The sequence below is a fragment of the Eulemur rufifrons genome, chromosome 8 (assembly GCF_041146395.1).
Source record: "Eulemur rufifrons isolate Redbay chromosome 8, OSU_ERuf_1, whole genome shotgun sequence".
Classification (NCBI taxonomy): domain Eukaryota; kingdom Metazoa; phylum Chordata; class Mammalia; order Primates; family Lemuridae; genus Eulemur; species Eulemur rufifrons.
In genome coordinates this window covers 58,403,789-58,475,877 of record NC_090990.1, presented here as the reverse complement: position 1 = coordinate 58,475,877, position 72,089 = coordinate 58,403,789, and the positions used below count along the sequence as shown (strand labels likewise).

The 72,089-nt window shown below is 38.6% G+C and overlaps 1 pseudogene; it reads right to left on the bottom strand.

Annotated features, from left to right (window-relative positions):
- Positions 1 to 45,389: 45,389 nt before the first annotated feature.
- Positions 45,390 to 45,487, bottom strand: LOC138391087 (U6 spliceosomal RNA; annotated as a pseudogene).
- Positions 45,488 to 72,089: the final 26,602 nt, after the last annotated feature.

The window sequence follows — 72,089 nt, the reverse complement described above, 5'->3', positions numbered from 1 at the left end:
CAAGACACTATTGCCTATTGTGCAATGTTGTGTGGCTCTGATTCTCAAGTCCTTTCTCTTTTCTTGCTTCCACTATAGAGACTGGGAATTTGAATACCCATTTCCTTGCCTCCTCTACACCTAGGGTAGCCATGTGATGCAGTTCTGGCCACTGAGATCTAAGCCAGATTCTACAGGGAGATTTTTGGAAAGCTTTTGCTTTCCTGGTAAAAGGGACATACAGTGGTACCCTTCTTCCCACATCCCCATGTCCCTCATCCCCACACCTCAATCTATCTCATAACCAGTCTGTTTACTATCACCTTGAATCCAGCATCCAATACTCTGCCTTCTAGCCATAGTTACCTGTCGCCAGGAATACTAGAACCCCCACCCCTTTTTAGCTCAGTTAATTCCTAGTTTTTTCTTAGTTTCAACTTAGGTCACACTTCACTAAGTTTTCCTTCATCACTCCCCCATGTCTGAGAAGGTTTTGTCACCTGTGTGCACACATAACACCCTGAATGTCCTCTATTAATGCATTTTTTTCATTGTATTATGATTGTCTATTTAACTATTTTCTTCACCAATACTTTAGGTTCTGTTAGGATAGGGTTTGTGTCTGTTTTATTCATGATTGTGTCATTGCACCTTGCACATAGCCTGGCACTTATAGGTATTCAATAAATATTTGTTTAATGAATTAATATATTTCATAAAATCTTTTCTTTTTTGAAATAGGATCTCACTCTGTTGCCCAGGCTTGAGTACAGGGTGTTACCATAGCTCACTGCAGCCTCAGACTCCTAGGCTCAAGCAATCCTCCTGCCTCAGCCTCTTGAGTAGCTGGGACTACAAGTATGTGCCACCATATCCAGCTAATTTTTCTATTTTTTGTAGAGATGGGATCTCACTCTGGCTCAGGCTGGTCTTGAACTGCTGGCCTCAGGCAATCCTCCCACCTCAACCTCCCAAAAGGGTTAGTATTACAGGCATGAGCCACCCTGCCCAGCCATAAAGTCATTTCTTTTACTTTGCTCTTTTCCTATTTTATTAAATGAAATTTTAGTTCATTTTCACTCTTTAACATGAAAGAATTTTAGATTTTGAGCTTTTTGTATAATGTAAGGTTATGCTTCATCTACTATCAGTTTTTGTTAGGTTTTGTTAATGATGATTATTTTAACGATCTATGTGAAAATGAGAAGGAGAAGAAATAATTTCAGTTTTCCCACAGCCATTTCAGAGGACTTAAACACTAATCAGAATACAGCTTGGTTCCAGAGACTAGCTTTTCCTGTTGTCCTTTCAGCATGAGATGTCTGTTTCTGTGCTTGAGGGCTTTGCCCTTTCTTAGTAATCCTCTGTCTTTGCTTCTATTGCACTCATCACTGCCAATTCTTTTTGTCTTTGTTTTCTCTTCTATTGGTTGATTGATAAAGTGAGTGCACCAGTAATTTATTCAATACATGTATTAAGACAAAGTCAAAACTGATGGAGATATTCAAGTGTGAGCAAGACGAACCCAATCCATTCTCTGAGAACTTACAGTTTTAATGAATTTCTGCCTATTTATTTTATTTATTTATTTATTTATTGTAGAGACAGGATTCTCACTATTTTGCTCAGGCTGGTCTCAAACTCCTGGCCTCAAGTGATTCCCCTGCTTTTGCCTCCCAAAGTGTTGGAATTATAGATGTGAGCCAGCAAGCCTGGCCAAATTCCTGCTTTCATATTGTTCTATTTCTCACAGCATCTATTGCTTTATGAATTCTGCTTTCTGGTTTCTCTCAGTGGGCCTCTCTGCTACTGTAACTCCTACCTGCATTCCTGTATTAGCCATGTTTCTATTTTCTGTATTTTATGATGTTTTTACATCTTGGGGCCTTGCTAATCCTGGAGAGACTGCGCTCCTCCCACAGTTAGCTAATTCCTATAGATAGCAAATGACTCTCCTGTGAGTGATGATTTTTGTATGGAAACCAGCGAATCCAGAGCCGGTACCCACCAACTGCCTCCTTTATGGAACTCCCACAGGTTGAGCCATCATTCCCCTCCCCTACCAGCACCCCAGGGCCAGGTTCCAGGCAACCCCAAGCAGTCCCTACACCCCAGAGCCCACTGGTTAGTTATCCATACTAACCAGTCCTAAGTCTGCCTACCCTGTCTTACCTGTTCATTCCCACAAAAACACAATAAAGGCTTTGGTACATGCTTTCCCATGCCCTATCGTGTCCTAACTGACCCTGGTGCTTCATGTGGTGTGTATGCCTGTGTTTCTAGGGATGTGTGAGTATAAACTTCTCTATGATGATCATTTCTGTGTCTGCATGTCTTTTCATACCCAATTAAAACAAATTCCAGATACACTTTAGCACAATTCTGCACCATATATCTGACATTCAAATATCTAGCAAAACTGTTCCTATAATTGGGATGATCAGGTCATGAATCACAAAGTATAATTATAAAAAACCTCCCTGAAGAGGGCTGTGGTCATGGTTTGTATCCTGCTGCTGATCAGAAAGAGTGTAATTGGCAGATATCTCATCTGAATTGTTCAGTACACCCTTCCTTCTCCCCCACTCTGTATGATTTTCTCCTCTATATAGACGGATTTACCCACCTTTATCTTCTACAGTCATTTAGAAGTTAAGCAATTCTATTTTATTTTTTTAATTTTTAATAGTGGCCATTCTAATTAGAGTAAGATGGTCTCTCATTGTGGTTTTATTATTATTATTAATTATTTCAGGATATTATGAGAGTACAGACATTTTGGTTACATTTTATGTCTTTGCCTCACTCAAGCGAGGATTAGAGGCATGACCTTCCTCTCTACAATGCTCATCATGTCCATTAGTTGTGAGTTTACTCCCCAAGCCCCCCAATCCCTGGAGAATATTACTACCATGTGAGCACCACAGTGTTGATCAGTCAGTGCCAATTTGATGGCAAGTACATGTGGAGCCTATTCTTCTGTTCTTGTGATACCTCACTTCAGATAATGGGCTCAAGCTCTATCCAGGAAAATATAACAGGTGCTAGGTCACTGTCATTTCTTATAATTGAGTAATATTCCATTGTATACATATACTAAATTTTAATAATCCACTCATGAATCAATGGGCACTTGGGTTGTTTCCACATCCTTGCAATAGTGAATTGTGCTGCCAAGCAATTCTATTTTGAATTCTACTTCAACTCAATAAAAATTTCAAAACATTTTATTTATATAATTATGAAATATAAAAACAAAATAACTGTAGATTCTTTTTCTAAAGTTTTTTTTCATAGAGACAGAGTCTGCCTATGTTGCCCAGCCTGGTCTTGAACTCCTGGCCTCAAGCAAGCCTCCCACCTTGACCTCCCAAAGTGCTGGAATTACAAGCATTAGCCACCACACCTGGCCACAGATTCTTTTTTTAATGGAAGATTTAAACCTAGGTTTTATTCTATTTTTTTTTCTAGCTTTTAGAATTGCAAAGGAGAAGACAAATACCCTTTCTTGCTGTTTTATGTAATTTCATTTTTTTAGAGCTTTTTAAGAGTCTTTCTTTTACTTTTGAGTTTTAAAAATCACCATGATATATTTATCAGTTTTTCCTAAAACTGTCAGTTCTGGGATTAAATAATTTTTTAGATTGGGAGACTTTTCCTGTAGGTATCATTGCCTTTGCTTACTTCATTTTCTTTTGTCCTTTAGAATTTTCTCTTATTCACATATTTGAAAGGTTAGAAATATGACTTCCTTCTATATTCGTTATCATATCTTCTATCATTTTAAATACTTTATCTCTTTTCTTTTTTAAAAAATCTTGTATTTTGTATCATTAATTTGGTTTGCTCAACTGTGAGTTCCTTCAGGCTGCGGACTATGTCTAATTCATATTTGTATAGCAAGTGCTCTCCTTCTCTTGTGCTGTACATTTTAAAATAGGTTCCATGTTGGTTTTTCCCCTGATAATCCAAACCTCAACACAGAGATATGTGGCTTTTGTAATTCACTGAGATGCTGGCAGAAACCCTTTTACTCATCTGTGAAGGTAGAGGGTACTATATAGACAGCTTAGTAAAGTTCCTGGTATGTTTGAGATTCTATGTCTGTCCTTGAGGCAGTGAAGAAATTGCCGAAGCATTTTAAGGTTGACTGTCAGGAAAGGGGTTTGTATGTGTCGTGTGTGTGTGTGTGTGTGTATTGGGGGTGGGCGGAATGTAGTAGAGAACTTATAAGTGACATCAGAATTCTGAGAACAAGAATATTAGAGAAATGTTCATTATTAAGATTGACAAGATTTCCCAACTATTATAGACAGATGGATAAAACACATCCATCAACTTATATATTCATATCTCTTTGTACCAAGTATATCACCAATTTTAGTTATATCTTTTAACCAAATCAACTAACTAGTGAATTCTCACAGTCACAGAGGAATTAGGACAAAAGTAAGTGAGAACTGTCTATCATAGACAAGTGTGTTAGCCCTGGCAGAACTCCAGTGAAGGTTGCTTGTGTTCTGTGAACACCTTTATATATCCCTTTTATATTTTGTAAAGTAGCAAAAGTGACCATGTATATTAACATGACCTAAAGGTATTTGCACATCTTTTTCAATGTGTTAACTAATGGCCAATCTAGAATGAAAACAAATAAGATATATACATATATATGTAACACTTTGCTTGCTTTTGTATCCTATATTTTATGAATTTAGATCTACTTAGAAAATGTCTAGATAGCCAAAGGCTATTTTAATTTAATGGAATTGTTTTAACATTACCGTAAGGTCTCAAAGTCAGCAAGGGATTTTGGAAACTGACCTTAAAGAGAAACACAATCCATGTTGATCTTAACAGTTCATCAGAGAAATATAATATTTAAAATTGTATGTGGATAGTGTAAGTAGAGGTACTAGGTCTATATGATTTGTGTTATTGTCTGAAGCTCACAAAAGCAAATTCTTTCAAAGGATGGTTGAGCCATAATTTTATAATTTTAAAGATTTAATGGAAGTGAAATTAGTTTAGAAAATCCAGGAAGTTAGAATTAATTAGATTTTCCATGAGAAGATAATATTATGCTAACATTTTTCACAGTGATAAAATCAGGGGAAAGACATATAGCTATTTTTAAAGCCAAATTACCAACAATCTAATTTGTCCAAGGATTCACCTTGATAGAAATATAACCTAAACTTTTTCTTATATAATTTTTCTGTATTTATATACAAAATATTAAAACTTTATGATTTTTGCTTAAGAGTACTGTTCTCTTAGATTTTCCCCTCCCTCCACTATTTTCCAGCCTGATAACCACTTGTATTTCTCTGCCTCTTGAGACTTTGCATCCAAGGCCATTAATTTAATTTATAGTTAAACTCCTCCTCCTCCTCATACTTCTCATTCTTCTTTCATGGAGTTATGGCTTTAGCAAGGCTCTGAAGGTTTTATAAATGGTCAGCGCACTTAAAACATTGGGATATAAATTTTTCTCTTCTCTTCCTAAAGATTACTGAATTTTTTATTAGTTTCTATAAGTCAATCAGAACAGGAGTTCCTTTAAATTTAAATGACTTTATAATTAAATTTAAAAATTTTCTTCAGAAATAGACAAAATAGAGCCATTTGTTTAGAAAATGTTTCATAGTAGCAGAATCTTATCAAATCTCTGGGGAAGGAAGAGAGCTTTGGCAGAGTTTTAAGTTGTTTTTCTTTGAATTTTATTATGTCTCTTTTTGGGAAAGAATTGTCCAGACATGGTCAAATTATGGATTCTCCTGTAAGACTTGTAATATTTTGTTGTAGTTCACACAAAGCTCTCCCTCACATCTTCACTTGGCTTATTTGTGTATATTTACATGAGACTTTCTTACTTCTTTTCCAAGAAGAAGGAACACAAATTTCATTCACTCTGAATCCTTCAGTTTCTTCAGAAAGCCATGAAGCTCCAGACAGGCCAGAAGCAGTCATTCCCACTCCAGTGACATTTAGGCCTGTCATACAATTGTAATATAAACCAAGAAAAGCTATTTCAGAAACCACAACTATTTTATAATCCATGCACAACTTATTTCAACTTTTGCATACATTTTCTTCCTTTTGAAGGTAGATCTGTTTGAATTGGATATCTCTATAGTGTGCACAAATGATAGATTTCTAGGATCAATTAATCTCGAAAAGTTTCCCAAAAGAGAGAGAGAGATAATGAGAGGGAGAGTCAGTCAAAGGTACAGAAAAAGCTACCATTATAATCAGACTATTATAAAAGACAAATGGCCCCCAAATGAATCACACTTCTCTGTATCTATACCCTTGTGTAATCATCTTCACATCAACTCTGGGCTTGGCCAGTGACATGCTCCAGCCAAAAAAAGATATCAGCAGAGGCTTGATAAGCATTTGTGCACTGGCACTTGCCCTCTTGGAATACTTTTGCCACCATGTGAAGAAGCCAGGATATGAAAGACCTCATGGAGGGAGACACAGCTGGTCTAGCTGATCCAGTCAGACATATGAGAGAAGTTGTCTTATATCATCCAGACCAAACTGAACTCCCAGATGACTGCAATTACATGAATGAGCCTTGGCAAGATCAGTAGAAGAACCTCGATAAAAATTTGGAAGAAATAATAAATTGTGGCTATTTCAAGCTACTAAATGTGGTGTGGTTTCTTACACAATAATAGATAATATATCTTTATTTTCTAAGGAACAGAAAAGATTTTTTCCTCCTTTAAATACAAAGATCTATGAAGAACTGATTAAAGCAAATATTTGTTGAGTGATTACTATGTGCTGGGCCCCATGCCCAGTGCTAGAGATTTAAAGATGAACAGAGCAGAGTGTAGGTTTATCTTTTCTAGAAACTTAGTGTACTAGAATGGACAAGCAAGAAACTTTTCATTGATATGAAAGTAATTAATCACAACTACTGCAACCATCTCCAAACAAGAATAATGATGGATTGCTATTATTATTATTACTATTTCCGTTTTTCAGATCAGGAAACTGGAGGCAGAGATATTAGAATGTTTAGTAACTTGTCCAAGTTATGAGATGGAAGAACTGACTTAAGAACACGAGCAATCTGGCTCCAAACCTAAGTGCTTAAATGAATATTACCCATGGGCAATATAATCTTAGTTTTTCTAGAGTGAACAAGTGGTATTATATATAACACATTTAAAACTGGTTTTAGCCAATTTCAGGAGCTTGGAGGAAACAGGAATGATAATCATCCTGAAATGAGATTTGAAAAGGTGTAGTTACTAGAATGGCCAGCAGAGGGTGAAGGGAGGCAGTATTTGTGATGTGCTGCTACATTACAATGGAGTAAACTGCGTGGAATTGAGAATCTCTAAGGTCCTCTCTTGCTCTAACAGTCTATGATGATCCTTGCTTGAATTTCTTTAGTTCAATTTTATGTAAAACACAAACAAAAAAGAGATAGTCCTTTCTCAAATACATATAGCTGAGATGATTTTTATCTCATTTGACAGGTATTTATTTCAATATTTATTGAATGTTAAGAATATCTCTAAAGAAGTGTTAGGTGATTGATATTCTTAAAGAACTCAGGGTCTCACTGAAAAAGCAAGGTAAATAAAAATTTAAATGATATAAACATCATATGAACAAAGTTTTAGAGGAGTTCAGAGACCAGGAGAAATTAATGGGGCTGACGTGGAAGGGAATTCCTCATGGAAAAGATAGCCTTGTTCCACTAATGAAGGGTGGGCATTATGTGCATAGAAAGGGAAAGATTGGTATCTCTTAAAATTAAATTCAATTTCCCAAGCATTTATGGGGTGTTTTCAATGAGCAAGGTGCCATCCCAGGCATGCAGAGAAAATAAGAATGGGTGATACAGTCTCTAGATACCCACCAGTAATAATATGAGGCAGGATATGGTGGACAAATTACAAGGTGCTCTATCAGAAGCCCCAAAAGTTAACAAAATGACACGTGCTTTTCATTCTAAAGGGAACTACCAGACTGTTCATGTTGAACGTTCAAAGGTCATAGTCCTATAGAACCATAGCTATAGTGGTTCACCCACCTCCAGCCCACATGAAAAGCCGAAGTTGAAGAGGAAGAGATTTCTTTGGTAGGGAATTGACAGAATTCCCGCCTTAACTACCACCCTTGGATGGAGAAGGACAGGATGTATTCCTCGATAGTAGAAATCCCCTAAACAGACACAAATGGAAACTTCTAGCACTTCAGAGCATACCCAGAGAAGAAGAGGTTGCCCCAGTGCTGGTGCGGCAGGAATTTCAGGGCCTGGAGAACATGGCCTTCTGCACAGCAGACTTACTGTCTTCCCTTGGTGTCTAAGTTATTTCTGGGTCTATGTAGCTGGGGGAAGGAAAGACAGTGAGTCCACATCCTTCTCTGACCTGGAAAATTGGCAATTTGCCAATTCCACTGAACTTCAGATGGGCTTTTGTGGGATACTTGTAAAGCATGGGGAGCTGCATCTACTGACCTCTTCTATTTTATTTTTATCAAAAGCAGTTTATTTACTGCTTTGGGAGTAAACAGAAGTAAAAGCAGCCTTGCATAAAGATCAAGTTGTCTTTTCATCTGTCCTCGAACTTGGACCAGACAGCCCGGTAATAACAGTAATGAGAAAAGGCAGAATAGGGTAGACACACACAGCCCGCTCTGTCAAGGAGCAGCTTTTCCAGACGGCCGCTTGGAGAGCTCAATGCATGTCTCCAGGAGCCTGAGTGTCTTAACAGTGAATGTTATGAAGGTGATATGCTGTGGCTGGAGCTGCCCTGTCTGGCGACAGAACTCGTAGGTGCTTGCTTCCCGACTGGGCGGTACTTCCTCCCATGGCAGGTTGAAAGTGCATGTTTTTGAGATTTGACAAGGACGTTGTGGAAATGATTCTAACTAAGTGTACTGCCTGGAGGACATGAACAGAGGGGTGGACCCCAGAAATCCAGTAGCCAGACAGAAAAGAGGTAGGCAAGGCAACGGCATGGGGTTCATGAGAAATCCGCAAAGGTACCTGACTGAGCCAGCGGGTATACTACTGCCACCCAGAGGGCACTGCGAGTGGATTACAACAGTACCTGTCATAAAAGCTGTGCCCAACACCTACCCTCCCATCCCCCACAGAATAGAAATGGTGACTAGCAAATTACAAGAATGGAGCCAGAAAGAGGAAAGAAGCTGATTTAACCTACCCATATAGGCCAGGGGATAGAAGAAATTTAAATCTGAATGGGTTTGGAGTTTGAAATTATATTCAGTAGATCTATGCCTTATGCTTTCTAATTTGTTTTTCCTTCTAAAATGGTGGTGTATGGTTCTTGGTTTGTTTTCTTAGTTTTGCAATCTCCCTTTTCATCTTTGATATTGCTTTATACTTTATTTCTTTAAAAATTGATTTTATGTTCTCATTAATTTATATATCATGAAGCACTGGCAGGGATTGTGTGTGTGTGGATGTGTGTGTGTGGGGGGGGGTGTGAGGGATTTCTGCTTACTTCCAGAATGATTTCTTCATCTGTATTAGTCTTTCTCATATGTATATATTTTTGCTGATAATATATTTGCAAAGTTGTTGTATCCTTTCATTTTATCTTTTTTAATACAGTAGCTTTGTCTATACTTTCTTTTTGTTCTGCTATAGTGTGAGTGAATTCCACTTGATTTATCTATTACCTTTGGTTCAAGGAGAAGAAAACTGGGGCTATGTACAGATGGAAGGGACCAGCACTCTGCTATCTTCTGGGATTTTAGTAAATGTTTTCTGTGCTAAACTCCATCTATTGGGATTTATTTTCATCACACTGAGAAATAGTGTTGGGCTTTGGATTATTTCTTCTGTTCATCACAGAGCCCATGTTCCTTTGTTTCCTTTAGTGAATGTAATCTAGAATTTTGTTTTGTTTTGTTTGTTGGGTTATCCACTTCAATGTCATTAGTTTTTTTTTTTTTTTTGAATGTTTCTCTTTTCACATACACCCCTTCCTCTCCAATAGCAATTTCTCTTTCCTAACCCCCTACTATTCTCCTCTGAGGAAAAGTAAACAATAAATGGAGAGTTTTGTCCCTGTATCAATCATATACGTGTAGATTACTTCCCTTCAGGCATTAAGCATGCTTCTTCTCTACTTTCCTTCCCTCAGAGACTCTTGTCCTAATTATTTTCTCTTTTTTTCCTTTCTGCTAAATTATTATTTATTATTGGAGATAATTAACTGTGGGTGTTTATGATTGTTCTGCTATCCTTTCCCAGCTGTAAGATAACAAAATGGAGAGTCCCAATAACTCCCTTTTCTGATAATACATGAAAGTAGTTGGGATAGGACTTCTCCCTTGGAAAATTTTTTGTCTCCCCTAAGGGCTACCCAATCTTGTCTGAATCTGTCAGTCCCATGTTGCAAGATAGGGGTGGATGGCTAGATTTTTCAGAATTTTGTTTGCTTACCTTCCCTACAGAGTGCTTGTTTGCAGAATGATGTTAAGAGGCTTGCCATACTATTCTGAACTTTGTTCTGCAAATTCTTAGAAACTTCTGTGTCTTTCTTTGATGGCCACCGATTTTTGAAGGTTATGTGTGATATGACCCTTTCCCTTGTTTGAATGCTATTGATATAGTACATACTTTTGCTGCTTTAACTTTTTTCCCATTTGCTATTCATATAACTAAGTTATGTGAGAGTGAGAGTTTTAGATTTGGCTGAACTCCATTGTCTAAACCTTGAACTCTCTTATTCCCATTTGTCAGATGTAGAAATTAAGGGTCATAATTTTTAAGTGATTTGCTTAAAACACAGCTTACTGAAGAAAGTGACAAGGCAGACCTATAATTTGAATCTAGACCTATCTTTTATCCTGTAATCAATATTCTATTCTGTGATCAATGGAAAGTGGGCAGGATTTTTAAATAGGTGACTGATGAAATTAAACATTTATTTTAGGTTTAGGAGCTGACACGTGGTCTCATAGAAATATGTGAAATGAATTTCCTGAGAGGGAACTATGAAAGCAATGAAACAAGTTAGGAAGGTTTTATAAAATCAGATATGAAGCAATGAGGGCCTGAGATAGAGGGGAACTTTTTTCATATCTTAAAGTTTTGAATTTGTTAATCAGGGTCAGGGTCTTTTTTCTCATACGTTTATAGGGTACTATCAATGTGCCCATGGCATACTCAAATTTGTAAGAATTTTATGCTATAGTTGGGAAGCTTTGGGTTAGGAAGCAAGGCAAGGGCTAGCTTGTAGTCATTTCTTTTGCTATGTACTAGCTGTGAGGCTTACCTCAAATCATTTTAACTTTCTGGGCCTCAGTTTTCTTATGTTTAAACTGAGAAAGTTGAATTAGTTGGACTATATGTTTCCTTTCAACTCATAGTAGACACTCAAGAAGAGTTGAATGATGTTCTAAAAGAAGAGTTTCCTTCCTTGTGCCAATGGGAAAACTTGTTAGAATCTGTCAAATGGAGAGGAAGATATTTAGGTGATTAACAACTCTTCAATTAAAAAGTATTTGTTAAATAACTATTATATGTTAATTTCCTTTCTCCTTTATAACTTGACATTCAGGAGCTCCCTAACCTGACCCCAAAGCACCCTATCAGTCCTATCCCCTGCTGCTCTAGTCAAAGAGTTACTTATCACTGAACTAGGAGCTAAGTTCTTATTACAATGACTAAGACAATATATCAACCCAAATGTTTAATGGGGAGCCAGACATCCACACAGATTACCAAGATACAATGTAAATGAAATAAATCATAATGGTAAAGATAAAAACAACACGCTATGGCAATACACAAATGGTGCCATTACTTTTCAGCAGGAGATTAGAATGAGTACCATTTATGATTCAAAGGATGAGTAGGACTTTAAAAAGTGGAGATGGGAAGTGAAAAAACAATGTGAACAAAAGCAAAAACATATGAACATATGTGACATATTTAAGGAATTGTGAAGAGTCCAGTGTGGCTAGAACATAAAAATATTGAGGGCAGAGAGTAGAAGAGAGGAAGCTGGGAAGGTGAGCTGAGACCAGATAGTGGAGAATTTTGCATGACATAAGGAGCTTTTGCTATGTTATATAAGCTGTTAGAGCAGAAGAATAATATGCTTTGCTCTCTGTAACAGACAGATAACTAAAGCATCAATGTGAAGATGGATTAAAGAGGTGAGAGAATGGAGGCAGGGAGACCAATTAGGTTTCAAGGAGAAGATATGAAAAGAAGAAAAATTAATAGTGGGGGTGCTAGTTAACAGAGAAAAGGGGCCAGGCTGATGAAGAATAAGCTCATGGAAGCAGAAAAGAATTGGCTAAAAAAGCCAGGCTGAGGGGATGCACATGGAAGACAAAGCAAATAGAAGTCATCAAAAACGTTTGGAGTACTTTCTTCCAGTCCCCTCTGTACATGACTTGAGGGTACAAGGGAAGAGTGACACAAGAGGAGGCTGGGAGGCTGGAAATAGTCATGAGTCAGATCACTCCCATGTAGGCCTGTTGGGGATTTGGAACGCTTTGCTACAAGCAATGGAACCCCATTGCAGGAATATTAGCAGGAAGGTGAGAGGGTCAGCCTTTTCCCTACCTCATATCCCTCTGACTTCTGGCTTGATTCCATAATAGACTGCTTCTTCTTGTTTTTTTGTCAATCACTTCAACTTTTGTGCCTTGGGATCCTTCTCTCAAATCCTTCCTGCAAAACACACACCTGGGTCAATCCGAACACCAACCTTCTCTGGTACTATTCATTGACTGAGTAAAATAAAATAATTCCCAGCCTGATTATATGATAAATCACTCCATTGCCTTCAACATCATCTTGATCTTTACAGTGACCAGGATTCTTTCACTGTTCCATTAATTATTCCTTTCTCCTGTTCCCCGCAGTAGGCATATACAATCATTTCTATTCTTCTCAGATGTTCTTGCCCACAATCTACTCCCTCAAACTCAGTGGATAATGTCATATCCTACTTCAAAGAGAAAGCAGAAGCCATTAGACGGAAATTATCTCAACTTCTTGCCACCATATCTACAAGGTTACCTGCACCTGTACCCATCTGTATCAGTTAGCAAAGTGACTGCAAATGTCACAAAGTACAACAGCAGTTTAAACTATAGAAGTTTAAGTTTTCTCATAGAAGAAGTTTGGGGTCAGAGACTAGGGGAAATCGTAAAGATTTGGGATAGTTATTGGGGGACTAGAGTACCAGAAATAGACAAGAGTACCAGAAAATAAATAACTACGAGGCCCAGCATTACTGACAGATAGCCCAGCTATCACTGGCCCATAATAGGAGCTCAATAATTAATTGTTGCTGCTATTATTTTTTAATATAGGAGTTATTCAGAGTCACAAAGTATATCATCAGACAAGTTGCGACCAGAACTCAGATTCCCTGATTCAGTGTGCTTTGGTAACCCTAATGAAGGTAGTATTTTTGGCCTGAAACACCAATGAATATTTAATTCCTCATAAACTCTTTGCCCTGTGACTCCTTATACATTTAATTAGTGGCATTCATTACTTCTGGGAAGGCATAATCCACCTAGAGAAAAGGGACATTTCTTCAGTTTTGAATCTCAAAGCCAATTTTCTTGAGCCCATTGTGAGATAATTGTCTTGAAATCCAGGATTTTTGAAGGGGACAAGAGGTTTCCGGCTTCTAAATTCCAAAAGTGTCCGTTTACAAATCAAAAGGAAAGTTTAGTTCTTTGGAAACAGAGCTTTACAATGCGCCATAAGGAAGAAAGCATGGAGGATGTGATCCAAGAGAAGTCCCATCATATGAAAAGTAGACAGTTCTGGAGGAGGAATTAAGGTGTGTGTGTGAGAGACAAGCAAGCAAGAGATGATACAGTATTCTTTACTCACAGTGCAACTCAGTGGGTTCATAGTTTTGGGGGGAATTTGGAAACATCAGTAGCTGAGAGGTTGGAAGCCTCCGAGAGAAGCCCTGTGCCAATGTGAGGTGGCCACAGTAGCATAAAAATAGTGGCATGCCATGTTAGGCAGAACAGTAGCTAGTGCCCTTGGTTGGTGCATGTTGTGGAAGAGATCTCGGGCTCCTGAGTGAGGATGAGGAGATCTAAAGGATAATTAAGAAATAAGCATTGATATACTTGCCAGAAGTCACAGAAGAGGAGGTCTCAGTAGAGGTCTCTGCTCAAGGGAACATCATAGTGGTGGCTGTGAGTGGGCAACTCAAAGCTGAGGTCCAGATAGAAGATATTATAAGTCTCAGGAGCAGCAGCACCAGTGAGGATCAGCGTAGGCAGCCTGGTCAGCAAGAGAAGATGTCTGAGCTTCCTGGGAGCAATCACTTTGCATGAGAGGGAAGAAACCTTGGGAGACTGAACATTAATCTCCTAAGAAACTTGAGTTTAGCCTAAATAAACTGTTTGAAATTTAATTGAAAGAGTCTGAGTTTTTCACCTTTTTCCACCAATTTCTTCAACTTGTATTCTGAGAATTTTTAAACCAGCAAAATAAATTGAAATATTTTCACATAAACATCCCCGTGCCGTTTATCATTCATCCATTTTTAACATTTTGCCTTATTTGATCTACCTACCTACCTACCTATTTATCTGTCATCTATTAATTTTTTTGCCTAACAATTTGAAAGCAAGTTTCAGACATCATGGCATTCAGGTCTAAATATAGATTGAATCATGTAAAAGTTCTGATATTTAGCATTTTTGTATGTTCAACCTAATACCTTAGTAAACTTCTCCTAAGAATGAGGACATTCACCTAAACAACCCAAATAGTACCAACTCACCAAGGACAATTCATATTATTATAATTCAATAATATCCAATATACAGTCCATATTTGACTTTTTAAAGTTGCCCAAGATGTCTTTTATAGGTAGTTCACCTTCTCCACTTTAATCTAGGATCCAATGGAGGTTCACGCATTGATTGTATATGGTATTTATACCTCTTTAGTCTCTTGAATAGTCCTCTTGTCTGTTTTCATGACATTGACTTTTTTTTTTCCATTAGAAAAGTCCAGATCAGTTGTCTTATAAAATTTTGCATTTTGTTGTTCTTTTTTTTTTGTGTGTGTGTGTGTGGACATAATTTTTTTTTTTTTTTTATGAATTACATTAGGTTGTTTTTTTTTTTTCATCTTATTGTTATGGGGGATACAGAATTGCAGGTTACATACGTTGCCCATGTACCGCCTTTCTCCCCAAGTCAGAGCTCCAGGCGTGTCTGTTCCGCAGATAGTGCGCGTTGCACCCATCATGTAGGTATATATCCCTCCCTTCCCCACCCCCCCTTCCCGAGTCAGCACCTTTAAGCATTACCATTCCCCAAAGGGTGCGCAATGCACTCATTGGTAGGCATACACCCATCCCCTCCCCCACCCCCCACCTCAGTCTGATATCCGATTGGTGTCGTTCCTAGATGTGTATTTAGGTGATGTTCAGGGAAACCAATTTTCTGGTGAGTACATGTGATGCTTGTTTTTCCATTCTTGGGATACTTCACTTAATATAATGGGTTCCAACTCTCTCCAGGAGAACCATAGAGATGTCGTATCTTCATCATTCCTTATAGCTGAGTAATATTCCATGGTATACATATACCACAGCTTACTAATCCAATCATGTATTGATGGGCATTTGGGTTGTTTCCACATCTTTGCTATTGTGAATTGTGCTGCTATAAACATTCGGGTACATGTGTCTTTGTTACAGAATGACCTTTTTTCCTTTGGGTATATGCCCAATAATGGGATTGCTGGATCGAATGGCAGGTCTACTTGAATCTGTTTAAGATACCTCCATAATGCTTTCCACAGGGGTTGCACTAGTTTGCAGTCCCACCAGCAGTGTATTAGTGTTCCTGTCTGTCCACACCCACGCCAACATGTGTTGTTTTGTGTTTTCTTGATAAAGGCCATTCTCACTGGGGTTAAGTGATATCTCATTGTGGTTTTGATTTGCATTTCTCTGATGATTAGGGATGTTGAGCATTTTTTCATATGTTTGTTAGCCATTCTTATATCTTCTTTCGAGAAGTTTCTATTCATGTCATTTGCCCACTTTCTGATAGGATTGTTTGATTTTTTCTTGCTGATTTTCCTGAGTTCTAAATAGATTCTTGTTATCAGTCCTTTATCTGATGTGTAGTATGCAAATATTTTTTCCCATTCTGTAGGTGGTCTGTTTATTCTCGTGACTGTTTCTTTGGCTGTGCAGAAGCTTTTTAATTTAATCATGTCCCATTCATTAATTTTTGTTGCTGCTGTGATTGCCTTGGGGGTCTTCTTCATAAAATCTTTACCTAGGCCAATGTCTGTAAGAGTCTTTCCTACATTTTCTTCTAGAATTCTGATTGTATCACGCCTAAGGTTTAAGTCTGTTATCCACTGTGATTTGATTTTTGTGAGAGGTGAAAGCTGTGGGTCCTGTTTCAGTCCTCTACAAGTGGCTAACCAATTCTCCCAGCACCATTTATTGAATAGGGATTCTTGTCCCCAGAGTATATTCTTTCCTGCTTTGTCAAAAATTAGGTGACTATATGAGGATGGTTCTATATTTGGATTTTCTGTTGTGTTCCACTGGTCTGTGTCCCTGCACTTGTGCCAATACCAGGCAGTTTTAAGAACCACAGCCTTGTAGTATGGTTTGAAGTCTGGCAAATTAATACCTCCCATTTTGTTTTTGTTGCTTAAAATTGCTTTTGCTATACGGGGTCTTCTCTGGTTCCATACAAAGTGTATAATTATTTTCTCTACATCTGTGAAGAATGATGTTGGTAATTTAATAGGGATTGCATTGAATCTGTAGATCACTTTGGGCAGTATAGACATTTTAACAATGTTGATTCTTCCGATCCACGAGCATGGTATATTTTTCCATCTATTTGCAAGATCTGATATTTCTTTTCTCAGTGTTTCATAGTTTTCTTTATAGAGGTCCTTTACCTCTTTAGTTAGGTATATACCTAGATATTTTATTTTCTTTGTTGCTATTTTGAAGGGTATTGAGTCTTTAATTTGGTTTTCTGATTGACTGTTATTGGCATATATAAATGCCTCTAATTTGTGTATATTAATTTTGTAGCCAGAGACTTTGCTATATTTGTTGATCAATTCCAGGAGTCTCAGGGTTGAATCCTGGGGTTTTTCCAGATATAGCATCATATCCTCAGCAAAAAGTGAGAGTTTGATCTCTTCCTTCTCTATTTGGACTCCCTTGATTTTGCTCTCTTGCCTGATAGCTCTCGCAAGGACTTCCAATACTATGTTGAAAAGTAATGGGGACAGTAGGCAGCCCTGTCTGGTTCCAGTTCTAAGTGGGAGTGCTTTCAATTTTTCCCCATTCAGAATGATGTTGGCTGTGGGTTTGCCGTATATGGCTCGTATCATTTTTAGGTAGGTTCCATCTATGCCTATTTTGTTAAGCGTTTTTATCATAAAAGAGTGTTGAATTTTGTCAAATGCTTTTTCTGCATCTAATGAGAGTATCATATGGTTTTTGGTTTTGCTTCTATTTATGTGGTGAATTACATTTATAGATTTACGTATGTTGCACCACCCCTGCATCTCTGGGATGAAGCCCACTTGGTCATGGTGGATTATTTTTTTGATAAGTACTTGGATTCGATTTGCTAGTATTTTATTGAAAATTTTTGCATCTATATTCATGAGAGAAATTGGTCTGTAGTTCTCTATTTTTGTTGCGTCCTTTCCTGGTTTTGGTATCAATGTTATATTGGCTTGGTAGAACGTGTTGGGGAGAATTCCATCCTTCTCAATATTGGAGAATAGTTTATGTAGGATGGGCACCAGTTCTTCTTTGTAGGTGTGGTAAAATTCAGGTGTGAACCCATCTGGACCAGGGCTTTTCTTTTTGGGAAGGTTTTTTATTGCTGTTTCGATTTCGGTTCTTGATATTGGTCTGTTGAGGTACTCTATTTCTTCCTGGTTGAGCCTGGGAAGACTATGTGTTTCTAAAAATTTGTCCATTTCCTCCGCATTCTCCAGTTTGTGTGCATAAAGATTTTTGTAGAATTCATAGATGATATCTTGTATCTCTGTAGCATCGGTTGTGATTTCTCCTTTCATGTTCCTAATGGAGGTTATTAGAGATTTTAGTTTTGTGCTCTTGGTTAGTCTAGCCAGGGGTGTGTCTATTTTGTTTATCTTTTCAAAGAACCAACTTTTTGTTTTATTAATTTCCCTTATAGTTTCTTTGTTGTCCTTTTCATTTAATTCTGATTTGATCTTAGTAATTTCTCGCCTTCTGCTGGGTTTGGGATCGTTCTGTTCTTCTTTCTCCAGCTTTTTGAGTCTATTCGTTAGGTTGTCTATTTGCAGGTTTTCTGTCTTTTGGATATAGGCATTTATGGATATGAATTTCCCTCTCAGGACTGCTTTAGCTGCATCCCATAGATTTTGATAAGTTGTATCTCCATTGTCATTTAATTCAAAGAAACTTTTGATTTCCATCTTGATTTCTTCCTTTATAGAATAATTATTCAGGAGAAAGTTATTTAGCTTCCATGACTTTGAGTAAGAGTGAGGGTTTCTGTTTGTGATCATTGTTACTTTTATTCCGCTGTGATCTGAGAAGATGCATGGTATAATTTCTATTTTTTTGAATTTTTTAAGACATGCTTTATGTCCTAGGACATGGTCAATCTTAGGGAATGTCCCGCTAGCTGATGAGAAGAATGTATATTCTGTGGACTTTGGGTGGAATGTCCTATAGAAGTCAGCCATGCCCATTTGTTCTAGCATTCTATTTAGGTCCATTATGTCTTTGTGTATTTTCTGTTTAGAGGATCTGTCCTGTACTGTCAGTGGGGCATTAAAGTCTCCAGCTATTTCAGTATTATTATCTATCATTTGGTTCAGATCTAGTAGGGTTTGCTTTATGAATCTAGGTGCACCTAGGTTGGGTGCATATATATTGAGTATAGTCATGGCTTCTTGTTGAATTGTGCCCTTGACAAGTATGTAGTAGCCATCTTTGTCTTTTATTATTTTTGTTGGTTTGAAAGCTAAGTTATTGGAAATTAAGATTGCCACACCAGCTTTCTTTTGGTTACTGTTTGCTTGAAATACCGATTTCCATCCTTTTATTTTCAGTCTAAATGCATCTTTGCTCGTTAGGTGGGTTTCTTGAAGACAGCAGATACTTGGATTGTGTTTTTTTATCCATTGGGCCAGTCTATGTCTCTTGAGCGGGGAATTCAAGCCATTCACATTTATTGAGAAAACTGATAAGTGAGATGGTTTTTTGTTCAGCTTGTTGGGTAGAACTTCATTGTGATGTTTTCTCTCCTGAGCCATTGTGGTAGCTGGAATTTCATCTTTAGCTCTTGAGTAGTTTTACATTCGTGGATCTTTCTTGTGCTGATCCGTGTGTAACTCTCTTTTGAGTACTTCTTGGAGGGCTGGTCTTGTCTTGGTTAATTCCCTCAACCTTTGTTTATCTGAGAATGTCTTAATTTCTCCTTCATATATAAAACTTAGCTTATCTGGGTACAAGATTCTAGGCTGGGCATTATTCTGTTTCAGAAGAGTGAGAATGGGGCCCCAACCTCTTCTTGCTTGTAAGGTTTCAGCTGAGAAATCTGGCGTAATTCTGATGGGTTTTCCTTTGTAAGTTACTTGTTTCTTTCTCCTTACAGCTCGGAGAAGGGACTCTTTAGTGGATATTTTGGTCAGCCTGATGACTACGTGGCATGGTGTTTTCCTATTTGCTATGAATCTCCTAGGGGTCCTTTGAGCTTCTTGAATCTGTATGTCTAGAGTATTGGCAAGGCCTGGAAAATTTTCCTCGATTATGTCTTCAAATAGCTTATCCAAACCTTGCTTATTATCTTCTTCACCCTCAGGAATGCCAATAACTCTCAAGTTAGGTTTCTTCACATAATCGCACATTTCTTGAAGACTCAGATCATTTCTCTTACTTTTTTGATCTATCTCTGTGACTGACTTATTTAGTTGGAAGGAGTTATCTTCAATTTCTGAGATTCTTTCCTCTGTTTGATCTACCCTGCTCTTGAGACTTTCCACAGTGTTTTGTAGCTCTCTGGGTGAATTCTTCATTTCTAGGAGTTCAGTTTGGTTTTTCTTCAATATTTCAATTTCTTTAGTGAATTTTTCCTCCAAATCCTGTATTTTTTTGTGTTTTCCTTGTGTTGTTTATCCATTGATTCTTGTATATTATTCAGCTTGTTTACGATCCATAATTGGAATTCTTCCTGTGACATGTTGGTGTTTTGAGTCTGGTTTGTGTCAAATTGTTGAGAGCTGGTATTTCTCTTTGGGGGTGAGCTTTCTGTTTGATTCTTTGTGCTTCCTGTGTTTTTTCGCTGGGCCCTTCCCATCTAGATTAATCGTTGGATCTTTTCTTATAGATTTAGTCTGGTTAACAGCACTCTTTGTGCTCTATTCTTAGGCTGTGAAGCAGTCTAGGTATATTGCTTCCTTTGGCAAGAGGGGAAGACTGTTGTGAATTGTTTAGAGATTTTTCTATTTCAGTTGGGGGACTGCTTCTGATGGGTCCAATCCTAGAGGATTGGAGTGATCCAAGACTGCTTTGGTGAGTTAGGACACTGTGTTGTGGTCTTTCAGAAGGCAGGCAGGGTCCACACTAGTAGTAGACCGAAATTCTCTTTGTTTGTTTGTTTCCCTTTGGTTCTTCCTCTATAGGAGTGGTTTTTGTCTCTATCTGCAGGCAAGATACTAGCTATGGGGAGTGGACGGTGCCCTCGCTCGCTCAGTGCCCCAGTTGCTGCAGCTCCCACGGGCAAAAGTCTGCCTTGGCCCAATGTCCCCAGGGACCAGGCTCCACACTCTCACTTCTGGAGAAGTATTCAATGTTTACATATGGGTGGGGTCCCTATATAAGGTCTGTGGACCAGGGGAGGGGGCCATCCAGGCAGCCTCTTGGCACCCTATTGCTCCGCAGTGACTTGGCTGTGGGCCCCAAGATGGCGATTGCACGCCCGCAGATCGCCGGCGTTGGGGGTGACTACTCAGGTTCCGGTATGTACCAGAGCCAGGGGCCTGGCCCATTCTGAAGCTCACCATGGCTTCCCAGTTAGAAGGCAAAAAGAGAGAAGAAAGAAAGAAAAAGAAAAAAGAAAAGAAAAGAAAAAAAAAGGAAGAGAAAAGAAAAAAAAAGGAAGAGAAAAGAAAGAGAAGAAGGAGAAGAAAAAGAAAGAGAAAAGAAAAGGAGAAGAGAAGAGGAAAAAAAAGAAAAAAGAGAAAAGAAAAAACAAAACCAAAAAAAAAACCAAAAAAAAAAACCAAAAACCAAACAAACAAACAACACAAAAAAAACCTAACCCCAAAACACCAAAAACACAAACACAAAAGAACAAAAACAAAGCTACACAGCACCACACCACATCGCTAAACGAAGGGATACACAAATCTGAAGTATATAGTTCAGCGGCTCAATGATTGTGTTTTTGCGCCTTAGCGCAGCTCCGCCCCTTCATGCTGAGCGCTGCCCCGGTGGAGATGGCGCGGGCCCAGAGACCAGCGGAGGGCGCCGGGCAGAGCGAGCCGCACGGCACCTTATGGCTCCCGAGCGGTTCCGCCTTTGCTTTCAAGATGGCGCCCGTAGCGCTCCGGGGTGGGAGGGGGACCGGCTCCCCGGCAGGCAGAGACCAGAGACCGCGGCTTCCGGGGGGTTGGCGGGCAAAGCCGCCGGGGGCCACCGGCTGAAGAACCACCGACAAAAGTAGCACAGAGGCACAGCGCAATTCGCTGATCGAGGATCCTTCGTGCCCCTCCCCCCTGGCGCAGATCCGTCCCTCCTCACCAAGGGCTGTCTCAGCCAAGACTTCCCAGGTTCCAAGCTATTCTCCCGAAAAAGCCTCCTGTCTGCAATGCCCTACGTCTCCCTCGGTGATTCTGCTCTGGCTTGCAGGGGGGTCTCCAAGCAATTGGGGTTGCAGGTTAGTGAGGAGCGCAAGCCTCTTTCCCAGCAGACTGCCTCCGCTCCACCTGGGGGCGGGCGCAGCCGGCCTGCGCTCCGCTGGCTACTGTCTGTTCTGCGCGTTCCGCAGAGTTCTGCGATCTTAATTTTCGTTCACCTCAGACCTCACTTGCTCTGTTTGTCCCACGCTGATTCTCCGTGGATTCACACCGCTGTTCCTGTGTGGGAGCATTCCTCTAGCGTTGTGGCAGGTCCGGATCCACGGCTTCCTCACCGGAGTGCAGATCCAAGCAGTCACCACCACTCTGCCATCTTCCTGCACCAAAATTTTGCATTTTGGATTTGTCTGATTTATTTCCTCACGATTAGATTTGGTTAAACATTTTTGGCAGGAATACTATACAGGTGATATTGTGTATTTCCTGTTGTCACATCAGGAGGCACATGAAACATTGTTCAACTCTCACTGATGCTAAGTTTGATCACTTAGTTGATTAAGATGGTGAGTATACAAACTTTCCATTGTAAAGGTACATCGTTCCCTCTTAAATTAATTACTAATACATGGGGTAATACTTTGAGACCATATGAATATCATGTTCCCAGCAACCTTTTATGCAATGGTTTTAGCATCCATCGATGTTCTTAGTTGTTACATTGGGTATTGCAAAAATGAAGATTTTCTAATTCAGTCATATTAACTCATATTCTTCTAAAATATACTTCATATTTTCTCTCTTTTAAATATCACTATGGACTCATACATTTTATTTTTTAATTCAATGTTTTAAGGTTCAAATTTTCATATGTTTGATCAGTAGGCAACTAATCATGTTTGTCCTTTTAACATTATCTCATTTGTCTTTGAGCTCTTCCTTGTTTTCTGGCACATCAAAATGTTCCAGGTTTACCTAGTACTTTGCCTACTGCAGACCTGGAGTCATTTTTCTAAGGATCCCTGTTTGTTTTTAGTGGAAAATGGTATTTAGAAACCAAGATCTGGGTACCAGTTGTGCTCATTGCTATGGAGTACGTTACTTTTAGGCCCGTGAGTTACTTTTAATTTGAAAGTTTCAGTGTCACTCCCCAACTCAACGAGGGGTTCCAGAGCACATCTGAAGCTTGATGTGCACATTTAACTCTCACCCAACCTTATATTAATAACCATATAATTAATTTGTTAGGCTTATTCCAATTACCCATACAAGAACCAGAGTGGTACTTTAAAATATAAATTATATCATACCATTTACCCTGCTTAAAATCATCTTGTCCTAAACCACAGCCTACATTGGTCTTCCTTCAGTTCCTCTCATGTAGCAGTTTCTAAAAATGGTCAATTTTTAAAAACCTTATCCTTTGAAACTTTCAGATTTTTGTGTACATCTTATAATGTGTACAATATATTAATACATTAGTACACACAATGTAAAAATAACCAAATAAATATAGTTGGAGATATGTGAGCAAATTTTTAAAATATTTAAATTTTTTTTATTGAAGAGACACCTGATCAGTTTGGAATTTGGAAACAGTGACTCTAATCCTGAATTTCCTACCTGGGCCTCAGCACACTGTTTTTTCTGCCTGGAGCAATCTTTTTCTCACTTTTTGCCTGGCTTATTCCTATCTGTCCTTCCTTTATTTTTTTAAACATCACTTTCTTAGAGGTGTGTTCTTTGACATTCTTAGTCTAAATGATGCTGTATAATTATGCTTTCTCCCATAGCTCTATGTTCTTTTTCTTCCTACAGAACTTGAAATAATTTATACTTATCTATCTATTTGGTCCATTCTGTCTCTCTTATAAAACTGTAAATACTATGAATGCATGAACCTTGCTGTTTTATTTCTCCATTGTATAACCAATCACCTGTAAGAGTGACTGGCATATAATTTTACTCAGTGATAGTTGATGAATAAATAGAAATAGAAAAGAAGAGGAAATAATGGAAAATACAATTTGGCCCACTGTCAAAAATGTCTCAGAAATGTCTAGTTACTTATTGTGTATGCCACTTATTTTTCATGCAAATTGCTTGCTCATGTTTGAAAGAATTAGTTGGTAAACTGAGTCAAGGAATAAAATTATAAACAAAAATTATAATGGGACAACTTGAGAACATTTTGAGGGTAAATTGATTAATTGGAAGCTAGCAGAGATCAGATTAAACATTCTGTCCTTGAGCTGGCCAACTGGAGTATCGAAAAAAACAACTTTAGTTGTTTATATGTTTTCCAGAAAACCTTGAGAGTTTAGTTGTGAATCATACAGAACTACTTCTATGTAATGTCTGATAGTGCCTTTCCATCCATACTCTGTCTTACTCAGCCCAGGTCTGTGCCATTTCCCTCGGTGAAATTTCTGGTTAACAGGATCAGAGATTTAGCTTTAGGGTTTCTTGGCCCTCTCAAATGCTTTCTTTTGTTTCTTTTGGGTTTCTGTGGGTTGAACTGCAATAAGCATACATTTCACTGTAAAAAGTGCCCTGTTAATTAACTCCCTCTAGAGGGATGCTGTTCTAGAGGTTAGATGACAGTTGGTAAATTAAACTTGGTAAAATTAAATAAATTTTTCCTCTGCAAAGATTCAGCATGTTATTTTCAATTGCTAGTAGTGATGGTAGTGTTATGGGTACTCTGAAAGCGGTAAAATGTTGTTGCAGGGTGTGGGGGTTAGGGGGAAGTCTCTTTGTGAAGATTTTATCTAAGAAACCCAGAATTTACACTTAAGCCCTTTAACGATGTCTCTGAATTTCATGTCTTTCTGTACAATTCAAACATGCATACATGAAATTTCTTCCTAAGTTAAGGGTCATCAATGGGGTAATCAGAGATAAAGACTCTTAACAAGCTTTCACCCTAAAACCCTCCATTTAATTCAGGTGAAATTTTATTGTAGTGAATACCTGGGTCAGCCTGGTTGTCAGTGAGAAAGGGAAGAAGTGATATTTAAGTCTCATGTGTCCATAATAGTATGTGGGATGGAGTAGGAAGCCAATCTCAGTTTCTCTACCCCCTTCACATGTTGATTTTGAGTATATAAGTACCACAAGGGATTTTTTTTGAAAGGTATCAGTTGGCTGATCTTATTCTCTTCCCACCAGTCTTTCTATTTTTATCTCTCTAGTCACAGAATTGTAGAGTCCCTTAAAACCTCAGCTAAGGTGAGTATTATGGTTATTTTGTATGTAAAATTTTAAAATACTAGGTGATTTTTCAATAATGGAGCAAGTGTGGAGTCTTTTGACATCCATTGGTATTATAACATGATTAAAATCAGGGGGACTTTTGTTTTCCCTTTTTATTTTCTCTAAACTACAGTAGTTAACTTATGGATAGGCATTCAATGTAAAATATTTCAGTCAAAAATACTCTTCTGAGGGTTATATTTTTCAACCTTTTTACTGCAATGACATTAACATACAGTTAATGACAATCGTGTTTTGTGTAGTATGAATTATATTTTCATTTTGGTCTTTAGTATAATTTGTATGACAAGTTTATTTTCCCTGTTAAGCTCACTTAATACTTCCACACAGGAAAATGTATTCCTTTCCCCATTCCGACTGTCTCTTACTCTACAGGTAGTCTTGACAGGGCTAGAATAATCTAAGAAGAATGATTACACTACATATAACTAAAGTTACCATTATAATACTGTGGCTATTTTTCAAAAGGGCTTATTCAGAACCTTTTTAGAAAGGAAATAGAGATAAGGCAAATTTTGTCCTTATTACCACCATCATCAAAACTTTGTTGTCACTATCAAGTAAAATATGTAAGTAGCTTTGTGCCCAGCAAAATCACTTAAAAATTATTTGATTTACTGTGATCATTCTCATTGGTGGCTTCAAGAATAGCCAGAAATTTAGAAACACCAATCCCTGCAAATCATCTTTATAAATTATGATTAGTTACACTCAAGGCTTTAATAATCTCTAATTCTAAGGACATGTAGATGCCATCAGAATCAGAACTCTGCCCAAGGATTTCAGTTCAGTCCGTGCCCTTGGGGACAAAACTCAATTGATAGGATGTAAAAACACATGCAGACACACAGTGCATGGGCTGCGTATTACTGGCAGATGTGTTCTGTTAGACTGCCATGTTTATTTTTAATGTGTTAATCAATATCACAAAGGATATTTCACCAGAAAATCTGGATTCCTGACTCCTCTTGAAAAATCAGAATCCTTCAGCCTGAGGTTTCCATCCCCACAAGACATCCTGCAGCTGAGTAGTGATGCATGCCTCTCAGTCCCCTACAGTCCCCACCCCTCACTCAAGTACAATAGCCATGCACCACACAACCACATTTCAGTGAATGATAGACTGAATAGACAGCAGTGGTCTCATAAGATTTTTTACTGAGCCTTTTCTACGTTTGGCTATGTTTAGATACACACATACTTAACCACTATGTTACAATTACTTACAGCTTTCAGTACAGTAACCTGCTGCACAAGTTGTAGTCTAGGATCAATAAGCTCTACAATATAGCCTAGGTGTGTTGTACGCTGTACCATGCAGGTTTGTGTGAGCACACTCTATGATGTTAGTACAGCCATGAAATCACCTAGGGACACCTTTCTCAGAATGTATCCCCATTGTTAAGCAGCACATGACTATATGTTTACAATGCTTGTGTCATTTATTCTGCCTTACTGATGTCTACAGGCATTCTATTTGCAACCCTTAAACAAAACCATACTGTGTGCGTTACATAGGATAGCTGTGATCTTAATGTCTCTGGGTCTCAGTTTCCTCATCTGTTTAGTGAAGCTGAATAGACCTCTTTTGATGATCTTCTGTGATTGTTGTGTCCTTAATTGAGATATGCCTGTAAAAACACTTTGAAGTGCTACAAGTATAAAAATGTGTTAATAATATCCATCTTCAAAAAATAGACATAATTAGTCTACTAAAACTTGAGTATCCTCTGTTGAGAATGGTACTGCCACCGTGGAAGGAATAAATGGAAAAAGGGTACTATCCCTGGTCTGAAGCAAAAATATTCTATTTCATATGCAGTGTTGGTGTCATGGGAAGAGGCAGGCATCTAGTTGGAAGAGTTACACTAAAGTCCTAGAAGCTGTGGACAAGTCATCATGCCTTCATTAATCCCATTTCATCATCTATAAAACCTGGAAGGCAGGGTAAGTTGGCTCACACCTGTAATCCTAGCACTCTGGGAGGCTGAGGGAGAAGAATCATTTGAGGCCAGGAGTTTGAGACCAGCCTGAGCAACAAGTGAGACCCCGTCTCTACTAAAAATAGAAAAAAGTAGACAGGTGTGGTGGTGCACACCTGTAGTCCCAGCTACTTGGGAAGCTGAGGCAGGAGGATCACTTGAGCCCTGGAGTTGGAGGTTGCAGTGAGCTATGATGACACCACTGCACTCTAGCCTGATGACAGAGCGAAACTGTTTCAAAAAAACCACCACCACCAACAAGAAAACCCAGAAAAGCAAAACTCAAACCCTGGAAGACATGACTTACTTTCCAACTCATAGCTGTGGTCAGGATCAAATGAAATAAAGTATGTTTATAGTAATTAATAAACTGAAAAACATTATCCTAATATAAGCAATAATTAGTACTTAGTGATAAAATATGAGCACATAAAATAGACTAAGAATATTTACAAAGCCTAATATTTGCAGACCTTAAAAATTTGAAGACCAGGCAGAGTATTTTTTTAATTAAATTAGAGTCAGCTTTTCGGAACAGAGAAATCTTGACTAAGTCTCATTTCTGGTCATGAGTCTGAGAATGGGCCTATTCTGCTTATTAAAATAAACTTGCTATTTTTGCTTTATTTTTGATGCACACCTTTGTTGTGAGAGGAATTGGGTATTTTACATGTTTTTCAGATTATTTACTTCAATATATTACATTATATAAAGTTAAATGTGGAAAGTCTGCAAAAAATAACTTGTGATGATTTTGTGACTAAATATCTCAGGAGCTGGAGAGAATCTTTGAGAAGATAGTGTACAGGTCAGAAAACAGAAGTGGAGAGAAATTGAATGAATTGTCCAAGTTCTCAGAGCTATGAAGTTATAGGTCTAGAACTCACAACCAGGGTTTTTGACTCCAGTGTTCTTTCTGCTGCATCACATTGGAACGGGGGGCAACTTCTGGCTAGAGGTATTGAATTAAATCACTGAATGTTTAGCTAATCACATTGGGTTGGGAACTATTCTTACCTAGAAGGAAAGGGGAAGTGTTAAAATGATCGCTGCGAATTAGGAAGTGAGTTTTGGTGGATACCCTATTTTGCATCCTGTCCTACCCTACCCTTTAAGCCACTCTTTAAGCCCAGCTGCTCCTTTACATTCTTAGACCAGTCTTAAACGGTCCTAGGACACCGGCAGGATTTCTTCTCGTCCTTACCAGCACGTGAGAGGAGGACAGCTCCTCCAGGAAAATGAAAAGTTTCCAAAGGCAAACCCCCTAGCAGAGCGGGAAAAAAACTCGGCCATTGGAACAAAGTTTCCACTGGAGGCCAAGAAATCACGCCTCTACCTCCCAATTCCTCCAGCACCTGAGTGCGTGAACTTTCTTTCCTCCTTTCCCACGGCCCCAAGGGAGCTATCCTGAGCCCTCGCTATTAAGAGCTTTAGGGCTAGAACAAAGTGATTTTGCAGGTGTCTGGCGGTGGGCTGCCTCTTCAATTCAATTTCTGTCCCCTCTATCAACCCCCAGTCTCCCCCTCCCCTCTTTCCTTCTCGGTTCGGGAGGGGCAGAGTCAACCGCGCGCATCTGGGCTCAGCACCCGCTTGAAATTCGGACCCGCTATCGCCGAGGAAGCTGCCGAGGAGAACCGCCCGAGACCGCGCCTGTCCTCCCGCAGTTAGCCGGAGGGCCAGAATTCCTGTTGGCCTACGAAGACCGGTGCCTTTGGCGGGCCCATCGTGTCCTGCAGCCCGGGAGGGGGCTTCTGAGGCTCGAAGCAGGCAGGCCGAATGCGGGCTTCATCAGACTCGGGCTGCCAGGCTTTCTCCTCCCTGGCCCCGGATGGCCGCGGTCTCCCCGCTTCCCCCAGCAGCTCCCCGCCGCCGCCCGCGGTCACCCTTCCCAGTAGCGGCTGCTGGATGACGGCACCGTCACCGGTTGGATTGGAGCTGGCGGCTCAGACGGGACACCGCGGGCGGGGAGGTGGGGGAGGAGGGTGCGGGAAAGGAGGAGGTCAGCGCTGGGCGGGCGCTCCAGGGTCCCAGCGCTGCCCCCTCCAGCAGCAGGAGCAGCGCAGCAGCATCCACAGCCGCCGCCGCAGCCACAGCGTCCACAGCAGCGCCAGCGGGGGGACTCGCGGCGCGGCGCGGCCGAGAGCAGAGGGGCGGCGGCGCTCGCCCCAGCCGAGCCGAGCCGAGCCGAGCGCGCAGCCCGGCCGCCGCCGCTGCCTCGCAGATGCCATCACAGCAACAAAGAGCTCGCTGAGCTGAGAGCGGCGGCGAGAGCGCGCCTGGAAGCCACGGCGCCAGCTCCCAGAGCGGCGCGGCGGCCGGAGGAAGCGCGTGGGGGGTCTGGCGGAGGGCAGGGGGCAGAAGATGGCGAAGAAGAGAAAGCCCCCCAGCACCAAGGGTGAGTCCTGCTCCATCCTCACCTCGCCGCATCCCATCTCTCACCCGCCCTCAGCCCCCCGGCCTGTTCACGTCCAAGCCCGGGCAAGTGGGAGGCTGCCTGTCGGGGAATAGTTTGCCTTCTCTGGGAGATGGGGAGAACCTCAGTCCTGCTTCGCCTCCCTTTGCCTGCGGGGACACTCTGACCGGAGTTTGTGTCCCTTTTGTAACCTAGGGAAACCTGGAGACTCTTTTCTCTCACCCCATCCTTTTTCTACTCCGCGAGCTTGAGTGTCTAACTGTTGCACCTTCTCGCCTCAGGGCAGTGGGCAGAGAAGCAACTCTTGGCTCCCAGCTACTCATCCTTCCTTTTCGGAATTCTCTCTCTTTCTCTCCCCCTCTCTCCTCTCTCTCTCTCTCTTCCTCTCCCTCTCTCTCTTTCTAGTTTTTCATGGTCTCTTCTATTCTTTCCTTCCAATCCCTCGCTCCCTCCGCCCCTTCATCCCTAGGGTGACAAGTTCTGCATCCATTTTCCCAACCTCCTCAGGAGGAGAATGGAGCTGCCTGGCTCTTTCCCCCAGCCCCACCCCCGCCGATGGTCAAGGGGACTTGCTACTGGCCGAGTGCCTACAGGCTACTACCCCTTCCCAACCTGTGGAAGCGGGCAGTGACTCTGGCTGAGCCGCCCCCTGTTGCTCCTTTAGAACCAGGGCTTCCAAAGTTGGAAAGTTCTGGGGGGAGAAGCGATGTCGGAAAGGACAAGGAAGAGCTTGTTGCTGGGGTGACTTGCATCGCGGCGTGGTCGGGGGCGGGACTCGGGAGGGAGCCTCCGGAGCGATGTCTTGCGGGGGGCGCGGTGGGGGGTCGTCCACCGCACTCGCAGAGCGAGGCATGCGGGGAGCAGATGCACGCCACCCGCGCCCGCAGGACTCGCAGAGGTCGCTGCTCGCCGGCTCCCTGGCTCTCGCCGGGGAACTAGCAGTGCCGAAGAGGTTGTCTGCAGCACTGCAGAGAGGTGGAAGTCGGCTCGACACCATGCGCGGTGAGGAAGATTGTGCGCGAGGGGAACTGGGTGGCTAGGAGGAAGGGGTAGCATTTGAAGTTGGATTTCAACCCCATGGGCCCGATGGTCAGGGAGGAGGAGACATATTGCGCCTTGGAGTTATATAAAAAAGGACAGCAACTCCAAGATGGGAGCTGGGGGGTAGAGGGTATTATGGAATATATCGCTTTGGTGTACAGCAGCGCGCTAGGCTTTGGTGTGTGCTCCTTGCTTTTTTCCCCCAAGTCTTGCTTGTGGGAGCTTAGCTCCACTCTAAAGGTCACTAGGGGGACACAACTTTATCTTGGTGTTTCAGCTTGCTTTTTAATTGCTCCGGAGTACTCAAACCACTTATTGGAAAGCGTTTAAAATCATAATCCTTAATTCTTTAGAAGACATCACTAAGCACCGAGGATTTTTTGTTGAAACTATAACCTCAGAGTATTTCCTTAAAATATGATATCTCCTGTAAAATAGGAGGGGCCTTAAGCCTCCTATCCCCCCAGCCCATAAATTAGTACGTGTGTATAGAGGTAGATGAGTAAAGAAAGAATGAGATAATATATTGATCTACAAACAATTTTCTCTCCTTACCATATATATCAAAGAATTAGTCTACACCCAGATTGACAGGGTACATTAGCTACACTTTTGGTTTGCTCCTTTCTTATGGAACCATATGGCAAGATGAGCGAAACAGGAGGATTGGTTTTCAGCACTGCTGATGTGTCTATCCATTGGCAGGAATACATTTCATACCCACCCCAAACCTTGCAGATTGTAAATGGTCCATGAAGAGTGGAAAAAATTTTACTGTTTTACAGTACATGGTAGCTGGAGACAATCTTACTCTTGAGATTAATAATCTTGGCAGAAACACAAAAAGATACATATGAGACCAAATTAATGAGTAGTGAGGTAGTATAAGAGAGTTGACGAAAAAGACACTTCCCTTTTACTCTCCCCTCCCCTCAAAACACCAAGAAATTTTTGTTTTGTAGGCCAAGGTGGAGTCATGTGTATTTTCTTAAATAAATTTAATGGTGAAATAATTGAAGAATAGCAGTTAACAGAATATTGTAATTTAACTGTTAATAGTTCCTCTGGAAGGGTTAATAATCAAGCATTCCTAGGACACATGGTCTCAAGAAATTTTATTGTAGTTCTTTGAAAATAAGGTTTTCTCGTGCTACATGTTTTTCTTAAAGGGAAAGTTATATTATTTAGCTCATACTGACTTGTGTTGATTTTTAGAAAACAAGTTCATTTAGTATTTCTTAGAATGAAAGATACCCTTTTTTTTTTTCAATCCTTGGAATTTCACTTTAGCAAAGCAGGATGAATTGTAGTGTTTAATAGATGACAGAAGCAACCCCAGGAAGTTGTAAGCCATTGACTTGACTCAATTTTACCTTTTGAGAGGAGAGCTCTACAAAAGCATCTGACTGAAGGCTTACTAGACTGTTCTCAGACGTCTGCTTCTAAGCTACAACCAACTAAACTGAGACTGCCTGGTAGAAAACAAAATTTCTAGGCTACTTTGGCAGGGGGCAGGGTACTGGGACTTTGCTAGATAAAAAACTATAGCTTTAGCAATATTCCATGCTGAGTTGGTTATTCTCTTATGAGAGCTGCTTCTCTGCTTAGCTACACTGCATGAGGGGAGAGATCATTCGTTAGATCTTGTGACAGGCAAGTTGCTCATTGGCTTCTGAAGTCCTAGCAATAGAGACTACACATCTATAACAGCTAGAAATTGGCCAAAGAGAAATGCAGTTTAACACTGACAGAAAATGAGATCTGTTGGCAGGATTTCTCAAGGGATACTAGCATTCATTTGTGACATATCATCAGAAGGACAGTTTTTTAAAGAGGCAAATGGAGTCTTTATGAATCCAATATTCATAATGTTTTGCTGTGGTCTATGATCAATAAAAATCTTATTAATATAAGTTAGTTACATGGTTTATAGTGATATTATCCCAAACCCCACCCCAGGCTTTTCCAATATTAGTACAAGGACTTCTTTTATTTATTTATTTATTTATTTCAGCTTATTATGGGGGTACAAAAGTTCAGGTTATATATATTGCCCATGCTCCCCCATCCCCCCGAGTCTGAGCTTCAAGCGTGTCCATTCCCCAGTGCACATTGCACCCATCATGTAGGTATACACCCATCTCCTCCCCCCACCCCCATCCCCCCAAGTCAGAACTTCAAGCGTGTCCATTCCCCAGACAGTGCGCATCACACTCATCATGTAGGTATACACCCATCCCCTCCCCCCAGCCCCCACCTCTGTCCGATACCCAATTGGTGTTATTCCCAAATGTGCACTTAGGTGATGATCAGGGAAGCCAATTTGCTGGTGAGTACATGTGGTGCTTATTTTTCCATTCTTGGGATACTTCACTTAGTAGAATGGGTTGCACCTCTCTCCAGGAGAACAAAAGAGATGCCATATCACCGTTATTTCTTATAGCTGAGTAATACTCCATAGTGTACATATGCCACATTTTACTAATCCATTCATGAATTGATGGGCATTTGGGTTGTTTCCACATCTTTGCAATTGTGGATTGTGCTGCTGTAAACATTTGGGTGCAGGTGTCTTTTTTATAGAATGACTTTTGTTCTTCTGGGTAGATGCCCAATAATGGGATTGCTGGATCGAATAGTAGGACTACTTGAATCTGTTTAAGGTATCTCCATATTGCTTTCCACAGGGGTTGCACTAGTTTACAGTCCCACCAGCACTGTATGAGTGTTCCTGTATCTCTGAATCCACGCCAACATGTATTGTTTTCGTACTTTTTGATAAAGGCCATTCTCACTGGAGTTAAGTGATATCTCATTGTGGTTTTGATTTGCATTTCCCTGATGATTAGAGATGTTGAACATTTTTTCATATGTTTGTTAGCCATTCTTATATCTTCTTTTGAAAATTTTCTATTCATGCCTTTTGCCCACTTTTTGATAGGGTTGTTCAATTTTTTCTTACTGATTTTCCTGAGTTCTAAATAGATTCTTGTTATCAGTCCTTTATCTGATGTGTAGTATGCGAAAATTTTTTCCCGTTCTATAGGTTGTCTGTTTACTCTCATGATTGTTTCTTTGACTGTGCAGAAGCTTTTTAATTTAATCAGGTCCCATTTATTTATTTTTGTTGTTGCTGTCATTGCCTTAGGGGTCTTCTTCATAAATTCTTTGCCTAGGCCAATGTCTGTAAGAATCTTACATTTTCTTCTAGAATTCTAATGGTTTCCCACCTAAGGTTTAAGTCTGTTATCCACCATGATTTGATTTTTGTGAGAGGTGAACACTGTGGGTCCTGTTTCAGTCTTCTACATGTGGTATCCAATTTTCCCAGCACCATTTATTGAATAAGGAATCTTTTCCCCAGAGTATGATTTTGTCTGCTTTGTCAAAGATTTAATGGCTATATGAGGATGGTTTTATATTTGGATTTTCTGTTCTGTTCCACTGGTCTGTGTCCCTGCACTTGTGTCAATACCAAGCAGTTTTAAGAACCACAGCCTTGTAGTATAGTTTGAAGTCTGGCAAATTAATACCTCCTATTTTGTTTTTATTGCTTAAAATTGCTTTTGCTAAACGGGTTCTTCTCTGGTGCCATACAAAGCATAAAATTATTTTTTCTGTATCTGTGAAAAATGATGTTGGTAATTTAATAGGGATTGAATTGAATCTGTAGATCACTTTGGGCAGTATAGACATTTTAACAATGTTGATTCTTCCGATCCACGAGCATGGTATGGTTTTCCACCTATTTACATGCTCTGCAATTTACATCCTCAGTGTTTCATAGTTCTCCCTATAGAGGTCTTTTACCTCCTTAGTTAAATATATTCCTAGGTATTTTATTTTCTTTGTTGCTATTTTGAAGGATATTAAGTCCTTAATTTGTTTCTCCGTTTGACTGTTATTGGCATATATGAATGCCTCTGATTTGTGTGTATTGATTTTGTATCCTGAGACTTTACTGAATTCATTGATCAATTCCAGGAGTCTCTTTGTTGAATCCTTGGGGTTTTCCAGATATAACATCATATCATCAGCAAAGAGAGAGTTTGATCTCTTCTTTCCCTATTTGGACTCCCTTGATTCTGTTCTCTTGCCTGATAGCTCTCGCAAGGACTTCCAATACTATGTTGAAAAGTAATGGGGACAGTGGGCAGCCTTGCCTGGTTCCAGTTCAAAGTCGGAATGCTTTCAATTTTTCCCCATTCAGTATGATGTTGGCTGTGGGTTTGTCATATATGGCTTGTATCATTTTTAGGTAGGTCCCGTCTATGCCTATTTTGTTAAGCGTTCTTATCATAAAAGGGTGTTGAATTTTGTCAAATGCTTTTTCTGCATCTATTGAGAGGATCATATGATCTTTATTTTTGCTTCTATTTATATGGTGAATTACATTTATAGATTTGCATATGTTAAACCACCCCTGCATCTCTGGGATGAAGCCCACTTGGTCGTGATGGATTATTTTTTTTTTGAAAAGCACTTGGATTCGATTTGCTAGGATTTTATTGAAAATTTTTGCATCTATATTCATAAGGGATATTGGTCTGTAGTTTTCTTTTTTGTTGCATCCTTTCCTGGTTTTGGTATCAAAATTATGTTAGCTTGGTAAAATATGTTGGGGAGAATTCCATCCTTCTCGATGTTGGAGAATAGTTTATGCAAGATGGGCACCAGTTCTTCTTTGTAGGTATGGTAAAATTCAGGTGTGAACCCATCTGGGCTTTTCTTTTGGGGAAGGTTTTTTTATTACTGTTCTGATTTCAGATCTAGATATTGGTCTATTAAGGAATTCTATTTCTTCCTGGTTGAGCCTGGGAAGGCTGTGTGTTTCTAAAAATTTGTCCATTTCCTCCACATTTTCCAGTTTGTGTACATAAAGATTTTTGTAGAATTCATAGATGATGTCATGTATCTCTGTGGCACGGGTCGTGATTTCTCCTTTCATGTTCCTGATGGAGGTTATTAGAGATTTTTCTTTTCTCCTCTTGGTTAATCTAGCCAGAGGTGTGTCTATTTTGTTTATCTTTTCAAAGAACCAACTTTTTGTTTTATTAATCTCCCTTATGTTTTTTTTGTTGTCCTTTTCATTTAATTCTGATTTGATCTTAATAATTTCTCTCCTTCTGCTGGGTTTGGGGTCGGTCTGTTCTTCTTTATCCAGTTCTTTGAGTCTATTCATTAGGTTGTCTATTTGTAAGTTTTCTGTCTTTTTGATGTAGGCATTTATGGAAATAAATTTTCCTCTCAGGACTGCTTTAGCTGTGTCCCACAGATTTTGATAAGTTGTGTCTCCTTTGTCATTTAATTCAAAGAATCTTTTGATTTCTTTCTTGATTTCTTCCTTTATAGAATAATCATTCAGGAGAAGGTTGTTTAGCTTCCATGACTTTGAGTAGGAATGAGAATTTCTGTTAGGGTTCATTATTACTTTTATTCCACTGTGATCTGAGAAGATGCATGGTATAATTTCTATTTTTTTAAATTTTTTAAAACATGCTTTATTTCCTAGGATATGGTCAATCTTAGAGAATGTCCCATGAGCTGATGAGAAGAAAGTATATTCAGTGGATTTGGGGAGAATGTCCTATAGATGTCAGTCAGGCCCATTTGTTCTAGCATTCTATTTAAGTCCGTTATTTCTTTGTTTATTTTCTGTTTGGAGGATCTGTCCTGTACTGTCAGCAGCATGTTAAAGTCTCCGACTATTACAGTATTGTTATCTATCATTTGGTTCAGATCTAGTAGGGTTTGCTTTATGAATCTGGGTGCACCTAAGTTGGGTATATATATATTAAGTATAGTTATGTCTTCTTATTGAATTGTACCCTTCACCAGTATATAGTAACCATCTTTGTCTTTCATTACTTTTGTTGATTTAAAAACTAAGCTATCGGAGATTAAAACTGCCACGCCAGCTTTCTTTTGGCTTCCATTTGCTTGAAATATCGATTTACACCCTTTTATTTTCAGTCTAAATGCATCCTTGCAGATTAGATGAGTTTCCTAAAGACAGCAGATACTTGGCTTTTGTTTTTTTCATCCATTGGGCAAGTCTATGTCTCTTGAATGGGGAATTCAAGCCATTCATATTTATTGAGAGAACTGATAAGTGGGACAGTTTTCTGTTCAGCTTGTTGGGTAGAACTTCACTGCTATGTTTTCTCTCTTGAGCCATTGTGGTAGCTGGAATTTGATCTTTAGCTCTTGAGTAGTTTTACATTTTTGGGTCTTTCTTGTGCTGGTCCATGTGCAACTCTCTTTTTAGGAGGGCTGATCTTGTCTTGGTGAATTTCCTCAGTCCTTGTTTATCTGAGAATGTCTTAATTTCTCCTTCATATATAAAACTTAGCTTAGCTGGGTACAAGATTCTAGGCTGGGCATTATTCTGTTTCAGAAGAGTGAGAATGGGGCCCCAACCTCTTCTTGCTTGTAAGGTTTCAGTTGAGAAATCTGGCATAATTTGGACGGGCTTTCCTTTGTATGTTACTTGTTTCTTTCTCCTTACAGCTCGAAGAAAGGACTCTTTAGTGCATATTTTGGTCAGTCTGATGACTGCATGACATGGTGTCTTCCTATTTGGTATGAATCTGCCAGGGGTTCTTTGAGCTTCTTGAACCTGTATATCTAGAGTTTTGGCAAGGCCTGGGAAATTGTCTTCAATTATATCTTCAAATAGCTTATCCAACCCTTGCTTATTGTCTTCTTCACCCTCAGGAATGCCGATAAGTCTCACGTTAGGCTTCTTCACATAATCCCACATTTCTTGTAGACTCTTGTCTTTTCTCTTATTTCTTTGCTCTATCTCTGTGACTGATTTATTTAATTAGAAAGTGTTATCTTTGATCTCTGAGATTCTTTCTTCTGTTTGATCTACCCAGCTCTTGAGACTTTCCACTGTGTTTTGTAGCTCCCTGAATAAATTCTTCATTTCTAGGAGTTCAGTTTGATTTTTCTACAATAATTCGATTTCTTTAGTGAATTTTTCTTCCAAGTCCTGAATTTTTTTTTGTGGTTTCTTTGTGTTGGTTATCCATTTTTTTCTTGCATAATATTCAGCTTATTTATGATCCATGTTTGAAATTCTTCCTGTGACATGTTGCTATTTTGAATCTGGTTTGTGTCAATTGGTAGAGACCTGGTATTCCTCTTTGGGGGCAAGATTTCAGTTTGATTCTTTATACTGCCAGAGTTCTTTTGCTGATCCCTTCCCATCTGGATCAATCGTTAGATCCCTTCTTTCAGCTTTAGTCTGGATAGAGACAGGCTGTGCACACTGTTCTTAGGCTGTGTAGCAGCCTACCTGACTTGCTTCCTTTTTCACTAGGGGGAGCCTGTTATGTGTTGTTTAGGATTTTGCTACCTCAGCTTGGGGGCTGCTTCTGTTGGGTCCAGTCCCAGAGAATTAATTTGACCTAAAATCTATTTGACGAGTCAAGTCACTGAGCTGTGCTGGATGCAGATGGAAAGAGTCCTTTTCTTGTCTCTTCCTCTCCAGAGGTGGTTTCTGCCTCTCTCTGTGTGAAAAACAGTGGCTAGGGGGCGGGGGAGGTGCCCTTGCTCACCCAGCGCCCTAGCTACTGCAGCTCCCGTGGGCAATGGTCTGCCCTGTCCCAATGTCTGCAAGGTCCATGCTCCACTCCCTCGCAACTGGGGAAGCACTCAGTGTTCACGCAAAGGCGGAGCTGCTAGTGGGAGTCCACGGACTAGAGGAGGGAGCCGCCAGGGAGCCACCCAGTACTCAATCGCTCCGCAGTGGCTAGGTTGTGGACCCCAACAATGGCAGCTTCCCGTCCGCAGATTGCTGGCGGTGGGGGTGAATGTTCAAGGTCTGGCAGGGGCCGGAGGAGCCAGGGATTGAAGGAGCCCAGCTGCCCGCAGTCTCCAGAATAGAAACCTGCCAAGTAAATGAGACAGTTCGGTGTCTCCTAGCTGCCTTTCTCTGCAGCCTAGAGCAAACCCTCCCCTGCCAGGCGCAGTCCATGCACAGAGCTCTGGGGGTCCAAAATGCCTCCTGCTAATGTCTCCTCTCCGCAGAGCCCCACGTCTCCCACGGTGATTCTGCACTGACTTTAGGCAGATCCCTAATTGAATGGGTGTGGAGGTCAGTGGGGAGAACAAGCCGCTTTCCTGTTGGGCTCAACCCGCCTCACTCGCTGGTGAGGCGGGTACAGCCCTCCGGCGCTCCACTCTTTATGGTCAGTCCTGCACTTTCCAGATTTTCGCGATCTTATTTCCCATTCACCTCAGTCTTTTCTTGCTTTATGTGTCCCACGCTGATTCTCCATGTATTCACACCGCTGTTCTTGTGGGGGAGCGATCCTCTAGCATTGTGGCAGACTGAGATCCATGACTTCCCCTCCGGGAGCACGAATCCAGGAGGTCACCTCCACTCCGCCATCTTCTCTATATGCTTCAGTACAAGGACTTCTTAATTATTTAAGTTTAAAGATAAAGTTATGCTTGGATTCATCTATTCATTCATTTGTTCACCATTTATTTATTTATTTATTTATTTATTTTTTTGAGACAGAGTCTCACTCTGTTGCCCGGGCTAGAGTGAGTGCCGTGGCATCATCCTAGCTCACAGCAACCTCAAACTCCTGGGCTTAAGTGATCCTACTGCCTCAGCCTCCCAAGTAGCTGGGACTACAGGCATGCGCCACCATGCCCGGCTAATTTTTTGTATATATATATTTTAGTTGTCCATATAATTTCTTTCTATTTTTAGTAGAGACGGGGTCTCACTCTTGCTCAGGCTGGTCTTGAACTCCTGACCTCGAGCGATCCACCCGCCTCGGCCTCCCAGAGTGCTAGGATTACAGGCGTGAGCCACCACGCCCGGCCACCATATATTTATTGAACACTGAATTATGTACCAGGTTCTGGGCAAAACACTAGGGATACAGTGATGAACATGACAGACAATGAAAAGTACATTAGTAAAGGGCCTGGAAGGGGCAGGTAAACAAATATGTAAACTAGAGAATATCATACAGGGATTGATATCATGAAGAAATAAAATAGAATGATGTACTAGAAAGTGATTATGAGGTTACTTTATTTATTTATTTTATTTATTTTTTTTGAGGCAGAGTCTCGCTCTCTTGCCTGGGCTAGAGTGCCGTAGTGTCAGCCTAGCTCACAGCAACCTCAAACTCCTGGGCTCAAGCAATCCTTCTGCCTCAACCTCCTGAGTAGCTGGGTCTACAGGCATGTGCCACCATGCCCGGCTAATTTTTTCTATATATTTTTAGTTGTCCAGCTAATTTCTTTCTATTTTTAGTAGAGATGGGGTCTCACTCTTGCTCAGGCTGGTCTCAAACTCCTGAACTCGAGCGATCCTCCTGCCTCGGCCTCCCAGAGTGCTAGGATTACAGGTGTGAGCCACTGCGCCCAGCCATGAGGTTACTTTAGATTGTATGAAGAGGTGACATTTGTACTAGGAAACAAGTGATGAAGAGTCATTTGCATGCCAAGAACTGAAACACAGTACTGCAGGCCTTAAGGCAGGAATGAGTTTGCAGCTCAGCATGTTCAAGGCCAGTTCAGCTGGAGTGTAGCGTGTGAAGTAGAGACAGGTAGGGAGAGGCCAGATTTTTTTTTTTAATTTCAAAATATTAAGGGGTACAAATGTTTTTGGTTATATAGATCATGTTTTTTTAATGCTTGAGTCACGGCTATAAGTGTGGAGAGGCCAAATCTTTTTGCCCATAAAAAGAGGTATAGATTTTAAGTGCAATGGGAAGCCATTGGATACTCATTTGGGAGAGTAGCTTTCCTACAGCAGCACCCTAGGCCAAGTAAGATGACCCAATGGACTTCACTTTTTTAAAAGGTCTGGTTATACTAATGTATCCTCTCTTACTATTCACCAAAATACCTACAATATTTTTGGCTGAGATGTTGATAGCATCTCTAGGAATCTCTGCTTAAAAAAACAATTCTAGAGAGAATGAGGACTAATTCAGCATTTAGTACAGATGATCAGATTAGTCACCCACCTGGCCAGCCTCTCAAAGCAAGTAAGTCTTATGAAAAACATACTGTAATTGTAGGAAGGTGGATTGTGAAGGGTCTAGAACATGACTATACAGTAGGCGGAATGCAGAAGACAGCACGTGGGGCTCCTAGGTAACGGAAAGGGGTCCATGGAAGGAAGAAAAGAGCGACAGGAAAAGGGAAACAGGGAAGCCTCTAAGGCAACATCAGCCCATTCATTTTGCCACAAGAAACAGAAGCATGATGTGAGAATGTTCCAAGAGAAACACTCTCATTCAAGCACAGAAAAAGTTCAAATCAGGGTACCTTTATACTTTTGACTGATCTTTTTCTAGTGACACATTTGTAACAATAAAAGCACATAGGCTTTTACAAGATCTCTTTGATTTTTATAATCATTATGTGGTTGTTCTTATGGATTAAAGACCTCACAGATGAAAACAGCATGAAAATATTAATGATGATGCCATTTGTTGGAGATAGGTGCTTGACAGCTAGTTAGCAGGGAAATTATGCTCTTGGGTGTCAGATCTTAGTGTGATGTTGGAGAGGGGGAAATGGGGTTTGTTGGATGATTTTCTTCCCCCTAAGCATTTGTCATTAGAAGATGCTGTGATATTTGGGAAGATATAAATAATAATTGATTACTTTAATGCTATCCACTGCCTACTCCCACCTCCAAACTGTTTCTTTGCCAAAGATTAATAATGAAAATTATACAAAGAATTTTGGTAGCTTCAGGCCTTTGTTCATTCCCCTCCCGCTCTTTCTTTAAACTCCAAGTGGCTCTTTTGAGGTTAGCAAGGCTGGTAGTACCTTAGGGATTATGTAATTAAGAATGGGGTCTAGCCCTTAGTGATACTGTAACATAATGTGTTTATGACATCAGCTTTTTTTTCACAGTAGTGAGAATCAAGGCATGTTAAAAATTAGAAGGAAGTCTCAATGTTTATAGGGTTATTGAAGGAATGATACAGTGAGAGGTGAGTGATGCTGCCAAATATGAATAGTCTATGTCTATAAGGAATTTTGTCAAGTTCGTTGTTGTAAATGCATATTCTATACAAGTCAAGAAATATACACACACAAACACACACACACATATATATGTACGTGTGTGTATGTGTGTATATGTTGTGAAGTCTAAATATAAATTGGGAACTGAGCTCTCTCTTTCTACATGTATACACACATATATATATATATACACACACACACACACACACACATACACATACATAATAGACTTCTGTTCCGACTTTATTTTCAGACTTCATTCTTTATACATGTGAGCATGGTAATATCATCTACATTTTTACATATGAGAAAATCAAGATACAAAGACATTAGGTGCTTTCTTGAGGTCTGACAGTAAATTATGTACTGCAGATAGAGACGTAACCAAGCCCCATGAATCTTTTTCCTTTGTCTACATTCAGTATTTTAATATCTGTTCCCTTTTCTCAAGGTCTATCAAGTCTAACATAGAAAGGTAGATCATCAACTTTCTTACCCTGCTGAATCAAGAAGATGCTATATTGTCTTATCCTTTCCCCAGAAGTGTCACAACTTTATTGTTTGTGATCCACCATTAGAATGAAAAATACATTGCTAACACAAAGTAGGCTAACAGCTCACAGATGCTAAAATGATATTATATTGGAGGTTTTAGGGCTCTCTAGAGATGGAAAGACAAGACAAGGGAAACAAATGTTCTCTCTTTTTGAAGTGGCATAAACAGGGAAAGATCCTTCTGGGTTAACTTTGAGTGGATTGAAATTATTTTGCCTTCCATATGGTAAGCCTTCAAGATGGCCCTCAAAGTTCCTTACCTACTGGTATTCACACTCTTTCCTACTCCCCTCCCAGACTGAATCTCAGCTGACCTGTGTGATCAGTAGAGTACAGCAGAAAACTAGGTCATACGTAAAGGCCTGGTGGCTTCTGCCTTGCTCTTATGTGTCCTTTGCTCTCTTGTGTTACTCATTTTGGGGAAAATCAGCTACCATGTGGCGAAAACACACATCCCCTGGAGAGGCTCATGTGGGAAGGAACTGAAGCCTCCTGCTAATAGCCAACACCAACAAGCTAGTCATGTGAGGGGTCTATCTTGGAAACAGATACTCCAGCCAAGTCCAGCCTTCAGATGTCTGTAGCTTCAGCCAACATCTGACTGAATTTCCTGATTAACCCTGAGCTAGAACTGTCCAACCAAGCTGCTTCTGGTTTCCTGAATCATAGTAACTATGAGAGATAATAAATGCTTACTGTTGTCTTAAGCCGCTAAATTTAGGGGTAATTTTTTACATAGCATTAGATAATGAATACACCTGTGGTTCATTATATTTGCACCTCTATCTTGGAAGGTAGGGACCCCCTCACTGGTATTTAGATATTGGGGAAGACATTGTGTGTGTGAAAGAATATTAAAAAAACCTGCATGATAATGGAATTAATTTATTTGTTTATACAATCGCTGTAGAGTTTCCCCTGTACCCCACCTGCTGTTTCGAGGATCCTGAGAAAAAAAGGGACACTCTAATTCATAATCTTTATTACCGGTCTCATCAGTAACCTTGAGTCTTAATCCTTATTCCTAATTAGTGAATGAGGCTGGAAACCTGAAGTTCTCGTTTCCTGTTTCCGTTGAGTTCCTTGTGGCAACTTGTTTTCTCCTCTGCTTTTTTGGTACTCATTCCTAGCTCCTCTGGTTCACTTAGTTTAGAAGGTGCCTTCCAAATAGAAGCATCACAAAACTAAAAACCAGAGTGATAAAGAAAACACAAAAGCCCTAACATCCCCCAATAGCCCCAGACTTCACAGCCCCCCAAACTGAAAAGATAGAATATCCTTTAAAACCTAAAATATTTCATTCTCACCACAAAGAAATGATAAGTGGGTGAGGTAATAAATATGTTAAATAGCTTGATTTAGCCATTCCAAAATATATACATATATCAAAATATCATGTACGCCATAAATTGTCTTTTTTAATAGACAATTTTTTGTCTACTAAAAAAGAAAAAAAGAACAAAACAAAACAGAGACCTAAAATCTTCCAATAAAAACCTCTCCAACTGTATTTATCTACTCGTCTTTACCAAAGAAGCCTTTCCCCCTCACAGCCCACCTAGTCCTCTGGAGACTGAGAAAGAAGATAAAGAAGAAAGGACAGAATATAAACTATTAATAGTACAACCTCTATGGAAAACAGTATGGAGATTCCTCAAAGAACTAAAAGTAAACCTACCATTCAATCCAGCAATTCCACTACTGGGTATCTACCCAAAAGAAAAGAAATCAATTTATAAAAAAAAACACCTTCACTCGTATGTTTATCGCAGTACAAATCACAATTGAAAAGATATGGGGCCGGGCGCAGTGGCTCACGCCTGTAATCCTAGCACTCTGGGAGGCCGAGGCGGGTGGATCGCTCGAGGTCAGGAGTTCGAGACCAGCCTGAGCAAGAGCGAGACCCCATCTCTACCAAAAATAGAAAGAAATTATATGGACAACTAAAATATATATATACAAAAAATTAGCTGGGCATGGTGGCGCATGCCTGTAGTCCCAGCTACTAGGGAGGCTGAGGCAGTAGGATCGCTTAAGCCCAGGAGTTTGAGGTTGCTGTGAGCTAGGCTGACGCCACAGCACTCACTCTAGCCTGGGCAACAGAGCGAGACTCTGTCTAAAAAAAAAAAAAAAAAAGAAAAGAAAAGATATGGAACCAACTTAAAAGCCCATCAACTGATGAGTGGATAAAGAAAATGTGGTCTGTATACACACACACACACACACACACACACACCATGGAGTACTACTCAGGCATAACAAGGAATGAAATAATGTCTTTTGCAGCAACTTGGATGGAACTGGAGACCATTATCCTAAACGAAGTATCTCAGGAAGGAAAGGAAAAACAAATACCACATGTTCTCATTTATAAGTGGGAGCTAAACAATGGGTATATGTAGTCATAAAGGGGTGTAATGGACATTGGAAACTAAGAAGTAGGGAGGTGGAAGGGTGAGGGCTAAAAATCTACCTATCAGGTACAATGTACGCTATTCTGGTGATGAGTACACCGAAAGCCCTGACTTTAGCATTATACAATTCATTCATGTAACAAAAAACACTGATACTCTCTAAATCTATTGAAATGAAAAAAAAAAAAAAAAGAAAAAAGAAAAAAGGAGAAAGCTGCCATCCCTTCTACTTCAAGGTGGGATATTAGCCTACTTTATTTTATTCATTCATTTATTCCTTTAGCCATTCAACAAATATTAGTTGATCACTTACTCTGTGATGCATCAGAGAACAAAATAATTTCTTCATGAAGTTTACATTCTATATAGAGAAGACAGATAATGAATAAAAAACATAAACAAATTTTTGATTTAAAAATTGAGAAGTGCAATGAAAGAAAGAAAAAAAATTGAGCATGGTAGGAGGATTTGAAGTGATGGTTTTGGAATGATGGACAGAGCCAACTCTAAGTATTAACAGGGTGTTTAAGGTAGGACTAATTGAAAAGATAATATTGAGGGAGGTGAGGTAGTTATCCATGGAAGGGGAAGAGCCTCTAGAAAAAGAGAAAAGCAAGGGGAAAGACCCTAAGATAAGAGCATACCTGATGTGTTTGATTAACAGAAAGGAAACCAAGTCATATTAGCAAGGATAGAAATAGGAAAGAAGGTGAGAAAGATTAGAGAGGACCAAATCATATTAGGCTCTTTAGACAGTTTTAAGGACTTTGCCTTTTACCCTGAATAAAATGGGGCACCATTGCAGGTTTTGAACAGAGGAGTAATATGATCTGGCTTACATTTTTTTTTTTTTTTTTATGGAATGCTTCACGAATTTGCGTGTCATCCTTGCACATGGGGCCATACTTATCTTCTCTGTATCATTGCAATTTTAGTATATGTGCTGCACATTTTAAAAGAATTACTGTGGCCACAATATGTAGGGATAAGGAGAAGCTGGAAGACAAGTATGGAATCTTTTGCAATAATTCAGTTGAGATTTCCTCCTTTTTTATGGCTAAATAATATTCCATTGTGTCTGTGTACAGGAATAGATGAACGAATAAAGAAAATTTGGTGTGTGTACATACATGTGCATATATATGTATATGTGCATATATACATGTCAGTTCCATATCTTGTGTATTGTGAATAATGATGCAGTGAACATGAGAGGGCAGATATCTCTTCAAGATACTGATTCCATTTCCTTTGGATATTTACCCAGAAGTGGGATTGCTGGATTATATGATAGCTCTATTTTTAATTTTTTGAGGAACCTCTATACTGTTTTCCATAATGGCTATACCAATTTACGTTCCTACTGACAGGGGTTCCCTTTTCTACACACTCTCTTCAATACTTGTCTCTTGTCTTTTTGATAGTAGCCATCCTGACAGGTATGAGGTGATATCTCATTGTAATTTTTATTTGCATTTCTGTGATGATTAGTGATACCTATACCTGTCGACTATTTGTATGTTTTATTTGGAAAAAATGTCCATTCAGATCCTTTGCTCATTTTTTCACTAGGTTATTTACTTTTTTTTGCTGTTGAATTACAGCAACATGTATGAGCCTGGAGGACATTCTACTAAGTGAATTTAACTAGGCACAAAAAGACAAATATTGTATGGTCTCATTTACATGTGTAATCTAAAAATGTAGAAGCAGAGAGTAGAACAGTGACAGAGGCTGAGGGCCTCAGGAAAATGAGATGTTGGTCAAAGGGTACAAACTTTTAATTATTGGATAAACAAGCTCTGGGGATCTAATGTGCAGCAGAGATGGTGATGGGTGTGTTACTTAATTTGGTTGTGATGATTATTCCACAGTGTATACATATACCAAATCATCATGTTGTACACTTTGAATATATACGATCTTTATTTGTTAATTAAACATTTTAAAATGGAAATTTTAAAAATAAATAAAATAATTGTTTACAAAAAATAATTCAGTGAGAGATGATAGTGGCATTTATTAGGATAGTAGCAGTGGAGGACTTGAGATGTGGGAAGATACTGAATATATTTTGAAAGTGGGACTAATGTGTGAAGCGTGAAGAAATGTGAAGTGTGAAGGAAAGAAAGGAGTTATCATAGGTGATGGCACAATTTTTGGCCTGAACAAGTAAGAGAGGATGGAGCTGCCATTAACTGATACTGGAAGATTATGGTTGGGGCAAGTTTAGGGGGAAGGATCAGGAGTTTAGTCTTAGACACATTTGGGTTTGAAATATTTATTTGATTATCCAAGTGGAGATGACAAGTTGGAAGTTGGAGTGTGGGAGAGAGGGCTGGGATGATGATATGAATTTGGAAGTTATCAGCACATAGGTGGTATTTAAGACGATAGACTGGATGACTCAATGGGAGTTGAGTGCAGGTTGAGAGAAATGAGCCTAGGGTTATTCCATTATTAAGAGGTTAGTGAGAAGGGGAGGAACCAGTAAAAGAAATTGAGAAGGAGCAACTGGTAAGTAAGGGGGAAATCAAGAGAATGTGGGGTCCTGGACCCAAGGAAGAAAATGTGTCAAGCTGGAGAATAATCAGCTGTGTCAAATGCTGCTGATAGTTCCAGTAAGATCAGGGTTGACACTGACTACTGGATTAATAAATTGAAGGTCACCAAAGATCGTGACAAAGGAAATTTAGGTGTAGTGGTGGCAATGATGCTTTAAATGGGATAGGTTAAGAGATAATGAGGAGGAGAAAAATTAGAGACAGTATAGTCAACTCTTTTGAGGGGTTTTGCTGCAAGAGATTAAAGAAATGATGCTATGGGGATGGGAGTTGTAGAGTTGAAAAAAGATTTGCTTTTTTTAAGATGGAAGAAATAATAGCAGATTTTGTCCGTTGTTAGTTACTATTTGCTTTTTGAGGTGGTTTTTAACCTCTCTTTCACTATTTTAAATTTTGGCTGCTTTTCATGACAGTTGCCTAAGGAGATTGGGATGAATTTGTGTAGAACGCTACTATATCACTTAGTTCTAGGGATGTTTCTCTTTTATCTTATTTTATGCCTTTAAATACATTATCTTTAAGAAACATTAAATGCGGTATTAAAGGAGATGTAGAAACTAACTTCCTGACAAAATATTAATAGTTAATAAAATATACCACAGTAGAAGAAAGTTGCCAGGAGAGAAAAGTTTGCCAGTCATCTTTCACTGGCTGTAGCAGTCCATTCTCTCAGCTGAAAAGCTCTTAAGAAACTAAAGAAAAAATCAAAAATATTTTGTGTAGGGACAAGCCTAGTGGTTCTCAACCAGGGAGAGACATTTTTTGATTTTCATGACTGGGGTGGTGCTAGTGGCATCTAGTGGGTAGAGACCAGGGACGCTGTTATCATTCTATGTGCACAATACAGTCTCCCACAACAAAGGATTATGTGGTTCAAATTGTCACTTGTGCCAAGATTGGGAAACTCTGGGCCAGCCTCATCCTTTTTCCATTATTCCTGAGAGAAGATAGGAAGCTGCTTCTGAAAAAGGGACCCTGAGAGTGAGTTTCATCTATCCCATTGTTCTATGTTTAGATGAGGCACTGCTTTCTAATAAACACAGTTCAAAATAAAGACATGTTTTTTTTTCTTTGTCTTTGCTTTGTCTGTGCCTCTCTTTCCTTCTCTGGATTCCCATAGTATATAATGGTTTTATAACCTTCAGTAGTTTTCAATTAGGGCCATGACATTAGAGGAACATTAAAGTCATGGGGAAAAATGCCTTGTTCAATCAAGGAACCACAATTTCCCGTTGCTGATGCCTATTCTGCATCTGTCTGACAACTCTGAAAGAAAGGATCAAGAATAGGGTGACTTGTTAAGCTCTGACTCTTCTATAGCTCTGCAATGTGAAAGGAGGGGCAGCCTCCAGGGCATCTTTTCTGAAGCTTTTTTTGGCCATTAGGATTTTAGAGGAGAGCTGCATGCTTAATAACTCTACCTTCTAGGTGTGCTTTATCTGATAAGGGAGGCTCTGAGGAAACTCACGACCCGTCCTAAGTGCTTGTCGAGTGAAAATGTTCTTGTAGGATCAAAATTTTAAAACCCAGTTTTAAAAGAAGCAATTTAATAGCCTCTGACATATTCAACATAAAAATAAATAAAAGAAGCCATTTAAAATCCTTGCATTTTAAAAACCTGAAGGACAGATTCTTTATATAAATTTTGTAGCTCATTGATTGTTTCAGTGTTCATATCTAAAGACAAAAATAAAAATTTTAAATTGATATTTTATTAAAAATTTATTATTTCTCCAGGTTTGTCTGACAACAAAAATGAAAAGTTATTTTAAGGTTAGCCTATGATTTTGTACATTTTGTAGGTATAAATTAAAAAAACCCAAAAGTCATAAAATTTTTAAAAAAGGTAAAAGCTACTTACTGGGCATTCATACTTCACCAATTCGTATTAACAATGTCTTTCACTTTGAATTAAGCTCTTTTTTCTCCTTATTCATGTTAGCCGTTTATTCACACTACTTTTGTTTGGCTGCAGGAGAATGTCATCACATTCTTTACCAATGGCAATGACATTGATCTTGCTGATTTAACACCTTTCCTTCAGTGAAAGTGTATTGGTGACTAAAGGAGGACCATTGCATTGTTAAAAAAAAGTTTGATCATAAATAGATGTATCTAGAGATATCTTAGCTGTGTGAGGTATGATAGGCTTGAAATTATAAGAATAGCTTGGGAATCCAGTCCTCCCCATCCTTCTTAACCACTAAGAAAGTCTTACATTAAAACGTAAACTTTTTCAAACTTTATGGAAGCTGCATTGAATAATTATCACACCTCTCACAAAATTTTATTTAGTAATCTATAGAAAGATCACAAAGATAAAAAAGGAGGTCATAGCCTTCACTTGGCTAATTCTAAGATCAAGACTCCTAATGGTTTAACTTCTGTAAATTCTCACTACCTGATTCTGAGTTAACATTAGCTATGTTGAAGAGTAGGCAAATTAATAGATTATGAATAAGTTTATATGGGTCAAGAGAGGCATTTAACTTATTTGGGAAAAAAACATTTTTAAGTTTTTGACAGCACTAAATGGTAGAAAAGTATACTAATTAGAAATAATCATTTACTAAAACAAATCTTTGAGGTAGTCTAATGGGTAATATCACTAGCTAATTGCTTAGATTATATTAAAGGACTGGAATATCTCTTGAACATTTAGAATTTTTATGGGTCCAGAATTCTTTTCCTTCAGTTGGCCATGTTTAATGAGGTTTTATGCTGAATCTTGTATTTCTGAAAATGGAGTTTTTGTATGTATTGAGGCTGAGAATTTTGAGAACTGTTATTGTCAGACCAGTTTCTCAGGAATCATCAGAAAACGAGTGGGGACTGGGAAAGTGGTTAGATGGTGTCCTTGAGTGATCTTTATGAGAGGGCTATTTATAAGAGATTTCCAGAATAAAGATGCAGTCTTTTCATTGCTTTATATATGCTAAAACTTTTTTCTTGGAATCAGCCAGACCTTGAGATAGCTCTTTACCCAGCTTGTGTTATTTTGGTCCCTATAGAAGTGCTTTTGCTGATTTGTGCTTAGCTATTATAACACTGATTGGCATTGAGAAACTTGACATTGTATGAAGTTCAAGAATGTTATTTCTTGTACTGATCACTACTTCACCAAGAATCTGCATTATGAGGATCTGATGGAGAAATTTCTCTGAAACGTCACTAGCCAAGAGTGGACAATGTGAGTCATGGAACTTGTGTTTCCCCCTATGGGTAGACAGGAAGCTCAGATTGAATTTGAGCTCACTTCTTACTCAAGACTATGTTGTTGTAAGTCATTCACTTGATTTCATTTTGTTTTTCATGTATTTATTCTTTCCCCTCATTGTCTCTTTTTATGTATAGTCATGCATCACTTAATGGTGGGACTACATTCTGAGACATGTGTCATTAGGCAATTTCATTGTTGCAAGGGGCCTATTTTTCCTAGGCTACAAACCTGCATAGCATGCTACTGTACTGAATGCTGTAGGCAATTGTGACACAATGGCAAGTACTTGCATATCTAAGCATAGAAAAGGTACAGTAAAAATACAATATTATAATCCTATGGGACCACAATTATGTATGTGATTTGTTGTTGGTTTGTTGTTGACCAAAATGTTGCTAAGTGGTGCATGACTGCTTTGTTTTGCTGTATTGTATGCATTTTTATAAACTACTTTAAGTATTCTTTGCAACAAGATGAATTATAAACAAATATTGGGTGAGACAGTTCACAAAGGTTAAATAATTTACTCAAAGTCATAAAATAGTAATTTGCAGAGTTAGTATTTAAAACTAGATGTAGCCCCAAACAATTCTGTACAAACAACACAACACTGAAGAAGTTTTGGGAAACAAAACTTAGGTTTTGTTGGGTCCTACCCTCCTAACTAAACTTTTTGTCCCCCTCATTTTTGTAGGTTACCACCTAGTCTTTGTTCATGTATAATTTTCCATAGTTGTGATTTTATGTAATGGAATCTTTATCCATCTGCTTGCTATCGGCAAGCCGAGAATCCTTGATTCCACCTTCTCCCTCATGTCCTCTTTCCAGGCCTCTGCTCAACCCAATTAAGTCAGTCACTGTTATTGATCCTAGGTATCTGTGTTTCTCTATCTCCACTGCCACAAATGCAATTCAGTGTTCATCATTTCTAGTACAGATTAGACCACCTCTGCACTAACGGGTCTCCTTGCTTTAGCCTTAGTCTCCTCCAATTTATTTTTACACTACTGCAAACATGATACTCCTAAAAGACAACTCTGATCATTTCACATCCCTAAAATCCAATAATGGCTTTCTCTTAGCTATACAGGACAAATCAAAGTTCCATAGCAAAGCATATAAGGCTAGGATCTGACCCACGATTACCTTCTCAGCTTCATTTCCCACCACTTCCCACATCCACACTGATTTTAATGATCCCACCTCACTAAATACTGGGGGCCACATCCATTCTTTTATGCTTCTCTGCCTTCATGATGTTGTTGTTTGGGTTTGTGTGTGTGTATGTGTGTATGTGGGGGTGTTATTTGTGTGTAATTCTGAAAATTCCTATTTATTCTTCCAGATCAGTACAAATGTCACTTTTCTGTAAAACTTCTCCCATCTTCTCCTCTACCACCACTTCATCCTTGTTGCTCCCATAACATCTTGCATATACCTCTATTAGTGTTCTTAGATTGATTTAAAAAGTGGAGTTTTCATATCCCTCTCCTTTCTCAGTCTTGATGTGGGTCTTCAGCCCTACCTCTGCCTTGAAGCAAAAGGAACCAAAAACTTGATCTGAAATCAGTCAGTGGCTTAATATCCCAGGGTCAGAGTGTAGGCCTAATCTATTCCTGTCTCCCCGTTCTGGCAACACTATTGATTAGTTTAAGGCCAACCGGCCTGTGCTCTGATGCCTGAGAGAACAGTGCCCTATTCCTAGCCCAGTTGGCTAGAATTCAGCTCTTTCCTAGGGTTGTTTCCAGTCTTTCTGCATCTCAGATTAATTTTTCTGGATCAAACTTGGCTCTGCATAGGTCATTATGTACCTGGAATTGGACCTGAGTTTTACGGGATTGCAATAAAAGGGGCTGCTACCTTGAGGCCTAAGGTTTGCCATGTACATATTTTCCATTTACCTCTTTAGATTCTTCCTAGATACCCAGCAATTTGAGGGTCTTGATTGTGTGATATTTATCCTTTAATTCAAAATGTCAAGTATAATTCTGGGTATATCACAGATACTAAATGAATATTTATTGAATGAATCAAGTATATATATTTCTCTCTATTTTTATATATTATTCATAATTTTAATTGTGATGGTTTGATAATATTCAATTGCATTGCTATAACATAACAAGCATAATTAACTGAATTTTCTGTGTAAATATAATGGTCTAATGAACATCATTGTGTGTGCATGTGTGTGTGTGTTTACTGTGTTGAACTATCTCTTTAGGTTAAAGAGAACCAGTGGCATCTGAGTCTAAAAGTTAAGTGTGGCCCACTGAAGGAAGAGTGAATTCGCTCTTAATATATCCAGGGACTTTTAATAATTGAATATTAGAATATTTGATGTTAGCTCTAAATCTTACTAGTATTATCTTGGAATAATATAAATTCTCGGAAACTTCATCTATAGGTCAAATATGTAATCATAGTCTGAGTTCTAAGGAAAAAGGTACAAAAAAAGTGATGCTAAATTATCTTCCTTTGACAAGAACTTCTAAGGCTTATATTTTAAGCATCATTCTTTTTTTTTTTTTTTGCTGTTTTAGTCTTCCTTTATTGATGATACATTTACACATAAATATGAAATTAGGCTATAAACTTCTTGAAAATAGAGACTACTAAATCTATTGGTACCTAGCACTTAGTAAGTGTTTAATAATTATTTGTTAAATGCATATATGAATGAATTTTATGATGCAGATTTTAAAAAATTATGCAAGTGAATGGAAGAGTGCTGGTGCTGGCCAATAAGCTGAAACCCACAGATACAGCTCAGAGCAGGTATTGCTTTTTCCTATAATACTAAGAGTTTCCAGACCCTGTCTGAATAATCTATGATGTGAATCTCTTTCTGGATAATCAAATTAACTATTAAGGTTTTTTATTTCTCAAGGTTTCAAATAGGGAACTGTCCAACTCATCATAACTTTGTATTGTAGTAAAAAAAGTTGGATTCATGATTCACAGGGAATAAGTACCTTCTGGGTCAGGGCCTTTGAGATGTTTTTGAAACACTGAAATCTGATATGCTTTGGACAGGAAAATTTCTGATTTAAAAATACGGAATGGGGTGTGTGTGTGAATAAAGTATGAAAGGCTGCTCTTAGGCAAATTCATTTCCAGAGGATACATCACTGTGGATCTGGAGTTAGTCTTTAGTTAGTACCTAAATGACTATTTTGCATTTGGAATGTTTAAATTGCATTACTCTGGAATTATTTCTGCACTACTAGAAGAGAGATGTTTTTCTTTCTTCCTTCCCTCCCTTCATTTCTTCTTTTGATATAATTACTTTCTTGTTTTGGGCTAGTCTTGGTTAACATAGTCATTTATTGAAAATGTTTATGTTAAAAACTCCAGAGCTGTAACACCAAGTATAATTTTAAGAATTGTCAATGAATTTATATATTTGTATTTAGCCTTATATATATGTCTCACTGAAATCAGAGGGAAAATATTGTATCTTGAAAAACCAACTTTATTTTCAGGTTGTTGTTAGTTAACATAGTTAATTTAATAATCTTTCCTTTTTACTAACATGATAACAAAAAGACACCATATTCCCTCTGCTTTTACTGTTGCTTCATTAGTTTTCTTCCAAGGTATAAAACCTTTATAAATGTTAGCTCATTAATCTTCAAAAGGCAGGGAAAATTTGAAATTTGAAGATGTTATTTTCTCTGTTTCTAAAGATGAGAAAGCATAGAATGTTTATTGTTCACTATCAATTTACATATCGCTTGATGATTTCATGATAATTTTGAATGTCACTTTCCATTTGACATATTCATATATTTTTTTCTTTTTTAAAAAGAGACAGTAGGCTGGGCACAGTGGATCATGCCTGTAATCCTAGCATTGTGGGAGGCTGAAGGGGTTGGATTGCTTGAGCCGAGAAGTTCAAGACCAGCCTGAGCAACATCCCAGACCCTGTCTCTATGAAAAAATAAAAACATTAGCTGGGGTATAACTGTACTATAGCTGGGGCAATAGAGCAAGACCCTGTCTCAAAAAAAAAAAAAAAAAAAAAAAAAAGAGACAGGATGTCTCTTTGTAGCCCAGGCTGGAGTGCAGTAGCATGATCGTAGCTCACTATAACCTCTAACTCCTGGGCTCAAATGATCCTCCTGCTTCAGCCTTCCCAGTAGCTAGGACAACAGGCACACAACCACGCTTGCCTGATTTTTGATTTTTGTAGTGTGACATGGTCTCGCTATATTGCCCAGGCTGGTGTCCTACCCCTGGCCTCAAGCAATTCTCCTGCCTCAGCCTCACAAAGTGCTGGGATTACAGATGTGAGCCACCATGCCTGGCCCATACTGATACTTTTTAAAAGGTTGACGTATGAATGAAATACTATTAAGACTGAAATTTAGCTTTTATAACTTTTAGTCTTACTATTTTTCTGCTCTATAGAAAGTCAGATAATATAATACAAGATGGGAAAATTCTATATTTTAACAGTTCTTTTCATTTGGAGATACTAGTGACATTTGGATTTGGCTTAGAAGGCTCTCAATGCTATATTTAAACATGTTCTTTTTTTTTTCCCTCGGAACTTCATTTTGGAATTTTTCAAAAGTTGATGTATTTCCACTTATGATGTCAGTTTTTCTTACCTTCTTCAATAGTGATTGTGAAATTCATGTGACTTGGGCTCAGTATAATTTTTAAATGATGCCACTTAAAATAGTCATTAATGTATAAGTCTAAAGTTCTAAGACAGTTATCAACCAAATTTCTGATTAGCAAGCTATGATACATAGTTGAGTAGTCATTAGAATTAGAACTACAGAGAGTGTTAAAAGTGGAAGAGACTTCAGAAATGATTTGCCTTAATTTCCTTTGCAGATGAGGAAATTTAGGCTCAAAGCAGTTAAAGTTACTTTCCCAAAGTCACATAAGCGGTGCTCGGGCAAGCCTAGATTGAAGTTCAGATCTGGCTTTTAGTCCAATGCTGCTTTTCACCACAAGCTCTGGAATCTTCTCTGTTGTCTATGAGTGTCACGGCAGATGGAGTGATAGAGGTCTTCCATTTATGGCCTGGAATTAGAGTATTGTTTGAGAGTGTATGTTTGTGTGTGCATGTGTGCAACTCCTCCAACCTTAACGTTGACCTCTAACTTCTTAGTGCAGAATAAAGGTGCTTTACTTATGCCTTAAGTCTCAGCTAGAAACTCTGACATCCCTCCTTGTCAATATTTACTTGTTCCTGTACTTCTTTGAGAAGTTGTTATAGTATTATCAAACTGTATTGTAATTGTATGTTTATTTTTCTTCTTTACTAGACTAAGTTTTATTCTTTGTTCACACTTAGACCTTCAAGGGCTACTAGCACAGTTCCTTACTCACAATTAGTGCTCCACAATTATTTGCAGAGGAAACAAATGAATACATATTATCTAGTTGTTTTTTAAAGGAAACATTATGGAGCAGGTATAGAGATCAGATATCATTTTAGGAAGAACAATCTCATATCTCAATTCAGTTTTCTATTGTGTCTGATACCATGTTCCCAAAACGATTTTTTTTTAACATATTTAAAAAAATATCTTCCCAGTGCCCTTTCTTTTTTTCTGGATTTTGGGGTCAGGCAGATATGTGTTCAAATCCCAGCTATGTGATTTTGAGCAAGTTACTTAATCTTTTGCACTTCACTTTCCCTATCTGACAGATGGAGACGATATTACCTCACAACTATTGTGAGGATTAAATGACATAACAAATGGCAAAGTATATAGTATTATATTGTGTGTAGTAGGTATTCAATAAATGCTCATTTCATTTCCCCTTTCTCCGCATAGTCAAAGCTGGCTTTTTCTCACAAAGGTGCTCTACCCCGTAAATTACCTTCAGCCTCAGCTTGCCTCCAGGTCAGCCTCTGTTTTTTCACATTTCTTTTTCTTTGCCCTATTTATACCCACAACTGACCAGGTTTGCCTTCTGTTCCCCATGTTGGCTTGCCTAAAATCCAATTATTCTGCCATATGCCTAATGGTCTACATGTATTCCACAGCAAGGTAACAGAAAGGAGAGAGATTGAGACTAGGGGAACCTGGGAGTGCCACCGGCAGTAAAAACTCCAAGAGATTGTGTTGAGCGCAGAAGGCTGTTCTACGAGCAGGGTCTTTGGAATGTCATTTAGGGACCAACTAAAAAGGAAAAGGAGAAGGTCACAGCTGTTTTTTTTTTTCTTTCTGCTTTTAACTGTTAAGGATGCTGCTCTTTGATTATCTTTCAATCAGGCTATGTTGCAACACGTCTTTAACCAAGATTAGAATTAATATTTTAAAAATGCCTAATGTGAAAAATAAGAGCTAAGCCACATAAATGATTAAAGAAAATCATAAAAATAAAATTATTACCAGAACAACTCTGAAGGAAAGGGATCTCTTGACATGGGTGATCGTGTCTAGGCACAGAAACTGAATTAATATGAGGGAGCAGTGAGCAGGCAGCTACTGAGATTCAGATTTAAATGGTGAATGAGTGGGCCGGGAGTTAAGAAGAAAGTATTCAAGAGTGTTTGGCTCAGAGTAAGACTATCTTTTACTTCATCCTACCACTAATCTGAGCCCTGTGACCTAGAGCCCTCAGGTTGCCAAATGCTAAACAAATTGTTATACACGTGTAAGTTGATGTATTGATATTCTTTCTTTGGTTTAAGGCTAAACTTTTGTTTAGGAGGGTGATTGTTTAGGAGGGTGATGGGAGAAAGTTTAGGTCCCCTGCTTAATTAGCTCAATTGCATTCCTCTAATGTTGAGTTTCCCACCATTGGTGGCACTTTGACATTTTGGGCTGGATACTTCTTTGTTGTGGGGGCCTGTTCTGGGCATTGTAGGATGTTTAGCAGCATCCTTGACCTCTACTCAGTAGATGCTATTAGGACCCTCCTCAGTTGTGACAAAAATATTTCCTGACATAGCCAAATGTCTTGAGAAGGTATGGCCCCAACCTCTGCCACTTTAAGAACCACTGTTTTCCTATATTTAGTAGAGATGGGGGTCTCTCTCTTGCTCAGGCTAGTCTGGAACTCCTGAGTTCAACTCTGTCTCAAAAAAAAAAAAAAACAAAAAAACAAACAAACAAAAAAACCAACCCACTGGTTTAATGAAAGAGATGAAAGAGAGATGATTGTCTATCTATCTCTAGACTTTCCCGTGGAATTACCATGAGACTTAAAAAAAAAAAAAATTGATCACTGAATTTATTCCAAGTCGAGTTAGGTATTTTATTCATAGCCTGCGGGCTCTGTGCTAGACCCTAGGGGTACATAGATACGTATATAATCTGATCCCTACCTTCAAGGACTTTGCTTTCTACTAAAGAGAGGAAAGAATGCCTTAACAGATCATTCCATACAGAGCTGTTAAGTGTAATCATGTATCTCAAGTGAATATAAGGTACAGTGAAACTGCAAATGTGTAACCTTCCCATTCTCCCTATGGAGAAGGTAGTAGCCATATGAGTTTATATTTATATTTCAAGTCACTAAACAAAACAAAATTAACCTCTTAATACCTAAAATATAGCATTTTGATACTGTATTTTCTGCCTATGGTTTGTTTTAAATTTTATGTGTATAATATTTCTTAGATATTATTATTAGGGTTCTCCAGAGAAACAGAGCCAATAGGAGATATGTGTTTGTTTGTGTGCGTGTGTGTTTCTGTGTGTATGTATATAAGAAGATTTATTATAAGGAATTGGCTCATGTGATTTTGGAGACTGAGAAATTCTACAATCTGCTGTCTGCAAACTGGAGACCCAGGAAAGCTGGCAGTATAGTTCCTGTCTGAGTGTAAAAGATTGACCTCCCAGCTCAAAAACAGTCAAGCAGAGATAGCAAATTCTCCCTTACTCCTTTTTATTCTATTCAGGCCTCCAACAGATTGGATGATGCCTATCCACATTGGGCAGGGCAAACTGCTTTACTCAGTCTATAGATTTGAATGTTTATCTCACCTAGAAACACCCTCACAGACATATCCAGAATGATGTTTAACCAAATACACGGGCACCCCGTGGACCAGTCAAGTTGACTCATAAAATGAACCATCACATTAATGTTTCTCTAATGAAATGGTTCTCAAAGTGTCATCCTTGGACCAGCAGCATCAGCATCACCTGAGAACTTGTTTGAAATGTAATTCTTGGGCTCCACCCCAGACCTACTGAATCAGAAACTTTGGGGGTGGGGCTTAGCAATCTGTGTTTTGACAAGTCCCCCATTAGAATCATGCTGAAGTTTGAGAAACACTGCTTTAATAATTCACTGATTAATGTTTAGATGTGCTATATAAAATAATTTTATGAATAAAATTATATAAAATGAGGTTTAAAAAAGAAGGGTATAATCTATATACTTACAAGTATTAGGCATGTACTAAGTGCCTTTGTACATTATCTCATTTAATGCTCACAACAGCCCCCAGAGGGAGCATAGTGGTTCTCAGCCTTGGATCAGTTTCCAAATACCCATGAAGCTTGAATGCAGTTGTCTAGACCTTGCCTTAGACCTACTGAATCAGAAACTATAGAGTTTCTAATATGTACTGTGATTGAGAATCACTGAGGTAGGTATTCTTGTTTGTATATTTTACGTTCATGAAAATTGAGGCTTAGAGAAGATACATAATTTGACTATGGCTTCTAATACAGGGTGAAACTGAACAAGAATTTCATTAATTTGTTTATTCAACAAATACTTATTGACCTTGAATTATTACTGAATCAGTCTGACTTCAAGGACTGTGCTCCTAATCTTTCAGGTAAATTCCATGTATGATCTACCAGCAAAAAAGTGTGTTTTTAAGAAGAGAGAGTGCTAACATTTGCAAAGTGATTTATAGTCCCTTTACAACGCATAACAACCTTGTAATGTTATTATCATTGCTATTTTACAAATTAGGAAACCAAGGCTGAGTGAGATTAAGTGATTTGTCTAAAATTACACAACCAGCATGTCCTGGAATTGAGTGTGAAACCAGGCTTTCTGACTCTGGATTTTAGCTTTTCCCCTGCTACTACTTAATTTCATATTTATGTATAAAATCAGAATAGGGAAGATAAGCTATGAGACACTTGCAGAATTAATTACCTTCCTGGTCATTAAATTTGTATAGAAATTGTAACTGCTCCCTAAAAAACCAAATAAACCAAAAAAACCAAGCATAGTATATACAGTTGGATTTTATTTTCCTAAATCTTAAAGAAAGTGTCAGTTAATTAATCCATCTTCCATGCTCACTTTAGCAGCACATATACTAAAATTAATCCATCTTCCAAATATGAGGACTCCAGCTCTTTTAATTAGCTAGTAGATATACTGGCAATGTCCTAATTCATTGTTAATTCAGATTACATTTACCAATTTTACTGTGAAAGGGTTTCTTTAATTCTAGTGTGATATGGTATCTGGATTAGTTTGTCAGTGTGGTGACTGAAGCAGATTAATTTATTCACACCAGGAAGAATGCAATTAGGATAATGCTGCACTGCTCTTGCTGTCATGACCCTTATAATTACCTTCGCCTTACGCCCTTTCCACATGGGCTAGATCACAGAATCTCAAAAGGAGGATTTCATTGTAAAGGGACAGAGCCATTTAGAATGAGGCCCTTTCGCCCTTTATTTTGGATTTCTTCTTTCCAGGTAGTTGGGTGGCAATTCAGAAAGACAAATTCTCATTTAAGGAGCTTTATTAAAATGTCACTTTCGATCTGTAACAAAATGTGGAATGGGAGCTGTCCTGCTGTCTTAGAATTTGAGACCTCAAAGCTTAGGACCTTGAGTGACAATTTCCCTTGGGACCCAGCCTCTGAGGAATTACTGAAAGTTGGCCAAACCACTAAGCTTGTCATCTGCCTCTGGTCTGTTCAGAAGGGAGATTCATTAGAGATTCTTTGAAGAGAATTCACAGGAGAGAGCAATGTGGACTTTCTTTTCTCCTCTTCCACAGGGTGGGGAGGGAAATGCTTTCATCACCACCAAGTCAAGTGTGGGAAGCCAGAGGTTAGGGTTATTCACAAGAGGGCAGAATGGCATCTCAGTCCCTGGCTGATGTTTGCCAAATTGTAGAAACTAGTGGGCTTTCCCCATGCCTTTACCTGAGCAGAGAGAGTATTTTCTTGAGTGAATCTGATATATGCTTCCCCATTACTTGGAGCAAGTTGTGATAATAACAGGTCTTTCCTTCTTGTCTTGGGAAGACTAAGGTTAAGAAGCTAAGTAGAGCTGCCTTGACCTCAGGCAAGGAGGAAGGGTCAGCAGTTTGTCAAGCTGCACATCCACCGTAATTCCTCCCATCCTAGTACTAACCAGGCCCCACTCTGCTTAGCCTCTGAGATCAGACGAGATCAGGTGCATTCAGGGTGGTACAGCCGTAGACTGTAATGCCTGGGAACCAAGTGGACCCTACCTAAGAGGGCTGGCTGCCTACTCGGGCAAAGCTGCAGGAGTGTGATGATTGCAAGAGGTCAGATAAAGAACTCATTGTCCATTGCAGGAAACATGTAGGCCACAGGCACTTATTGAGGTCTCCCAAGAATCCACAAATGTGCCTCATGAAATCCAACATTTGGAAGCTTGCCATGACAGTGAGCATCTGATAGCCAAATAAGTATTACAAATAAGAGCTCCTTTCTGTATCCCTGCCATCTCCCAGGATTCAGAAATAGGAAGGGCAAGGTTGGGGATGGGGTGAGGGGAGAAGAAAGGAGTGTAAGAGAACAGAACAGAGCCCTCCCCCATCTCTTTTCACTGTTTTTCTTCCCCCTGCACAGGAGTCATTCCTGAGCTGATGGGAAGGGAGAAGCTCCAAATCAAATATGAGATTCATGCTTTGAGTTAGACAAGACTGAACTTTTTAATACCTGGTGGCAAAATTGTTATCGTTAAAAGAAATCTGAAAGAGACATTGTCAAGGATAGAGGAGGGGAGAACTGACAGAATGTTTGAACGCAGTGATGGGAGAAAAATGAAGCTGTTTCCTGATTGCTACTGAGTCCGGCTCATGAAATAATGAATAATGAAAGGCCTAGTTTCTTTAACAGAAAAATTGTAGGGAAAAGAAAAAGATGGGATAGGATTCTGCTTTCTGAATTATAAACAACTTAGAAAATTGCTATAATAGGAATGCTTCATTTAAATAAGAGGCTAAATTAGATAGCTTCCATGATAATTGCAGACTTTAAAAATCTGTATTTTTTGGAGTGGGAACGGGGGGAGGAGTATGACTTTTTAATATATTGTGGCCAAGAATAATTTGTCAGATCTCAAGATGCTTTTGTATATAACTAGGGATCAAATATTATTTTGGAACACTGTCTACCTTTCCTATACCATCTCAACCTGTCTACATTATTTTTATGAGTTATTACAGGAGAGTATTCATTATAATTCTGAAATTACATTCTCCATTGCTTACAATGCAGCTTTTAAATTGTTGGTCCTAATAGTGGCATTAACTAGTTGGCATTTTTATTATTTTATGCCAGTGGACCAAAATGACTTAAGCCTTTTGAATATGAGCCAGTTCATTTAGCTAGCTCCATCATTTCTTTTAAGCCAAGACACAAGGAACAATTTAAACAGACTCCATGATGAATTTTTAGACAATGAGCTTTGGTTTTTGAAAAAGGTGCTAGGTCCCCCTCTAGTTTCTTTTTAAAGCCTTCTTCTATTAATGCTAATGGTCCTTGATTCTCTTTTGGTAGTGAAAGGATTAAATCATGGTTTCATTATATGCTGAATTTGGCGGATTTCATCAGCCTTCAGGTTCTGGCTTGTCTGCTTTTTAAATGGACAGAATTGAATAAAACCTTTTGTTTTGAAAAATTTGATTGCCTTAGGATATTTCTGACTTTTTGACATGCATTGATAGCTAGGCCTTGTGGATAACAGGTATCTTAGAAAGTATTCTCTCCTCACCACAGGCACTAATCCTATCTTGTAGGTTTTGATTTAAAAAAAAAAAATCTCTGTGCAATATGTTAAGTATACTGGTCCTAACTCATTAGTCTCTTTAAGTCCTTCAAATTCTTTAGCAGAACTAACTTTGGAGTATCATGCCCTTTCTGCTAATAAGCTTGGTTATATAGTGCTTAGTTTATTTCCTTACCATGAACAAAGGACTATGGACTTTGTGGTTGAGAAAACATAAGAAAACACAAATGTTTGCATCTAACTCTCAAACCACAAGTTTTAGAGTTAGTCATGTAAGAAGTTCACCCTCTCTGTTTTAGAGAGTGGGATGCTGCAAGTTTTACTTCTTATTGGCTAGGCTCATAAATCCTATAATAGTCCATACATATGCTTGAAATCATGACTTAGAATTTTGCCTTTTTATTTGTTTTGCTTCTTACAATACTAGTATTATGGCTGAGACCTAGGTTTGCATTTTTGACCCTAGAAATATAATCTTTTTATTCTACGCTGTAGGTGGTCTTTGCTTTTTTGTTTGTTTTGTTTTGGGAAGTGCCTAAATAGGAGACTCTGCTTTTAATGTTTTATCAATAGATGCTTATGCAGTGTGAATACATCCACAGAGACATGCTCACTAGATAGTTACCAATTTTCAAGTAGTACAAGTATACATACAAATGCTATACACACTTTTACAAACTGAAATATTAAAAATATCCAAAAGTTTGACTGAGATCTTAAATGCTGCTAGCCATTTATGTTACCTCTCTGAATTATTATTATTTTTTCTCCTGGTTGGCAGGTTGAGATAGGCTCACTACATTTTTTTTTTTTAGTGTAGATACTAATAGTTGAATTTTGGCTTCTCAAATTTTTTTTCTCTTTGTTAAAGGAAAGTCTATAGAAGCATTTCAAATTTGTTCTTTTAAATGTTGTCTGTTCTAAACCTTATCTATTGAGAATTTCTTTTTTATCATCTGTCAATTCAAAAGCATTCCAAGGTCTTAACCCTCTACGTACGAGTCCTGACAAGAGGTATAATTAGTAGAAAAGACCTCTCTTTAATGCACTGAGTTCATGAAAAAGAGAATCCATTTAGAATTCATGATGAAGAGGAATATATTAGTGTACGGAAGTGAGTAAATGAGAGTCCTTTTGAAAGATTTTGCTTGAGGCCCTAGAATTATTTCTTATTCTACAGCTTATGACTTAAATTTACATATTCTGGCCAAATTCTGCTGATTAGTCAAGGAATTTCCTTTCATTCTGAATTGCCTTCAGTAGTTATCCAGATGGAACACCTTCCTGATTACAACCAACTTTTTTCCTGGTAAATTAATGGTCATAATTCAGAGTCCATTTTATTTCCTGATTGAAACCCCCACCTTCAGTAATTCAAACTGTGGATTTTAATTATTGGTTAATAATGAGTATTGGAAGCCTAAAGATCCCAGTTTTTAATCCATATTACTATTATTGTTTAAAATATTTATAATAAATATGTTTCATTTTAGCACATCTGATAGATTTTGTATGCTAATATTTTCATATTTTAAATGCTGAAGTTTAACAATCAGATGATTTTTACATTGACAAAAATCATATATATTTTCAGTGTAAAACATGATGTTTGGATACACATATATGTTGTGAAATGATTAAATCAAGCTAGATAATCTGTTATCTCACGTACCTATCATTGTTTGTGGTAAAGACATTTAGGGTCTACGCCCTTAGCGATCTTCTAGTATCAACCTGTTATTATTAATTGTAGTTACCGTGCTGTATAACAGAGCTCCAGAACTTATTTATTCTGTCTAACTGAAACTTTGTGTTCTTTGATCAACAGCTCCCCAACCCTGCACTCCCCCACAAACCCCTGGCAACCACCACTCTACACTGTTTCTATGAGTTTGACTTTCTTAGATTCCACATACAAATGAGATCATGTAGTATTTGTCTTTCTGTGCCAGGCTTATTTCACTTAGCATACTGTTCTTTAGGTTCATCCATGTGGAAAATGATAGGATTTTCTTCTTTTTAAAGGCTGAGTAGTATTTATTCTATTGTATATCCATCTATCTTTGAATTTAAAAGAGGTAAAGAGAAAAATAGAGGAAGATAATGATATGCTAGATTTTTTTGCATTTCAGTAGTTTATTACAGAACTTCAGTGAAAAAATTTTAACTAATTATTTAAACTCATTTAGCTTATAACTTTAAAAAAAATCCTAGAAAATGAGGAGAGAGAACTATGTACAAATTATATATTAGTAAAAAATTTTATCATTCTCTTTACTTAAAATATACTTGGGAAAATGTATTTAGGATTGTTTAAAGAGTATTAAAATATGTTTTTAAAGGCTATTAAAAACTAGTTTTTAACAGATCATCCTTGTGGGGAATGTCTTTGGAGCTTTACGGTCATGAGTTTTTAATGTTAGATTAATTGCATATTGAAGACAAAGCAAAAGCAAAACATTTAGAAACAATGAACTGTTTTGAAGCTAATGTAATCTAATCTAAGATCAAAGTATATATTGGGAAGACTTAAAAACTAAGGGTAATTACATAAACAAATACCCCAAGTAAACATTTATCATATGATTAGTATATGTCACACATTTTAAAATGTTTTGTACATATTGAATTCAATAATGTCCCAGAGCAGGTACACAGTAGGCTCTGGAACATATACTGAAGAATAAAACAGAAAAATATCTGCTCTTGGGGAATTTATATTCTAGTGGGGGAAGACACACAATAATAAAAATTAATAACTAAAACATATAGTGTGTTATATAGTGGCAAGTTTTCAATACATGAGTGGATTAATAAAATGTGGTATATGTATACCATGGAGTACTACTGAGCCATAAAAAGTGGTGGACTAATACCTCTTATATTAACCTGAATGGAACTGAAAGCCATTCTTCTAAGTGAAGTATCACAAGAGTGAAAAAACAAACACCACATGTACTCACCATTAAATTAGTACTAATAAATCAACACTTGTGTGCACATATGGAAGTAACATTCAATGAGGATTGGGCATGTGGGGGGGTGAGGAGAGGGTGGGTAAATTCACACCTAATGGGTGCGGGGCACACTGTCTGGGTGATGGGCACACTTGTAGCTTTGACTCGGGTTGTGCAAAGGCAATGTATGTGACCAAAGTGTTTGTGTCCCTGTAATATTCTGATATAATAAAGAAACCTACATATGTATACTAAGAAAAGTAAAAAACATCTTTTTTGGGAAAAAAAGAAAATGAATAAATGAAAAGTAGGGAGTGTGCACGAATATGGGAGTTTGTTAATTTTCAGAAGTTATTCAGGGAAGGTGCCCCTGAGACTGTGACATTCGAGCAAAGACCTGAAATAGGTGCTAAAGATATCTAAACATCTGGAAGAAAAAAGGCCCAAAAAGAGGGAACAAGTGCAAAGGCCCTGAGGCAGAGGTGTGTCTTGCACATTTTTTCTAGGTACAGCAGAGAAGCCCATGGCCAAGAGGAGAGCAATAGGACATGAGGTCAGAAGAGTAATGAAGGGCCTGATCATGTAGACTTGGGCTTTTATTCTGAGAAAGATGCAAAGCTAATGAAGGGTTTGAGAAGAGAAGTCACACAATCTGATTTACATTCTAACAGGATTCCTCTAACTGCTGTGTTGAGAATAGACTATGGGGGCAAGAGTTAGGACGAAGAGGTCAATTAGGAAGCATTAGAATAGTCCAAGCAGAGATTATAGTGCTTGGAGCAGGCTGGAGTGTGGTGAGAAGTGATTGGATTCTGGATGTATTTGGAAGATAGAGCCAAGAGGATGTGTTGCCTGAAAGAGAAGAGTCAATGAGACTCAAGGCTTTTGCCCAGAATCATGGAAAGAGCACTGGGAAGATTGTGGAAGGAACAGGTGCAGAAAGGGAAGATCAGGAATTCAACTTTGAACATTTTGAATTTGAGATGCCCATTAGACATCCAAGAAGAGATGAATCTTCACTGCAACTCTATGAGGTAGTTACTAGTATTGTCATAATTGTGCAAAGTAACAGTATAGAAAGGTTAACTTCTCTTTATTCAATCAGAAAGTAACAGAGGCAGCATTCAAACCGAGGCAGTCTGACATCACAGCTCCTGCTTTTAAACACCATGGGGTTTGCATCTAAGAAATTTAGACATGAGTATTATTATGCTAATTCATACAGAATTATAATCTGGAAAATCCTACCACCCATCAGATCTAGGGCATGTTATAGCGTACATTACAATGGCTCTTTTTAAATGACATTTATAAAAACTTGAGTATTTTGAACTCTGTCTCTCTCTCTCTCTCTCTCTCTCCCCACTCCCTCCCCATCTCTACCTCTATTTCTACCTCTATCTCTACTTCTACCTCTATCTCTATCCCTCCACCTTTTTTCTAGAGAGCTGTTTCTTCACACCTGTCTAATTAGGGTGATAGAATTTTCCACACCACATAGCTCTAAATAACTCATGGCAACTGTTCTTATTTTGGTTGCTACAACATTTTTGGTGCTGTTTGTATTTATGCCTCTTAGTCTCAAGCTCTCCAACATCTTAGCTTCAAAGAAGTTCCTGCCATTCCTGATCACTTCCTGAATGTTGGTTGACCTAACATTCTTTTTTCCTAGGAGTTCATATTTAATGGCATTGTTTGGAGTTAGTGTATCCTTACCGTTCCATTTTGACCAATGTGCTTATAATTAACTCACCACACAGCATGTTTAAGTACCCTTTTGCCAATTAATCTAGCCATACAAGCCCAGCCCAGATTTCTTGTGTTGTATTTCACACTATATAACTCAGCAAAACAAATTATTACAATTTAAATATACACCTTCTTTATTAAGTAGAGTAGCATTAATGTGGACTACTATAAACAACTTGTCCAAATAACTGTGGTATTTTAAAAAATTAACAGCTTTAAAAAAATTATGTGTGGTCTGGACTAAGTTTCCTACTAGCTCATAGGAAATGTTTTATATCTTGGCATGACCGCCCTGAAAATATGTATTTGTAAATGAATGGCTGACATACCATTAACTATTCAGCAATACATTCACCAAATCAATACAAATGTAGTGCATAGTCAATAATATGATTCATTTGTCACTTGGTGGTTGGTCCCATCAAGATAAGTACATTATAAAAAGGTAATTTTTTTCCTTTCTATATTGTACACTGTGCTACTACATGATTAAAGTGCTAAAGTCTGAACTCATTATATTTCATACTTATAAATAAGAATACATGTGGCTGGAAGCATTTCATAAAATAATATAATCTGTTGAGGGAATTTAGTATTGTGCTGCATTGAAAAAATATATGAGAGAGTTAGGAAGCTTGATTAACTTAAAAATATGGAACATGTAGAAATTGAGTATTTTAGGAAAAGAAAACAAGTTTTGGATTTCCTGCTTGTCTAAACTTTACTAAGCATTTTAATGTGTTAAATGTTTTCTCTAAAATATAGGAGTGGTAGCACCCTTCTTCACTGGACTACGATTTTCAGAGTCCCTGTGCCTAAGACTTCTCTCATTCTTCATTGTGGTTATTTATTACCCCAGAAGAATGTGTTGTCATTCTGTTGTCATTCCCAGACCTGGCCAACCCAGCCTTCTCTTTTGTGTTTTACTCCTATCAGTTCTCAAGTATGTTGCATATAAATAATCAGTCTTTCCCATTCTGTATCCTTTATTGTTTAAATAATTTTCCTGTATTTCTTAGATTCCCACAATATGGGCTTAATACTTCTGCTAATGGCTAGACCAAGGAGAGGGCAGAGCCACATCTAGGAGAGATGTGTTTTGAAAGGTAGAAATAGCATCCAGCTGATCTTGTAGGGAGGGGGCAGGTGTTGGTTTATAGGGTGCTGGTCAGAGTGAAGCTCCAAAAGAGTTACTTAGGGTTACTTACTCCACAGTTTTGCCCAAGAGCCAGGCCTGTTTCTTCTTTTATATTATTAAGCAGTTTGCTTTATCAGCACTGCTGGGTTATAGTTAAGTATCAGGAATATTTATTATTTTCAATATTTCATCAAGATTTATCTGTTATTTAAAAATATAAATTTCAGGTGACAGTAGAAGAAAAGGTACCAAGTTTAGTGACAGATAGTAATTTACTATTTACTATTAAGACATTCTTGCTTAGGTCAGGTAGACTAAAGCCAAGTGGCACTACTTAGATCATTTACTAAACAATATCAATGTTTATCTCCTGTCTAGCCTCCCTAAAATTAGATTACTGCAACTCAGTGTACCTGAAACAACATTCGAAAATGCAACTCAGAAAATGAGTGAGGACTGATTTCCTAATAGGATAAGCCACAGGGAGAACATTATATTTTTGTCCTCTAGTTGCACAGTTTACTTCCAGGTGCAATTCAAGGTGTTGACTTTGATGCATTTTGCTTTCTTTACTTTTTTTTTTTTATCTTGTTCCAAATGCTACTTCATGAAGCTTATTCAGCTGAGACTGAAATGAGTTGAGACTTTTGCTGACAGTCTCTAGATTTGCCACATTTGCTGATGCACTGGGTGCACCAGTGCATGGGGTGCATAATTATCTTTACTATAAATATCATATCCAGGTAGAAGTTGCAAGCACTATTTTGAACCTCAGTATGGCCAAAACATTGTACATATTTCTCAAAGCAACAAAAACTCTTGTAGGAAAAGAAGACTTTTTTTGTGGCTCCTTTACTTGAGTTATACTCCCTATAAAATAAATTATTCTTGTGAATTTACATGACATTGATTGGAGTAGCTTCTATTTGTTTCATAAAATAAATCTGCATCTGTTTGTGGAAGTAGGGCTTATCTGGGGTGGGGTCAAGCTCCTTATGTATAATCACTGTCACCTGTAGTAGTCAGGATCGTATTCAGCACCAGTTCAGCACATTCATTTTATATTATTTGAGAGGGGGACACACTAAGGAATATTTTCGTTTATCCATACATTGAAAAACATTAAATTTTATTGAAATAACGAATTCATATGGTTAAAAATACTAAACAATACAGAAGAATTTATAATGAAAAAACCACAATCCCTAGCCACAACCTTCCCTGCCTGCAGAGGTGACCAATGTTTATTTCTGTTTTGATTCTTCTGGTAACTGTGTCCACATCTCTAAGTTATACATAGATATATATATATTTTGTATATTTATATTTATATTTGTATTTATACAAACACACATAAATGTATAATTACTATTTCTTGATTTATTACCTTTAGATACTGTCTATTTCTTTCTTGATATGCTAGATTAGGACTGAATTCATTTATATCAGTGGTTCCCAACCTTTCTGGCACCAGGTACTGGCTTCATGGGGAGACAATCCTTCCAGGGACGGGCGAAGGTATGGTTCCGGCATGGCCCAAGTACACCACATTCATTGTACTTTTGACAATGACAACCTGCACTTGCAGCCGCTCCCCAGCGCCTGCACCACCGCCCCAGCTGCACCTCAGATCATCAGGCATCAGACTCTCACAAGGAGCCTGCAACCTAGATCCCTCGCATGCGCAGTCCAGAGTAGGGTTCCTGCTCCTGTGAGAGTTCCATGCCGCTGCTGAGCTGACAGGAGGCGGAGCCCATGCGGTGATGCGAGCCACGGGGAGCTGCGCAAACACAGGTGAATCCTCATTCGCCCCTGGCCTGGCCCCCAAGAGACCATGGCGGGCACCAGTCCGCGGCTCCCGGGTTGGGGACTGCAGATTTATATTACTCTTCACCTCACCGTTCCTCTTTTCTACATGTAATAGTATCAGTAGTCTGTTTCCCTACGGATTAACTTTGGTACTTCGACAATATAATTAAATCTTCATTGTTTATTCTGTTAACCATGAACAGTACCTCTGAACTCCCCACTTTGTAAGATGAACACATTATAACTTTTTAAGTCTTTATTTCATTTCTTTTCACCCTGATATTTGTCACTTTTCCAAGTTAATAAACGACATTTCCATTTGCATGACCAGATAAATGTAATTTGTTTGCAGAGCTGGGTACAGTATGTTAGTACTACATATCCTTCTTTATGGATCTATTGAAATTTCACTTGCTTCTCAGTGGGTTTAATATGTGACTTCTCTGCCACTCAGTGTGGAATGTTCCTAGTTTCACATCCCAATGAATGATCGATTTGAATACTTTGCTAATAGACTTTATCATATCCTTACCTTTTTCAGAGTTCTCAATCCATTCAGTTTCCTTTTTTCCCCCTGGAGACCTCCCTCCTGGGACACTACATCCACCGGGTCCAGTCCGCACTGCTTACTCTCTGGGGTTATTCCAAAGTAGGAAGTGAGACTTGCTTTCACTCTCCCCAGACAGCACCTCGTTTCTTGGATCTTATGTTTTCTTTATGGCTTACATCCTCAAGTTAACTTCCTAAATAAGGGTACACAGGAGGTGTTAATAAAATGAAGGAGATCTTGCAAACCGGGAAGGTCTTTATTCTACTTTCACACTTAATTGATGAAATCATTTGGCTGGAAATAGAATTCTTGGTTGAAAATCATTTGCTTTCAGAAGTTTGAAAGCATTACTTTGTTGTCTTCTAGCACTCAGTTTTGGTGATGAAAAATCTGATGTCAGACTAATTCTAATTTGCTTGTTGATTCCCTGCCCTTTTTTTAATCTCTGGAAGTTTTTAGGATCTTTTCCTTATCTTTGGGTTTCAACTAAACAACTTTATTTACTTACTTGTTTCTTTACTTGTAGCTCTTATTTATTTACTTTTTTCTCTTACACAGATGTTCCTCAATTTATGATGGGGCTATGTCCTGATAATCCCATTGTCAGTTGAAAATATAGTGAATTGAAATGCTTTTAATACAACTAAGCTACTGAACATTATAGCTTAGCTTAGACTACCTTAAACGTCCTCCGAACACTTACATTAGCCTACAGTTGGGCAAAATAATCTAACACAAGGCCTATTTTATAATAAAGTGTTGAATATGTCATGATTTATTGAATACCGCATTGGAAGTAAAAAATAGAATGGCTGTATGGGAACTCAAAGTATGATTTCTACTGAATGAATATCACTTTCACACCTTCATAAAGTCAAAAAGTTAAGCCAAACCATTGTAAGTTGGAGACCGTCTGTATTTCTTTCTTTGGTGATCACCTCCATGTTCTTCTTTAAAAAAAAAAAATTTAGTGGATATCGAGAATTTCTGTATTTATCCTCTGTGTTTCTTTATTCTATGTTTTCTGTTTCTTTGTCCTATTGTTCTATGTTCTGGGAGATTTCTCTGGTTTTATCTTCTAATACTTTTCTTCAATTATATTTTTTACCTAAGAGCATTTTCTTATTTACTGGTGTTTCTTTTTCATAACATCTTTTTCCTGTTTACATCAACATTTTTTTGTAATGTCTTTGAGAATATTATTTTGAGGTTTTTAAAAGTTCTCTGAAATCCTCTGGATTATCATTGCTTCTTGTGGGGTCATTTTTCTGGAAGTTCATCTATGTCTTTCTCTTTAATATTGCAGACTTTAGTTAAACGTCTTGTGATTTGGGCAAGCTGTTCAACTACAAGAATGAAACTGCCCGGGGGCTTTGGGTACATGAGACAGTTTCTTGACTGGCATCTTCTGCTTTTTGCTTCATGGCTAGGGCACTGGCCATTAAGCTTCAGAATCCTTAATTACCAGGCTGATGAGGGCTTTAATTAGCACACTAACACTTATGCTCGCTGTCTTATTTTTTTCTAGTATGATCAGAGAAGATAGCTCAGATTATTTTGTGCGGGGTTAAGTGCCTGGCTTCAGGCAGGCTCTCTTCCAGGGGTGGAAAAGAGCTTGT